Source organism: Primulina tabacum, chromosome 16 (assembly GCF_025594145.1).
Source record: "Primulina tabacum isolate GXHZ01 chromosome 16, ASM2559414v2, whole genome shotgun sequence".
NCBI lineage: Eukaryota > Viridiplantae > Streptophyta > Magnoliopsida > Lamiales > Gesneriaceae > Primulina > Primulina tabacum.
Window position 1 is genome coordinate 1,780,490 of NC_134565.1, and position 72,089 is coordinate 1,852,578.

Here is a 72,089-nt window from a genome sequence, read left to right on the forward strand (position 1 = left end):
AAAGGTTTTGCAGAAAAAAGCAAAGAGAACTTGGTTTGCAGGTTGAACAAATCTCTGTACGGTCTCAAACAGGCGCCGAGGTGTTAGTACAAGAGATTTGATTCCTATATCATGAGTCTTGGATACAACAGACTGAGTGCAGACCTTTGTACATATTTCAAGAGGTCTGGTGATGATTATATCATTTTGCTGTTGTATGTGGACGACATTTTGGTAGCAGGCCCCAACAAAGATCAAGTCCAAGGATTGAAAGCACAGTTGGCTAGGGAATTTGATATGAAGGACTTGGGTCCAGCAAACAATATTCTAGGGATGCAAGTTAACCGAGACAGAAGTAACAGAAAGATTTGGCTTTCCCAGAAAAATTATTTGAAGAAAGTCTTGCAACGCTTCAACATGCAAGATAGTAAGCAAATCTCGACCCCTCTTCCTGTTAACTTCTAGTTATCCTCCAAGATGTGTCCTAACAGTGAAGCAGAGATGATGGAGATGTCTCGAGTACCATATGCATCAGCAGTAGGGAAGTTTGATGTCCGCTATGATCTGTACAAGACCAGACATTGCTCAAGCAGTGGGAGCAGTTAGTCGGTATATGGCGAATCCTGGACGAGAGCATTGGAGCACTGTTAAGAGGATCCTTAGATACATTAAGGGTACCTCTAATGCTGCATTATGTTATGGAAGATCAGGATTTTACACTCAGGGGCTATGTCGATTCAGATTATGCAGGTGATCCTGATAAGAGAATATCTACTAATGGTTATATGTTTACAATTGCAGGGGGAGCAGTAAGCTGGGTTTCAAAACTACAGACTTCGTTATCTACAACGGAGGCAGAATACATTGCAACTACTCAAGCTTGCAAGGAGGCAATATGGATTAAAAGGTTATTGGAGGAGATTAGACAAAAACAAGATAATGTTCCTTTGTTTTGTGACAGTCAGAGTGCCTTGCATATCGCAAGAAATCCAGTCTTTCATTCCAGGACAAAACACATTGGAGTACAATTTCACTTTGTGCTGGAAGTAGTAGAAGAAGGAAGTGTGGATATGCAGAAGATTCATACAAAGGATAACATAGCTGATTTTCTGACCAAGCCAGTGAACACTGATAAGTTTAAGTGATGTAGATCCTCAAGTGGTCTAGCGGAAACGTAAGCAGCAGAAAATGGCAAGATTGAAAGGATGTGTGGAGATGTGTTTGATTCTCAATCAAATCTCCAAGTGGGAGAAATGTCGGCAGGAGCATAGCATTTATTGCATGAATTTGCTGAAAAGAAAAACGTGTGGTTGGCTGGAAATTTTCAGATGAGAAAACGCGTTTTTATACGCGTGTTCACACGGACAAGGGGCTCTATAAATAGAGCTCCCCCCTTCATTCTGAAATCATCCCTTCTTCGAGTTTTCTCTCATCTTATAAGCATTTGAGTGCTTAGTTCTATAATATTTGTGAGGTGTTCTGTTCTCCTATATTAAGAGAGTATGGGTTTTCTTTGGAAAGACAGTTAGTGAGTTGTACACCATAAAATATTATAGTGAAAATTCTTTTCATCTTGCCCGTGATTTTTACCCTAATAATTTTTAGGGGTTTTCCACGTAAATCTCGGTGTCCAGTTTATTCTTTATTTTCGGGTTTTATTATCTCAAATTCCGTACGTGGGACCAACACCACAAACATGGATAAATATTGAATTTTGAACATAATTGTTGCAAGAAACATATACATAAGAACCTGAGGCACTGGAAGCTGTGTGACATATCCAAGAATTCCTCGACAGGTGAACATGAATAGTGCTGATAACGTAGCTCTTGGTCTCCCCTCGATTACAAAGGTCGCTATTATGTAGGCCGTTTGCATGCCCACAAACACCTAAACCACAAATCCATTTTTGAAAAAGAATCAAGATTCGAAATTGGAAAATCACATAAAGCAATTCAATCTTACAAATGAACCATCAATTCCCAGACAAAATCCCAATACATGGGACCATCTGCATTCAAAATATATTATTATATGGAGCAAAATCTGTAAAAAAAATGTAGAAATGAAACTTGAATGTGTCAACATCAAAATTCAAAGCTACGTACACTATAGCACTTTTCTTGCCACTTGCAATCAGCATTAATTGCATTGTGCAATTTACACATCGAATTAAAGTCAAACCCGCCATTCAAAGTTATTTACAACTTTAAAAAAGCCGATAAAATAGGCTAAAATAGAAAAAGATTTAATTTTTCTTAATCGAGAGAACGAAATGCAAGTTTAATTTACCGTATTAAGCCCGGCAAGAAGCGTATTGAGATTGGGCTTGGCGGCAAGAGACCGGTGGAGGGCTGCGGTGGCGACGAAGCCCAGATCAAACGGCGGAGCAGTCGGGGGAACCATGTTTAGCGTGTACTCAACCACCATGAAAAACAAGACGCAGGCAGCAAAGGCGAACGGCACGGGGTGGTTCCTCGCCGTGACGTACACGTCCGCCGCCGTCCATTTCAAGAAATGCGGGTTCGCCACGTGGCAGTGGACATTTTTAGCGAAGATCGAGTATGAAGAGAATTTTTTCTGGATCATGTTGGGAGAAGCCGGGGGTAGTTTGTGGACGCCGTTGGGGGGTGCGGGTTGTCTGTTAGGAGAGGAACGAAGGCGGGTGGTTTCTCCGTTCATCGCCGGTGGGTGCTCCGATAGGCATGTAGAACAAAGGTGGAAGGTACTTGTGTGTCTATATGTATGCGCCCGACGGATTATTCGAGGTGGGGTATTTGTTCATTTAATCAATGAATTGGTATTTGGAGTGGAGAATGGGAAATTTAAGTCAAAATAGATTGTACTAAGTTAAGTAGTTTTAGTCTTTTTTTACGGCAAACCTCCTAAAGAATGTCAAATATTATTTAAAAATATTAATTATCCTTAAGTACTACATCACCGTCAAAACTAGCGGGACAACTAGGCTCGTAAATTGCCACATAACGTGCACGGTCAAAATCATCGTCGTACTTCGGATAAAACCGAAAAAATCGAAAAATTAAACCGAAAAAAATGAACACTGAATCGAACCGAAAGCCGAATTTTGTAATTCGGATATAAATATTAAAACCGAAGTTTATTTGGTTCGGTTTCAGATTATATATGTTAAAATCGAAAAATTTGAAAACAAATTCGAAATTTCAATTAAATTAACATTTTTTTTATATTTTTATTTATATTATATATTTTGATATGATATTTAGTTAATGAAAAACTATTTTGAACAATTTTTAATTGATTGTTGTTTGTTTAATTAATTTAGACTTTATATTTAAATACTTTACTAAGAAAATATGTAAAAAGTTAACATATTATATTTTGCAATATATTTATATTATTAATTTAAATAATTATACTAAAATCGAATTAACCGACCGAAATAATCGAACCGTTTTGGTAGAAACCGAACTGAACAGAAGAAAAATAGTTCAGATATCAGATTATATTTCTAAAATCGAAAATCGAACCGATCCTACCGATGAACACCCCTAGGTGTGGCAAAACAACATTATGTTTGGGCATGTTACTACATACTTAACCCAACTCTTTATCTAATATTATATTGTCAAGCGATCTTAGAATATTTTGTATAAAAATTGGTTAGGCGAGATGTTACGGTCGAGATCGGGGTGGCTCTTAATGGCAAACCTCCTAAATTATGTAAAATATCAGTTAAAAATGTTGAATTATCCATATGTATGTATAACATCATCAAAACTAGTGGGGCGAGCAGGCTCGTAACTTGTCATAACTCATATTTAGGTGAGGCGAGATGACCTTCTGTTTGGGCATGTTAGTGCATATCAAACCCAACCCTTTATTTTACATGGTCAGGAGATCTTAGACGATTATGAATAAAATTTGATTTGGCGAGGTGCAACGCCCGAGATCGAGATGGGTCGACATTTGACTTGTTTTGTAGTAATCAAATAACCAAAATCAGTGTATTTCATAAAAAAAAAAAATAGATAATCATCTTTACAATGCAAATCCAAAACAAATGATATTTAGAAGTGTAAAACGAAATTAAAATAATTACGCAAGTAAAAGATTCATTAATAGGCTTCATCATCATCCCCAAAAATGTTCTTGCTCATCATCTTCGATTTGTTCTTCGTTCTTATCTAATATGATAATATAAAGTGTGAGTATTTTATGAAATACTCAATAAGTGGGGTCAATAAAATACAAAATAAAAAAATATACATATAATCCTTGATAATGTGGAATATGCGTAATCATAGAAAACAAAGACCATATTTCAAAATTTCACCAAGCATGACATCATCATAATATAATCTTGAACATATATTTACATTATTAGCAGTGCAATTCATCTCATATTTCATGGTGTTACTGATTAATTTCTTATATGTAATTCTTCTAAGCTGTTGTAATTTCATACTTCGATTATTATTATTCATTGCATCAGGACCATAAACTTAATATGAATTCGAAAATTTTCCTTCATAATTTCAAGTCTAAACAAATCATAAAAGTGCTCTTGAATCTATACAATTACATATAATAGCAATTCGAACGGATCGAAAGTATAAATATCATAGCCAAATAATCGGTTCGAAATAAAGGTCGAATAGACCAAATCATATCATGAATAATCAATTTAAAGCATATATTGATTTTAAAACATAAGTCTACTTACTAAAGTATGCTCCAAAGACGATGAAGGAACAAAATGGAATTTATCACCCAAAAATCATTCATTTTTCAAAAGCATTTATGACTTATAAAACCATTGGATCAATTTTAATCTTGCACAGTACATTCAAAAGTACAGCAGAGATCGGGTTTGAAAATTGTTTGGGCAAGTTTATGGATAAAAAAATACTATGTATGTTATTCTAACCTAAAATATGAGCAATTTTCTTGCAAAGGATATATACAAAAATTAAAGTGTTGGATTTAGCCGAAATTTGGATATGATATTCATGACATAATAATATATTCTAAACGGTGGAGATCGGGTTTGGACCAAACTTCGTCTGAAAGTATCACTCCACAAATGGGCAGAATGTTGCTCAAAACAAAACTTGCTGCCAACACAAAGCGGCTCTAACTCGAAAATAGCATAATTTTTCTGCAGATTTGAGTGTCTCCATTCAGAAATAAGATGCTCATAGGTGGGGGGTGGCGCAGAGCTAAATAAGGAAAACAGATGGCATCAAGACAACCAATATGTATCATGACTTGGTGGCAAAAATTTTAGCTTGAATGGTGTTCGAACTTTTCATTGATGTTAACAAAACTTGTTATTTTGTGTTACTAATGTTTGACCTTAGTGTGCAGAAGCTAGGATCAGTTACGAGCTGTTTACATTGCAAACTGAAGACCCAACTGATTGCACAAACTGAATCAGACGAACTGATACGTCAAATGAGTAGTTCATCTAACTGTCCAGTTGATAGGTAGCTCAGCAGGAGAACCTCAGAAACCCGGCCAGCCGAAGGAGTGTTCAACTGATGAAGAAACCCAGCTAGTCAGTTCAACTGAACGAGAGTAAAATCAGTTCAACTGACGAGTCCACTGATTTCACCGGCCCAACTGAAGATCATACTGAAGATCAGTTCAGCTGACTAGTTCGGTGCGTCAGTTAAGAATCTTTTGATTGTAGATGAAGACAAACTCATTCAGTGGATTCCAGCTATACACAAAGGTACGAAGTAATTGTCCAGTCAAAGGACAATAATGAACGTTGCACCAGAGCATTAAAGACAAACGTTTCAGAAGAGCAGACGAAAAGTCGAGACACAGAGTCCAATGAACGAATTCAAGATACAACGGATACAATAATTGAGTCTCACTGTACGATCAGTTTTCCGCCTATAAATAGAATATTAGTGAAGACCAAAAATATGGAGTGTATGAAGATACAAAGAAAAAGGCTCACATATTGCATATTAGCTTGCAAGAAGCAATCAGCCCAGAGGGATACTTCAACATGTTATCAGCTTAGATTAGAAGCATATTTTTCTCAGTGTGTGGGAACACCTTTTCGGTGTATTCTTTGTTCGATTCCCACACACACACCGCTTCCACCCAAATACAGTCTTGCACAAATATGTTAAACTTGTGTATGGTTAGGCGAGATGTTACGGTCGAGATCGGGGTGGTTCTTAATGGCAAACCTCCTAAATTATGTAAAATATCAGTTAAAAATGTTGAATTATCCATATGTATGTATAACATCGTCAAAACTAGTGGGGCGAGCAGGATCGTAACTTGTCATAACTCATATTTAGGTGAGGCAAGATGACCTTCTGTTTGGGCATGTCAGTGCATATCAAACTCAACCCTGTATTTTACATGGTCAGGAGATCTTAGACGATTATGAATAAAATTTGATTGGGCGAGGTGCAACGCCCGAGATCGAGGTGGGTCGACATTTGACTTGTTTTGTAGTAATCAAATAACCAAAATCAGTGTATTTCATAAAAAAAAATAGATAATCATCTTTACAACGCAAATCCAAAACAAATGATATGTGGAAGTGTAAAAAGAAATTAAAATAATTACGCAAGTAAAAGATTCATTCATAGGCTTCATCATCATCCCCAAAAATGTTCTTGCTCTTCATCTTCGATTTTTTCTTCGTTCTTATATAATATGGTAATATAAAGCGTTAGTATTTTGTGAAATACTCAATAAGTGAGGTCAATCAAAGACAAAATAATAAAATATACATATAATCCTTGATAATACGCCAGATGCGTAATCATAGGAAACAAAGACATATTTCAAAATTTCACCAAGCATGACATCATCATAATATAAACTTGAACATATATTTATAGTATTAGCATTGTAATTCATCTCATATTCCATGATGTTACTGATTAGTCTCTTATATGTAATTTTTCTTAGGGGTGGTAGGTTTCATATTTCGATTATTATCATTCACTGCATCAGGACCATAAACTTAGTATGAATTCGAAAAATTTCCTTCACCAATTCAAATCTAATAAAATCATAAAAGTGCTCTTGAATTTATACAATTACATATAATAGCAATTCGAACGGATCGAAAGTATAAATATCATAGCCAAATAATCGGTTTGAAATAAAGGTCGAATAGACCAAACCATATCATGAATAATCCATTTAAATCATACATATTGATTTTAAAACATAAGTCCACTTACTAAGTTAAGCTCCAAAGACGATGGAGAAACAAAATGGAATTTATCACCCAAAAATCAGTCGTTTTTCGAAAGCATTTATGACTTATAGAACCATTGGATCAATTTTAATCTTGTACAGTACATTCAAAAGTATGGCAGAGATCGGGTTTGAATACTGTTTGGGAAAGTTTATGGATAAAAAAATAGTATGTATGTTATTCTAACCTAAAATATGAGCAATTTTCTTGCGGAGGCTATATATAAAAATTAAAGTGTTGGATTTAGCCGAAATTTGGATATGATATTCATAACATAATAATATATTCTGAACGGTGGAAGATCGGGTTTTGACCAAACTTCGCCTGAAAGTATCATTCACAAATAGGCAGAATGTTGCTCGAAACAAAACTTGTTGCTAACACAGGGCGGCTCTATCTCGAAAATAGTAGAGTTTTTCTGCAGATTTGAGTGCCTCTGAAAGGAATATTTTATTCCTTTATTATTTTGCTAAATTGATATTATCATTGTAAAAATTTTGCCTTTCTAGATTATAAGATTTTGCTTGATTTATTTCTAAATGATAAAATCTTGGTTGACTCATCTCTAGATATTATAGGATTTGTTTTTAATATGGTTTTTATCTCTATGATATTTTATATTTGTTTAATAGAATTTTATTCCTAATAAATTATTATTTTTCCATTTTTTCTATGACTATTTTATGGGATAGTTTTTAGGTCAAGCAATGGTTATATATATGAAGAACTTCACGGCCGTAGTAGACATCTAGAGGAGAGAGTTGGACTAGGGATCTTTTAACAAAGAAGAAATTATAAGAGTCCAACATATATTTGCTCTGCAGTTTTTATGTGATCAGGTGGTCACTTTATTGTACAGCTGCTGAAGTTTTGTGTGATCGTGTGTTGACTTTGTTGTGGAGAGGATCAGCTGGAGTTTTTCGGAGTGCATAAAAAGGTTGGCAGAAGAGTTCTTTGTTTAGAAGAAACATACGAGAGCCTAGCCTATTTTGATGAGAAGCTTTTGTTTGATCGTGTGATCACTTTGCAGCGCAGAAAGCTGCTGGAGTTTTTCTGAACATACACTAGTTCAGTATTGAAGATTTTCGTGTGAAGAATTTGGGTGATTGATTCACATATTTACCGTGTTGCTGATGGTGTTAACAACACTCGAAGAACAACACTGATGCAGAGTGCTGATCGAAGAGTGGTTTTGTTTTGTTTTACGCAACTTCGATTTATGCATCTAGTTTTTGTGTGATTTATTTTGATGCATGTTAATTCCTTGGGGTGTCAAGGAATTTAGTTTTGTTATACTAACTAGTATAGTTTTGGTGTAAATGATTTACATAATTTTTCTAGTGAAATTTTTTGGTCATGAGGCATTGAACAAGTATTCGTACTTGTGCATAATTTAAATATGATATTTATTTATTAAAGTAAATTTATGTGTTAATAATTAATTTCAGCTGCATGTTGTGTGCTAGTGTTGACAACACCATACCACAACATCAACTTCTGATACACACAATATTTTAACTTATTTCATGTACGTTTATGAGCAACAGCTCTTTCAAGTGGTATCATAGCCAACGCTTAATACACTAAGTGATTGATTCTGGTTTATTGTTGTTTTTACAAAAAAAATTAACAGATTCTCAATGGACTTACTGTCTACAAACACTGTTGTTTTGAAGGAAAAATGCTAGCTGCAAGTCAACCCGCACGGTGTTGCCTCAGGTGTTGCAACATCGGGCCGCAACACCACTTCAAAATCCTCGTGTCTCAATGCTAAATCTCGCAGTGACTCAAGTAAACATGAAATCCAAGATACTGATTCTGATGAACTCACCTTTGAAAGTGTGCAGGCTATGTATGAAGAGCTATACGAAGATAGGATCAAAAGAAATAAAATAAATTCGATCCTCTCTAAGGAGAATACAGATCTGAAAGAATGTGTGTCTCGACTTGATGTTGTGCTTAGCAAGAAGGATCTTGAGCTTATTAGAGTCAAGAACGATATTGAGAAGGCCTCAAAAACTCTTGGAAAATTCAACTCAAGTTCAACAAAACTTGACTCGATACTAATGATGGGAAATGACAGTATAGTTGGTCTTTGATACGTGAAAAGCACATATGTACATGGAGAAACTTCCAATTTCGGATCACAATCAACTGCTTTCATAAGGGAAAGGAAAGTCGATCTGATCCCTTCAAAGATTGATCATGTGGTGAAGACTCTCCCAACCAAGATGCAAAAGCTGAAACAAAGGAAGCGTCACTTTATTTGCCACTACTGTCATAAGTCAGGCCACATCAAACCTTTCTGTTTTAAGCTGATAAATGAATATATGAACTGGCATGCAAATCTGGTGTTGCCCAACACCAGGCACAACACAACAGTCAAGAAACCTCCCGTGAAGAATGTTTGGGTACCAAAAGCTGTTATCATTACAATGTCATTTATATTTCTTTTAAAACTAACATTGTAGGTATATGGTATTTCGACAGTGGGTGCTCACGCCACATGACTGGATCCAAGTAACACCTTACAGACTATGTTGAAGTGAGAAGTGGACGTGTGACCTATGGAGGTGGTGCAAAAGGGAAAATTGTCGGCAAGGGAATCCTAAATGTGGATGGACTTCCTAAACTTCACAATGTGCTTCATGTTGAGGGACTCAACTCAAACTTAATAAGCATTAGTCAACTCTGTGATGATGATTTATATGTTAAGTTTAATAAAAATAATTGTGAAGTTTTTAATGATCCCAATGTTTGTGTAATGTCAGGTGCTCGATCTGCTGACAATTGCTATCAATTTGGAGAAGGTGATGGTTGCCGAAGTGCCAAGGTGAGTGATTTAGACATATGGCATCGAAAACTGGGACATGTGAGCTTCAAGACTTTGAAGAATCTGTGTAAGTTTGATGATGTGAGAGGTATGCCAAATTTAAGTTCAGGTAACTCATATGTGTGTGGACCATGTCAGAAAGGTAAACAAACCCTGGTGTTGCAACACTTTGGGACAACACGGTGCCTTGAACTCTTGCACATGGATCTAATGGGTCCGATAAATGTTGAGAGCTTGGGTGGTAAGAAATATTTGTTTGTTTGTGTTGATGATTTTTCGCGTTTTACTTGGGTAAGTTTCCTTAGAGAAAAATCTAATACATTTGATGTTTTTATGAAATTGCATGCTATGATAACAAATCTGTATGATATGAGGGTGGTCAAAATAAGAACCGATCATGGTAAGGAGTTCGAAAATTCTCATTTTATTTCTTTGTGCGATAAGAAAGTTATCATTCATGAATATTCAGCTCCGAATACCCCTCAACAAAACGACATAGTTGAAAGGAAAAATCGAACCCTTCCAAGAAATGGCTTGGGTCATGCAAAGTTCTAAGAATGTGTCAAAATATTTTTGGGCCGAAGCTTTAAATACGGCATGTCATATTTCCAACCGTGTATATTTAAGGAGTGGTTCTACAATGATCTCATATGAGATTATCATGGGAAGAAGACCAAACCTTAAATATTTTCATATTTTTGGATGTGTAGGTTATGTGTTGAATGATAGAGATCATCTAGCTAAATTTGATTCCAAAAGTGATAAATGTTTGTTTCTTGGATACTCTACTAATAGCCGTGCTTATCATGTATTTAATCTAAGAACCAGGACTACAATGGAATCAATTAACGTTGTGTTTGATGATCTTGCAGATCTGACAGTTAAAACACCGGAGGATGATGTAGAAGAATTGTTGGATATAAGTGAGCCACTGATCAGAAATGGTGTTGAGACCAGTGAGGCAACACCAATCACAACACCGCCTCTGAACCGAACATAAAATGTGGATAATGATAACGATGATGATGATGATGTGGTGATCAACTGTGAAAAAGAAATTCCCAGCAAGATTCAGAAGAATCATCCATCATCACAAATCATTGGTGAAGTACATAATGATGTGCAAACAAGAAAGAAAGAAAAGGTGGACTACCGCAAAATCATTGGTTTAATCTGCATGTGCTCCACGTTTTCTCAGGTAAGTCACTCGTGTTTTGTGTCTCAAATTGAACCCAAGAATATTAATGATGCACTAAAAGATGATTTATGGGTCAATGCAATGCATGAAGAACTTGAACAATTTGTGCGCAATGATGTATGAGATTTAGTGCATAGACCATTAAATACCAATGTTATTGGAACAAAATGGATTTTCAAGAATAAAACAGATGAATCTGGTAACATTGTTCGGAACAAAGCTCGGTTGATAGCTCAAGGTTATACACAGGTTGAGGGGGTGGATTTTGATGAAACTTTCGCTCATGTAGCCCGAATTGAGTCAATCCGACTGTTGTTGGCCATAGCGTGCTATATGCGCATCAAGTTGAATCAAATTGATGTTAAAAGTGCCTTTTTAAATGGAATTTTGAATGAGGAAGCATATGTAAGTCAACCAAAAGGATTTGAAGATCCACATCACATGGATCATGTCTACAAGCTGAAGAAGTCTCTATATGGACTGAAATAGGCTCCACGAGAATGGTATGGTAGATTGGCTGATTATTTGATCAACTTGGGCTTTAAACGCGGTGGGGTTGATAAAACTCTCTTTATTCAAAAATTAAAGCATGATATTCTGATTTGTCAAGTTTATGTAGATGATATTATCTTCGATTCTTCATCACAAAAACTTGTGGATAACTTTGTTGAGTGCATGTCTTCACAATTTGAAATGAGCATGATAGGAGAGTTGAATTTCTTCCTTGGATTGCAAGTTAAACAATTGCATGATGGTATATTTCTATATCAATCCAAATATGCTAAGAATCTAATTAAAAAGTTCTCAAATAATAATTCTAAGCATATGAAAACTCCCATGGGGTCAAGCGAAAAAACTATCTAAATATGATGTTGCCAACGGTGTTGACAACACCATGTACCGCAGCATCATCGGTAGTCTTTTGTACTTAACTGCTACTCACCCCGATATCATGTTCAGCGTGTGTTTGTGTGCTAGGTACCAAGCAAATCCAAAAACATCACACCTGAAAACTGTGAAACGTATACTTAGATACATTGTAGGTACATTAGAATTAAGATTGTGGTAAACACAAGAGACAAACACAAATTTGGTAGGTTTTTCTGATACTGACTAGGCTGGAGACCTAGATGATAGGAAGATCACATCGGGTGAGTGTTTTTACCTAGGGAATAACCTTGTGTCTTGGTACAGTAAGAAACAAAACTGTGTCCCTATCCACTGCTAAGTCTGAATATGTAGCAGCTGCTAGTTGCTGCTCACAACTTGTTTGGATGAATCAAATGACTGAGGATTATGGTTTTAACAGTGACATCCTGATGGTATATTGTGACAACTCCAATGCTATAGACATTTCTAAGAATCATGTTCAACACTCTCGAACAAAACACATAGACATAAGACATCACTTTATTTGAGATCTGGTTGAAAAAGGCATAATTCGATTGGAATTTGTTAGGACTGAAAACCAGCTGGCTGATATGTTCACGAAACCTTTGGACTTTGAGAGATTTTCCAATCTTTGGAAGTCTCTCAGCATGTGCGTACAATAATCACACACACATGTTGTCATTGGTGTTGCCAACACCAGTGACAACACCATTTTTGCATGTCTATTTTTAGGACCATCATATTTATTTGTGTAAAGTCAGAACAACGAAGAAAATTTCTGAAAGGTACTCTCTGAGTGTTCATAATTCCAATCAAATGTTGAGGAATAAATTATGCTCAATCCAAGGCATCGAGTAATCGAGGATGTTCATGGAAATCGTGATCTTGTCCAATGTGAAAAAGTGACTTGGAAAATGTGAGCATAAAGAGAATAACAGAAAAGAGGTAAATAAAAAAGTTGTTTAGAAGAAAATGAAAAAAGCTACCTATAGGAGTCCATTGAAGATCGTTTTTCTAGTGTGGGAGCTACCACTTCTAAGTCAAAACAATAATGGAGGAGAGTCCATTGAAGATCGTTCTTCTAGTGTGGGAGCTACCATTTCTGAATCAAAAGAAGATTTTATGGAAGTTTGACTAAAACTCAGTGGTGTTGCCAGGAGGTGTTGCCAACACCAAGTTCAGACACAACACAATTTATACACTGCCTGACACTTCGATAAATCATCATATTGGAGGCATATTTAAGACATGCATATTGATTTTTGTTTCGTGAATTCATCATGTGCTGTGACATATCAGTATCTGACCTATGACATTTGATAAAAACCTTGATTACCTAGATTTTGAATTTATGTGTATACTTGTGTCAGTGGGTTATAATCGACGTGGGTTTCACTGGATATTCTTTTGAGATTGAATCAATTTTACTGTTTGATTTTGGGATAGAACCGTAATTAGTGTTTTGGGTAAATTTCAGAAATATTACATTTATCGTGTGGATTTTTCGAAGCTGGAGGATTGAATCGGTGTATTTTTTTAGAGTAAGAGAATATATGTTTTGTTACATTTCAATACCTAATAATTACTCTTGCTTGTGCTCATTTACCTTTGCAATCTTTCTTTGTTTTCGTGATTTCTTTGTGCATTTTTGTGCATAACTCTTGATATATCTCTATATTTTTCTCTCATGTTCTATAGGTGGTTGAAGATATTGCTAATGTTGAGTCCGATGTTGTCAACACCGTTGACAACATTGACTCTTTTGATAATGATAGAATTTATTGAAGAGAAGAACATTGACATGAAGGCGTATGACCAACAAAATTTGACGGCACTCTTCAAATATCGATGAGTGGTTGCTACAATTGTCAAGTTATCCCAGACTTCATCAAAAAATTCTAAAATACCCCTGCGGATGAAGAAAATAAAATCACAGAAGACATCAATACTATCATTGTTGTTCTCTTTTTTCCCCCCTGATCTTTGGGGTACTGGAGTTATAGGGGTTTCTCGAAGAAGATGATGAGACTCTTTTTTATCTGAGCGAAACCCTCAAGACCGCTGCGCTTTATTTCAAGGTTAATAGGAAACTGTACCTACCTTAGTCAGTTACTGGTGTTGGCAACACGACATCCTCGTCCACTTCCACTCCCAATAGATTTGTCATGCTCTATCTTCTCACTTACAGGCCCAAATTGAGTCTGGTCTACAGCATATTCAAAAGTCCAAAGAATTCATTGCTTACTAAGAAGAACATGTGGCTGAGTAGAAGGTGATTTTGGAAGTTGGCTTACATTCTGGCCAAAAAAGGGAGTAAGAGAACCACAAAAATGACACAGAATATGGATGGTGCTGAAGCATCTCGAGTTGCTGAGACTGATGAGCTTACAGACACAGAAGAAGATAAAGATGAATACTTATGTTTTGTCTGTAATGCTGTTTTTGGGTTGCTCTTATATCTGTTTGCGTGATTATTGAATTTTTTCTTTCGTATTTCTTCTTATGTTTTCAGGTGTTCTACGATGCTGTTGACAACACTGTCAACAACACCAGCACTCTAACATGTTTAATTCAGGGGGAGATGAACTTTGACTCAGGGGGAGATACACTCTAACGCAGGGGGAGCTTAACTGAGCTTAACGGAAAGAAGAAATGATCAAGATTATCATTTTTGGATGTTTTTTTCCAGAAAGGCAAAAAGGGGGAGATTGAAAGAAATATTCTATTCCTTTATTATTTTGCTAAATTGATATTATCATTTTAAGAATTTTGCCTTTCTAGATTATAAGATTTTGCTTGATTTATTTCTAAATGATAAAATCTTGGTTGATTCATCTCTAGATATTATAGGATTTGTTTTTAATATGGTTTTTATTTCTATGATATTTTATCTTTGTTTAATATAATTTTATTCCTAATAAATTATTGTTTTTCCATGTTTCTATAACTCTTTTATGGAATAGATTTTTAGATCAAGCAATGGTTATATATATGAAGAACTTCGCGGCCGCAGTAGACGCCTAGAGGAGAGAGTTGGACTAGGGAGCATTTCACAGAGAAGAAATTATAAGAGTCCAACATATATTTGCTTTGTAGTTTTTATGTGATCGAGTGGTCACTTTATTGTGCAGCTGCTGAAGTTTTGTGTGATCGTATGATCACTTTGTTATGGAGAGGATCAGGTGGAGTTTTTCGGAGTGCACGAAAAGGTTGGCAGAAGAGTTCTTGCTTAGAAGAAACTTACGAGAGCCGAGCCTATTTTGATGAGAAGCTTTTGTGTGATCGTGTGATCACTTTGCAGTGCAGAAAGCTGCTGGAGTTTTTCTGAACATACACTAGTTCAGTATTTAAGATTTTCGTGTGAAGAATTTGGGTGATTGATTCACAGATTTACCGTGTTGCTGATTGGTGTTGACAACACTCGAAGAACAACACTGACACAGAGTGCTGATCGAAGAGTTGTTTCAGTTTTGTTTTAAGCAACTTCGGTTTATGCATCTAGTTTTTATGTGATTTATTTTGATGCATGTTAATTCCTTGGAGTGCCAAGGAATTTAGTTTTGTAATACTCACTAGTATTGTTTTGGTGTAAATGATTTACATAATTTTTCTAGTGAATTTTTAGTCATGAGGCATTGAACAAGTATTCGTACTTATGCATAATTTAAATCTGGTATTTATTTATTAAAGTATATTTGTGTGTTAATAATTAATTTTCGCTGTATGTTGTGTGATGGTGTTGACAACACCAGACCACAACACAATATTTTAATTTATTTTCTGTACGTTTATGAGCAACAGCCCTTTCAATCTCCATTCAGAAATAAGATGCTCATGCACTTCAACAAAACGGCATACGACAACGGATTTTTGAAAGTCTGTTGTCGTAGCTTTTTTAAAATTGTTGTAACTGAGGGTGTTGTTGAAAGTCCGTTCAACGACAACGGTTTTTATCCGTTGTGGTAGGTAGCATTTGCGACGATTTTCAAAAGCTGTCGCTAATAAATTGAGTGACGGTTTATTCAAAACCAGCGTTACAATTAGCGATGGTTTTGAGCGACGGTTTATTCAAAAATGTTGTTACAACTGGCTTATAGTTGTAGTAATTGTAATAGTCATTCCTTAAGTACTGATTTTTGTAACAGAATCGTTTAGGAGACCAGTTTCTTGTATCAGTTGAACTCTCTTAGCTATATCCAATTCCATATTGGTTGCCTTTGTTCTTACTTTCAGTCAATTGAACAGCTGGTCTACTAGGTTCTGAGAATTCATTTACCATAGTTGATTTTACAAAGGTAATGTACTTTCCTTCGTCTTTATTCAACTTTGGTTGAGCATCACTTGCAGAATTTTCATTAAAACCTAAATCAGTTTTATCATCAACTGATGTTTGAGAATTCTGCAATTCAGTCAATGCAACTGAAGACTTGTTCCAAGCTTGAATCAGTTCAGTATTTTTTGAAATTTCTGTTTTTAATTGACATATCAAAGCTTGACTTTCAATTATTTCAGCTTTTTTCTGTGCAATCTCCCTTTTTAGACTCAACAGTTCAAATGACTCATCAGTTTCTGTTTTATTGTCATTGGGATCAGTTTGCTCAGCTTTAACCTTCTGAAATGATCGAGCAAGTTTGTGATACTCTTTTACCATGTCATGCAATGTGGTAATGAGTTCCTCAGCGAGTTAAATCAGTAGAGCTGAAGTCAAATACCTATTCACTTGCTGACTCCAGTTCAGCATCATCTGCCATTAAGCACTTGACTTCCTATTCATCATCACTTGAACTCATTGGGCTTTCTGATTCTGACTCATCACTGTCAGTTTCAGCCCACTTAGATTTGCTCTCTTCAGCCAAGAGCACTTCATGCTTCTTTTTGAATGATTTCTTGTCATCCTTGGTCCTTCTTTTGTGCTCATAGGGCTTCTTTCCCTTATCAGTTGATACTCGACTGTCCTTCTTTGGCTTAGGACAGTCTGCTATGAAATGACCAGATTTTCCACAGTTGTAGCAAACATAGGATTCTTCTTTGGATTGGTTCTTCTAATATTGCTTCTAGAAGTTTCCTTGATTCCTCCTCATGAACCTTCCAAATTTCTTGACAAACAATGACATAGCATCATTGCTCAATTGATCAGCAGATTTGTCAACTAAACCAGTTGGTTCCGATCTGACAGCATTTAAAGCAGTCGTGGCAGCAGATGTAGAAGGTTCTGCCTTCTCTGGTTTGTAGTTAAAACTCGTAAGCCTTTAGACCAGCAAACAAGTCATGAAGTTCGACCTTGTTAAGGTCCTTTGACTCTTTCATTGCCATGGTCTTGACATACCATTCTTTGGGAAGACCTCTGACCACCTTCAGTGCCACTTCTTTGTTGGAATACACTTTTCCAAGTGCATTTAGCTCATTGATAATTCCACTTATCCTTTCATCATAATCATGCATGGATTCACCAGCTTTCATCTTGATGTTATCAAATCTCTGAATAGCAACTGATAGCTTGTTCTCTTTTTTTTGCCCATTTCCTTCACACAGCTGAATCAGTTTTTCCCAAATTTCTTTGTCAGTTTTGCACATCTTGATTTTGCTGAAAGTGACTTTATCCAGCGTTTTGTATAAGATATCCTTAGCCACATTGTCTAGATTGTCTTTCCTTTTGTCCTCAGTTGTCCATTTCTCTCTGGGCTTTTCTATGCGATGAGGTGCCCCGTCAATAATGGCAACTGCAGTGTTTGTTTTAAAATCTTCATGGGACCATCAGTGATGACATACCACATGTTGTCATCTTGTGCAGCTAAATGAGCCTGCATTCTGATTTTTCAGTCGTCAAAATCTTCCCTGGAAAACATCGATATTTTGTTGAATGAAGTCATATTGATTAGTTTGTAAATAAGAATATTCTGAGACAAGATTCAACTGCTCTGATACTACTTGTTAGGATCGGTAGATAGTTGAAATGTGTTTAGAAGGGGGATTTGAATAAACACTCACGATATTTGTAATCTTTTTGAATGAAGTGTCAGTTCTGTGACAAACTGATACTAGGAATTTTGTCAGTTGATGACAATCAGTTTAACTGAATAAAGTTGCGGAAATAAACTCACTGAAAGATAGAATAAATGACTGAAGTAATAACACGAAGATTTATGGATGTTCGAAGATTGAATAACTCCTACGTCACCCCTTCTATCACAAGGATAAGATATGCATTAAAAGACTTTGATCAATATAAAACTTGTACAGACCCACTTCAGTTTGGACTTAACACTGCCAAAACTAAAACTCTTAGTTTACTAAATTTCTCACAGTTCTCGACTGGACTTAGCACAACTGATCTAGTTAAGATCAAATAAATAATACAATGGTTGTGCTAATAAGCTCAAAAAATAGCCTCAAATGCTACAAATAAATAGGATAAGAGTGAGCTTTTGATTCTTGAGTGAGAGCTATAATTTCAGCAGGGTAACAGCAAGCTTGAGAATAGATAGAACAATTGGTTGTTTAAGAGTTGTTTCTCAACCGCTTTTCTCACCTATTTATAGGCTTCTCTTTAACGGTAACATTAAATAATATTTGAATCTTTATATCCGTTGATTGTCACGTTAATATTCTTCTGACATTCGTACACTGTAAACTCTGAAATGCGGCATTCCACTACGAGTTGCAGTCTGCTTTGTACTATTGTCGGTTGAATGTCCTTTTCAACTGATGACGTGTATAGCTGAGTAGTCAGCTGATATGAAGACGCTGGTAAGCTCTCAACTGAATATATCAACTGATCAGTTTCCAACTGATCAGTCAGTTGACTCTGTAAATTCAGTTCGGCTGGTTTCAGTTGCCTTTAATAACATCCTCAAACATACAATGAAATGATTTTACCTCGGTTCTGATATCATTTTATCAAGGATAATCAATCATTTAAATCAGTGAGGGTATTTAGGATGCAAAGTTTTTTAGGGATAGGGAGTTAGAATAAAAATAAGTTTGTGTTTGGGGATTTAAAACCAATTTTCCCTTGAAATAATGTCTTACCATCAAGTGTATATTTGAGTTCTTTATTTTTATATATTTTTTTAAAAAAAACTGAAGGGTCGTATTTTGGGGAACAAAATAGTATATATATGCAAGGTTCCTCAGGATTTTTGGCCAAACCAAACTCTTTGATAGTGCTGTCAAATCTGAGGTTCCAACTCCTTGACGCCTGCTTGAGACCATATATTGATCTCTGAAGTTTGCATACCTTATGCTCACTTCCTACTGATGTGTATCCCTCAGGTTGAGACATATAAATTTCTTCTTTGATGTCTCCATTGAGGAATGCAGTCTTTACATCCATTTGTCATATCTCATAGTCATACCATGCTGCTATGGCTAGTAATATTCTAATGGACTTAAACATAGCAACTGGTGAAAAAATTTCCTCATAGTCAATTCCTTGCCTTAGAGTATAACCTTTTTCAACTAGCATTGCTTTGAAGGTCAATACATTCCCATCCGCCCCAAGCTTTCTTTTGTAGATCCATTTGCATCCTATGGGAACGATTCCCTCATGTGGATCCACTAATGTCCAGACTTGGTTCGAATACATAGAGTCCATTTCAGACTGCATGGCTTCAAGCCATTTGGTGGAATCAGTATCAGATATTGCTTCCTTAAAGTTCTTTGGATCACATCCAACACAAGATTCATCATGGTCTTGTTCATGAAGAAGTGTATATCTTGCAGGTGGTCTAATAATTCTATCAGACCTTCTAGGAGCTTGTACTTCAACTACTGGTTCTGGGGGATTAGGTTCAACTTCTAAAGTTGAGGGAGTATCTTGAATTTCTTCAAGTTCAATCATCTTGTCTTTTCTATCTAATAGAAACTCCCTTTCCAAAAAGGTGGCATTTCTTGAAACAAACACTTTTGCTTCATTGGGATGATAGAAATAATATCCAACAGAATTCTTTGGATATCCTACAAAGTAGCACAAAGTGGATCTACTATCCAATTTGTCTCCCACTGTCTGCTTCACGTAAGCAGGACAACCCCATATTCTCATGTAAGAATATTTGGGAATTTTTCCCATCCATATCTCATATGGTGTTTTATCCACTGCTTTAGTATGGACATTATTCAACAACATTGCCGCAGTTTCAAGCGCAAAACCCCAAAACGATGTAGGCAATTCAGTGAATCCCATCATAGATCGAACCATGTCCATCAAGGTTCGATTACGACGTTCAGAAACACCATTCAATTGTGGTGTTGCTGGCGGAGTCCACTGTGAGAGAATCTCATTCACTTTTAGATAATCCAAAAATTCAGTACTCAAGTATTCTCCACCTCGATCAGATCGAAGTGTCTTAATACTCCTTTCTAGCTGTTTTTCTACTTCAGATCTGAATTCTTTGAACTTTTCAAATGCTTCAGATTTGTGTCTCATTAAATAGACATACCCATACCTCGAATAGTCATCAGTAAAAGTAATGAAGTAGGATTGCCCATATTTTGTGCTAACGCTTAGCGGGCCACAAACGTCTGTGTGGATCAAATCCAGTAGACCATGTGCACGTTCCACGTTTCCCTTAAAGGGAGCCTTGGTCATTTTTCCTTTTAGACATGACTCACAAGTAGGTAGAGAATTTATGTCTGACAAGTCAAACATGTCTTCTCCCACTAGTTTGTGCATCCTTCTTTGGGAAATGTGACCTAGTCTAGCGTGCCATATCTGTGCGGGGTTTGGATCATCTAACTTTCTTTTGTTTGTTTTTGTTTTCTTTTGTGCTTGGATATTGTTCAACGAATATCTTTCAATTTTAAGTTATAGAGATCGTTCATTAATTCGCCGGTTCCTATCAAACATGCATTCTTGTAAATATTGCAAACACCTTTAGCAAAAACACAAGAATAGTCATCTCTATCAAGCATAGAAATAGAAATAATGTTTTTAACCAATTCAGGAACATATAAAACGTCTCTCAAAAGTAACTTAAAATTATTGTTCAAAATCAAAGTAATGTCTCCAATAGCAGTTGCAGCAACCCTTGCTCCATTCCCCAATCTTAGAAATGTCTCGCCATCTCTAAGTCTCCTGCTTCTTGCCATCACCTGGAAATCATTGCAAAGATGAGAACCACATCCGGTATCCAATACCCAAGAAGAGGAATTAATTGAGACATTTACTTCTATGTAAAACATACCATGGCCAGAACGCTTCAGGGTTAGATACTCCTTGCAATTACGCCTCCAATGTCCAGGTTTATTGCAGTGGAAACAGACATGCTCTGACTTGTCGGGCTTTGAGGGCCGTGGAGTAGGTTTCTTGTATGGATTTTTGTTGGGCTTGTTCTTCTTTAGAGGGGCAGAACGCTTCTTGCCTTTATTTGGGGCTCCTTTTTTCGTACCAGACGAAGAACCCACTAGAAGAACATGCTTCTCCTTCTTTATTGTGGCCTCATAAGTAGTAAGCATATTGACCAACTCTTCAAGGGTGGCCTCAAGCTTGTTCATATTAAAATTAACCACAAATCCATCGAACGAGGGGGGTAACGACAGCAGGAGAATATCAGTCGCAAGCTCACCAGGAATAACCACGTCGAGCCCCACCAATTTCTCAATGAGCCCAATCATCCTAACACCATGCTCATGGACAGAAGTCCCATCTCGCAGACGTGTAGTCATGAGTTCTTTCACAGTAGCATGTCTCTCTGAGCGAGTCTGTACTCCATACAACTCTTTCAGATGAAAGTGAATGTCAGCAGCATTCACAGCCTCCTCGAACCGCCTCTGCAGTTCATTCGACATAGAAGCCAACATATAGCTTTTAACTTGGAGATCATGGTCCCACCATTTCTCAAGCTTGGCTAGTTCAGTCTCACTGAAGTCCGAAGCTGCCTCCTTCGGTGGCTTCTTATCAAGCACATACAGAATCTTTTCCGAGCTCAGAACAATTTTTAAATTTCGAAACCAGTCATTATAGTTAGGGCCAGTCAACTTGTTTTGATCGAGGATGATAGAAAGTGGATTGCGTGACGTCATTGCAAATATACTGAAAGAAAAACAGATAATTGTTACTGATTATTTTAAAATAATTTTAAGATATAAAATATGGATTTTATTTTATAAATCTCTCTCCCACTATTTTGACATTTCAACCACCCTCTGATGAAAAAGGGAAATCGTATTTCCTTAGTGGGCACGTAGAGTCCAATTAGCCAATTATAATCCCGAATAATATCAGCCAATTATAATTTCTAAAAGATAGAGTCCATTTTCATCCCTATGCAACCTCCACGTGTTTTGCCTCACGTTTAATAAGGACCCAATAATATGACGCCGTTTATTTTCACGTGTCAAACCAACCCATCAATATTGAATTGTAGTGGACGGTCGCCATGAGTTCCCCCAATAATATGAGCCGAAGTCATCGGAGTTCCACTAAATTCACATCATATGTCCGGTGGAAGTCACAGCTTTTCGGCGTACAGGCCTCCCCAATAATATGAGCCAGACACTGTCCGTGGGTAGCGATCAACATGCAACCACGGTTGATGGAAGGCAAGGAAAAATTAAACTCTTTTAATTTTTACTTTTTCGGTTTGATATAAATTTTGAATCTTATTCAAAATGAGGGATTTTAATTTCAAAAATTGTGTGCCACGAGTTTGTATGTTTGCCGGATTCATGCAACTATATTATCTAATAATATACATACATGCATACTACTATATATCATATACATCATAATATGACATTCAACAATAAATAAGGATGATCGATCGCCAACACTATTAGATCCATGTGAGCCATACATGGATCCAGGTCCAAAACCTAGGTGAATGCAGGGATGCAAATGCAACGATTACAAAAGCTTTCAATATTTTACATGTCTTCATCTTGATCATCGGGTCCACCATCTTCCAGTCTTGATCTCCCACGATTACAAAAGCTTCCAATATTTGAATCTTTATATCCGTTGATTGTCACGTTAATATTCTTCTGACATTCGTACACTGTAAACTCTGAAATGCGGCATTCCACTACGAGTTGCAGTCTGCTTTGTACTATTGTCGGTTGAATGTCCTTTTCAACTGATGACGTGTATAGCTGAGTAGTCAGCTGATATGAAGACGCTGGTAAGCTCTCAACTGAATATGTCAACTGATCAGTTTCCAACTGATCAGTCAGTTGACTCTGTAAATTCAGTTCGGCTAATTTCAGTTGCCTTTAATAACATCCTCAAACATACAATGAAATGATTTTACCTCGGTTCTGATATCATTTTATCAAGGATAATCAATCATTTAAATCAGTGAGGGTATTTAGGATGCAAAATTTTTTAGGGATAGGGAGTTAGAATAAAAATAAGTTTGGGTTTGGGGATTTAAAACCAATTTTTCCTTGAAATAATGTCTTACCATCAAGTGTATATTTGAGTTCTTTATTTTTATATATTTTTTAAAAAAAACTGAAGGGTCGTATTTTGGGGAACAAAATAGTACTGCTATAGAATTAAGAACAATCACGTGAGTGATTTTATACCTAATATTATAGTATTGATAGATGGTATAGATTATTTGATTATGAAATATACATGTCACTGAAAAGCTATCCACTATATAAATAACTAATTCACCGCATTTATATTACAGAAAATCAGATTAAGCTATTCTTTCACATCATAGAAATGCTCATCTCAAATTATTCGATATATATTTGAATTATTCTAAACCTTAAAATTTATTTATAAAATCAAATTATTGAATTCCAGCACAAACTTACATATATATATATATATATGAGTGTGGATTTTATGTATAGATTTTTTAAAACAATATTCGGGAAAGGGAAAAAAAAAGCATTAAGTCATACTAGAGATATTAATAAATATTTTTGTGACAACAACAAAATAGCAAAGGAGTAAATAAATTGTTGGTATCCCGTGCGGCAATTTGAGATAATAATATGAAATTAAAGTATAAAAACCGGACATCGAGGAATGAAACTTTATTCTATTTTGTATTCACGATTTATACTCTCGTGTACAAGTTTTTCCCACGTCAACTGCTTACAAGATAAATCGTGTTTTATCACAACTAAAACTCCAATTTTTGCTACACTCCAGATTTTGCTATGGCAATGAGACAAATCCACCAAGTTCATTGGTGCTCCTCTTCCCAGCATTGTATCACCCTTCATTCCTTCAACATCTCGCACGTACACAGAACAATGCACAAGATGCAACCTCCGAAGCTCGACGCACTCCTTGCTCCACCGCACAACCGATGATCAAAAATTAACCGAACAAGCTCGACTGCACTCACTGTTGGATCTCGGTTTTCTACGTACCCAAACGCAGCGGAAGTTTAAAAATTTTATTTATTTTGACAATCAAAACATACTTTGTTTTGGGCGCTCGTATGATTTTAACAAAAACATTCATAGGGTGTCGAAATTTTATACCTTTGGTGATTAAATCACTGGACTCCAACTACTCCGGTATTAGCGGACGTAGCTCTTGATGTAAATCCCTACGAACGTTCTTCGATCTCCTAATCCGGTCCACGACTGGAATATTTGTTCCTCTTCTAAATTGCACTAGAAATTTAGAAGATGTTTTGCGTAGAGATTGAGCACGAAGAAAATTCGACTCAATACTATAAATCAGAATTTTCTTGCGAGAGAGATTTTTGACTGGGAGTCCCGTTTTTAATACTTGTGAAGATCTGAAATTAATGAAATCTCATTCCACTATTTTCGGATGCCCCTTCACGTAAAACAAGGATGAAAATCTTATTATTCTTTCTAACATTTAATTTACTTAATTAATTATATCAATTAAGTCAATCAAAGATCCAAAGAATATTTGCATGCCAAATTATGGTGATTCGATCTTTGTGCATAATTATAAAAGAATATCATGCATTGAATTTCTTTGTGTGCAAGTTTTAAATTATGATATCATAAATATTTTCATATTACATAAATCAATACCATATTTTATAAAACTTTTAATAGGCTATATTTTAACTCAATTAAAATATAATTATTAAACCTCATTTGAACTTTAATAAATTAGCATGATGGACTTATACTCTTACAAGCCCATGAACCATGCTCCCATTATATTAATATCATCATAATCCCGATCGACGATCCAACATCATCGATGTGACAATTTCAACTTGTTTGTTATTATGATGCACACTTTAATTTCGAGATCATCAATGTCTAAATAAGGCATGTGCATTCCCTTTGACTGTTTTTAGCAGTCATGCTCTCAAAAAAAAATTATATAAGCTTTTATAAACTTTATTTATAAGCTTATCGATTGATCATATCAAACTTATTTCTTATAAATTCAAGTCATTGAATTTATTATCTCAACGGGAACACGTAAACCAGTACTTGTGTGACCCTCAATGGTTCAGGGATACAGCTAGCCGTGGGTTCACAATTCTTTGTGATTCAGGACATATTCCTTTATTCGGGCTTACCCTTGTTAGCCCCATTCTTTTCATCAACACCTTGATTAAGAATGTCAGAACTCATTTCTGATTGCACCCATCGGATCATGGTAAGAGCGTCTAGTAGCATCGTCCCATGATCCCCTAGGTATCACTGATAGTGCCTGCAAGAACCAGTAGATTATGATTAACGTACAGTACGATCCCTTCATCTCATATATCCCGATCGAATCTGCAACCATTGGTTCATCGAGTGTTGCATATTAATTCGATAACTATGTGATACATATAAATAGTGGCATCGCATGTACCATTGGAGAACTCCTTCTCCAATGTACATCTCATACTCTGGCCAGAGATTCCACGCACTATTATTTCATCAGATCACATAGGATATCCACACCCGTAGGTGAGCGGTGAATCCCCGACTACAATGCACTGGCTCCTACATGTGTCGCAACTGTACCCAACCTCGCCACCTGATGACTCTCCTGGAGTCGGTAAACAAGTCAAAGCACAGGTCTAGCATATAGAGCCTCAGTGTTGTCCCGGATCGTAAGGACTAATGTTGTACAATCATAACCACGGACTTATCCTCTCGATGAATGATAACCACTTGGAAAGTCCGAGGGAGGGTTGTTCGGTATAATCATCATATGACTACCTATCTGTATGTTTGGACATCTCCATGCCCTTACCAAGAAATACGGTACACAACATCACAGATACTAGTCTCAAGCTCAAGCGACCTTTATCCATGTTTTAGGCGGCTGAATCGACTAGGAACAGATTAGATAATACAGTGTTTACAAATGAGTTTCAACATCGAATTACGATTCATTTGTATTAAAGTATAATCAAAGTCTTTATCTATGTTGTTCACATGAGTATACAGATAAAGAAATAACAAACCATGAAACATTAAATTATATTAAAATAAAGATTGTTTATTACAACTGAGTCAATAAATTCTCTAGCCAACAGTTGACTTGCAGGACATCTACTCTAACACTCACACCAGCAAAGACCTACAAATTAAATGAACCCCTGTCAGAGTTTATTTTACTCAAAAGTATTCAGTTATGATCCAACTTGAAAATGAATCATTCACTACCTTAAGTTGCTCGGCTTAGACCCGCACCATCATGACCTCGTGCCCGTGCAACGCCCCAGCTTTCTTTTGTTTCCAACGGCTCCAGCACGCACACTGCACCATCGGTGAGCCCAACAGCAAACTGGTTAGGCTCGAAAGGATGAGCAGCAACCAGCAGCGGATAAATTATCGAGCTGAAAAAATATCAAGATACCATCATGATTGGAATATAATGTGTTGTGCAAACTACGTGCATATGTTGTTCAAAAGTATTTATATGATATTTTATGTACCTCGGAGTCGGCAGCACTATATACGCGGTCGGATTGATCCGACACCTGATCTGCAGTGCTGGTGCAAAGAAGATACCCACACTTCCATCATCGAATGTTGCGTAAATAGACTGGCCATCGCAGGAAAATGTGGCATCTGTTATTGCAGAACTCGATTTCTCCGGGAACCACTGCACAAACCAGCTTCTGGTGAGCTTGTGATGCGTATTCTATTAGGCCTGAATCGAAATTCTCGACTGTGTGCACATTTTTGCACAGTTATATTTACATAATTTTCAATATAGTGAATATTAATTTTCTGTCCGTGGTTTTTTACCCGTCTGGCCTTGGTATTTAGAAAATTAAGCAATCAGCAAGCCAAAAATCGTAAAAAACTAGAAGAAAATGTGGGTGCATGCAACCTTCGTGCATAATTTGTGAATATGGAATTTTGCATCTATTTTAGTTTCTAAAAGTTTAGTTTTAGTATCCATTTTTCTGACCCACTAACAATAATCTAACATATTTTAACCCAGATCATGAGAAATTTTAGTACAAAAGAAGGTAAAGAATTAAAGTATAGAAGGCTCCCTCGTACCTGGTTGATGCGTTCGAGCCTAAACGCGTTGTACATGGTGATCAGCATCCTGTGAAAGACTAAGATGTGAGTCTTGTCCGGATGAAACTGCAGTCGGCTCTGTGCATTAGGATTCGATGTGCACTCTGGAGCAATTGGCAATGGTTTGCTTGCCTTCTTTTTCCATTCACTGGTACTCCAAAAGCAAAGCTGGAAATAATAGAAGGCGCAAGGTTACATGGATCGTTTCGTGCAACAAAAAAGCAATAAAACAAACCTTGGCGTCATCTCCTAAGGACACGAGGATGTCTAGAGCAGTAGAGAACGCAAGGGAAGTAACTCTCTTGTAATGGCCATTCAGTGTGGCTATCAACTGTACATATAACACAATTAACACTTTCGGTGAGCAAATTTGAGTTAAAAGATATATAGCATCCAGAGCACTCGAGTTTCATTTCAATGGTGAACCTCATCCGTTCGAATATTGTATATCAGTATGGCGGCATCCTCCCTTCCGATAGCGAGAACATTGTTGTCCGGAGGGAAAAAGGCAAGAGAAGTAGCCGCAGGAGGAGGGGTCATAAAAGTACTCACCCTCTGCATAAAACGACCAGTGAAAAACTTTTTACCACAAGGCGTACTATTATATGAAACAAGAAAGAAAAAACTACACTGGCTTTACCGTGAATGTCGTCGTATTGAAAAGGGAAATCTTTCCTCCCGATGAGGACGTAAGGTACATGTCATTCTTCGAAAGTGCAAAGCAAGGAACCCGGACTACCTCTAGGTTCATGGCGCTAATGTCGTTTGTCATTAACGCTCCCCCAGAAGGTTGCCAAAGTTCAGGTACGACGCTGGTGGTCACCTAGACAAAAAACAAGGATGAATCGGTTAAATATGAATTAGAACAACGAGGTAATTAAGGAACGACCTTTGTAGAAAACTAGAATTCGAACCATTCCATCCATGTTCCTGTCGTTTCTTCTCCATTTCCATAGTTTGTGGATTGCATTGCATGTTAGAGCCAGTATGCAACCCCCGGAATTTGTATAAACCATCCCCATAATCTATAGCAATTGCAAATGAGAATAATAACTGTAAAAAATTAGAACAAGATCTGATTTTTTTTAGCAAATGCAGCTTACCCTCACTGGCAACAAACGATCAGGGAGCTTCAAGGAACGAAGTTGAGATCGTTCGTTGATCTCAATTGGCCCGGAAATCTTGGACTTCCCCGTGGCATCTACTTTATCCTATATATATGGCCAAAAATGAACACTTCTCAGGTCTTTTGACCATCAAACAAATGAAGTACACGCTTCTCCTAACATGGAAAACTCATTGTTCAGTACCAGTAAAAAAAGAGTCGGCGCATTTTGTGCGGCAGTGTTAGACGGCCCAGCTCCGGAATTGGAAGGACCCAGAGGAACAATCAAAGGTGCCTGCATAACAAACATTGGACATATGCATACATGCATATACAACGTGCAAATTATCACAATGCTCCATTTCAAAAAATCTTTATTTTGTTTACCTTTGAAGATGTGCCAGTATATTGATCTCTAATGATGCTCAACATTTGACTACCGGCAGCATTGGAAAGTATTTTAACACTGTTGTCATTTGTTGATACGGCAAGCAGTGTTCCCAACTTGTTAAACCGAATGCTAGGGGAAGCCTGGAAAAGAAACATATTCTTACTCTCAAATTTTTTTGAGTTAAATTACAAGATTTCTAATATATTTGTTACCGGTAAACCACCGTCTGCATCAACAGCGCACAAGAGGTTGATGCTGTCCATGTCCCAGTACTTGATGGCAAATTCGTCTCCAGCAGCTAAGAACCGGTTCTTTGCGGTGTCGAAATGCCCCTTTTCAAGGACAGTTTGTTGCCCTAGCCCGAGATACGTCCTTTTCAGCGTTCCTTCGGTGTCATTCCACTCCACCATGTGCGATTCGCCATCTCTATTAGTCCCAGCACGAGAATAACCTACGGATGGAAATATAAAATAACAAGCAGCAAAATACAGGTAAGGCGATCAAGAAATTTATCAAAAATGCAGAACCCTTAATTTCACCTTGTCCCATCAGCACTATAAGTCATAATAGAACAAGAACGACCAGGAGCCTCATAATCAACTCTTTCACCCCCATCGTCATACAACCATGCCTTGATATTTCCATCGACATCAGTCGAAAAGATGAACTGAAACAATTAAATTCAGTTACCGTGATCTTCAAAAATGTTTGCAAATCATCTGAACCACTTTGTACATGTTGGAAAAGGCCAATGGTGAGTACTTACATCAATATCACCCTTAGTATGTGGACACACAGAATAGACAGGCGAATTATGTCCATCGAAAATATGCTGTCTAGTACCAGTCTCTGCATCCCAAACCTAAACAAAAAACAATATGGGAGTTCTACAGAAAGCCTAGTATTCTCGACATTTCGTGCTATAAAAGTGCAAATGATGTGCAATCCACGTGCATCAAGTTGTTTTCTTTAAAATTACCAACCTTGACTGTTTTATCGTCTCCACATGTTATGAACAACAGTTGTTTGTTCCGACGATAGAAAGCTAGATCGTTGACACTTCCGACATGTGCCTCAACCTAAAATGACAGCAAAAAAATGGTTTACCAAATATAATTGTCTTGCACATACATATTTTGAAATGTCCAAAACAAACCTCAAGATGGTTTCTTAAGTCATCACCACCATGGTAGGAAACCAACTGAACCATGTGCTTCGAGTATGCAACTCCTGGATCATATTTGTTATAAGAATAATGTCATTACTCAGGAATTTATAGTTCAAAGCTTCAATGTATTTTTAACTCCCACATCATGCTCAATTATTTCTCTTTACGAACGTCGACACGAGGAAAATATTAGAAACCAATAACAACACGTACCAAATCCGTTTCCGTTGGGACTCCACCTAACACAAGTCACCGATGCACTGTATTCATTTGCTAACGAAGCCTAGAAATAAAATCCAGGATACAAAATTAGCCAGAATATTTCAAGAATAAAAATAAAGTTTCTCTAGAAAATGTGTGCAAATATACACATATACAAGCATACCTGTAGTTGCAAAGAGCAAGAACCCATGTCCCAAACTTTAAAATTTCTAGAGGCGAGCATCCTCGCACAACCAACTTCCCACACAGAAACGTCACCGGTGATCGTTCCCACTGAAAAGGAAAGTAAATATTTGTGCAGATAAACATGTTGTCATTTCTCTTTAGCCATATTTAAAGCGAAAAAACTAAAAAACTTAACTATTCAAGAAATTCATACAAATATGGACAGCTTACCAAGAAGAAAAGTCTGCTGAACTGAATGGAAATCCATGCTCTTCACAGCTGAGCCTTGACTCAGATTTGCCACAACAGTCTTCGGCAAGTCATCAGATGAGTGCAAGGGTTGTTCATTACTTGGCCCCGCTTCATTGATTTGCATGTGCAAGGGTACTTGTGCATCACTCAACCCCGCTTCATCAGTTCGCGTGTGCGAGGGTTGTGCATTACTCGGACCCGCCTCATCTATTTGCATGTTGCTGTCCTGAAAACAATATAACCGTGATTGTAAGTAGATATGACTAGCTAATAAGAGCATCACAAGATAGGAAATAAGTGAGCCTTAAATAATATAAAATTATCTTCTACGGGATCAATGCATTAGCCGTAGAAGACAACGCCTGAGCAACGTTCACCTGTCCGCAAGTATGGTCCTCTAAGAGAGATCTCATATAAGGATTAGGCCTTGGATTGTTGCAGAGATGATGCTGCCAGTTCAACCTGCATCAATCCGAGCATAAGTATACGCTAAGCATTCAGATATATATGTATCCAAAAACACTAAAAAAAGGTTGATTTGATTGTCATTTTCTTGACATATTACCCCTGGTTGATCAAAGTTCTCAACCTCGCGTTTTGAAAAGATGGAAACTGAAGCTTCTCCCGAAAGACAGGGTTCGCCTCAATCAATCGCCTTAGTTGAATAAACAAAACAATCCTAGCTGACTTGGCATCTCTATACCTACAAAGCTTGTCGACCTCCCTGCAGTTGAGAATTGTTTCATTATCAGCAGAAAGATGTAATAAAGGTTGATCTTGAAAATAAAATAAGATTAGGGAATCATTTTTTGCCATTCCAGTTATTAAATCCAAAAGAATTATTTGTAGATTGTAGTAATAATGCATATGATTTTATCAAAAGCAAGTAAACTCCAATCAAGAAAAGTTTCATGATTACAAATTTTACATATACTAAAATTTAGTGATGGAAATATGTTGCATGATCGCTAATTAAGTGACAAAACACATAATATAGCAATGAATTTATAATGTCTGTCGCCAATAGACTTGACAAATACAATAGCCTATTTAACATCACCGAAGTGCTAACGTAGCTTATGTCACATCAAACACATCAACAATGCAAATATTTATGGTCGTCATTGATTAGCCACAAAACTCAAACTTCTGTCACTAATTTATTTTGGATTTAAACACGATACAACTATTTCCATCGCAATTAACTATGGATATACAAGTTCTGTCGCTTATTTTATTTTATTATACTAAAAATTAATGAGAAATATGTTACATTATCGCTAATTAAACAACAATTAATACATGTAGTCCATTAATATAGTGATGGATTTATTATGTTCTTTGCCAATAGACTTGACAAAGAATTTACGGCAGTTTGTAAATTTCTATAATCATTTAACGACGTCACAAATATTTCCGTCGCAATTAATTATGGATACATAAGTTCCGTCGCTAATATTTTTTATATAATACTTAAAAATTCGTGATGGAAATATGTTACATTGTCGCTAATTAATTAAGCGACAAATAGATACAGTCCATTAATGTAGCGATGGATTTATAATATCCGTTGCCGATAGACTAAACAAATGCAATAGCCTATTTAACGTCTTAGTCTCTGCTAATATATATTTTTATTTTCAATTTTAGTCATTTTTTACCGAAATACTAGCGTGGCATGTGCCTCGTCAGACATATCAGCAATGTAAATTTTTATAGAGTTAAAAACATACAACTTTATTTTAAAAACGTTTCTTCACTTGAAAAAAAACACAATAACTGTCATCAGCGACAGTACCTCATGTTGAAGAATACACACAACGAAAGGCGCATGCAAGAACATTCATCATCAACAAGTATATGTATTATATACGTTGAAGAACTTATATATACCTAAAGTTGTTCAAAGTCAAAAGCATAGTCATGTCCTTGTATAGATTCTCATCCAATGCTTGAAACACTTTTAAATCTTTTGTAAGAATCTCAATAGCTGCATCCTTGTCGTGCCTATGATAACCAAAAAGAAGATCATCACACCAAAAAAAAAATTTTAAAAAACTCGCTAGTGATTGAATTTTATCACGACAAAACAAGAAAAACCAAGCAAAGCTTACTTATCAAGGGCCTCGAGATACTTATGTTTTCGGATCTCGAAGAAAATCTTCGTAGAGTGACGATTTTCATCCACCCTTGTAAACGATGACAAGTAACTTTCGACCTCGTCCCATTCTCCATTATTGATTTTCTCCTCGAAGTACCTCATGTTGAAGAATAAGCCTGATTCCTTCTCCAACCTCCAATCATTAACAAAAATGTAAGTACAATAATTAACCACAAAAAAATGGAAATCCCTTTATCATTTAAAAGTTAACACGAATTTTTAAACATCAAAAAATCTAAGATAACACGGAAAAAAGAAAAATGTTACATGCGTGCAGTCATCTTCAAGTTCCCCTCGTCCAGAAACTGAAGCAGCAAGAAAACCATCTCTCTGTTAACTGAAGCCGCCATTTTTTCGTATAAGTAAACAACTCCCGAAGCCTAGAATTTCACAGATCTCAGAACTTCAACACTTCGAAATCAAGGAGAATTAACATGCAGGTTAAAAAAAATTCCAATAACTTTTTCCAAGAAATGACAGATTCTTTTTGTAAGGATTCAATGAAACCTGACATATAGATCCAAACAGAGAGAAAAAAAAAACAGATCGGACGTGAAAAAGCACATACAAGAACATGATAGAACAAAATCGAACATGAACAAAACAGGCAAAAAGAACATACGTACATTCATGAACACGGGCAGTAATTTTACCTCGGAATTCCCGAAAGTGAGCAGAAGATAGGTGCAGATCGAGAATTTTCAGGGTTTTTTTCTTAGATTTTATCTCCGCAAAAGCTAGCTTCTCTAAATTCTGTGCGGCTATTTCTCTTGTGCGAAGGGGTTTTATATAGTAGTCAGAGGTCCTTACTCCGGGGTGTGTCAGAAAAAGCTGTCCTTTGAAAAAGAAAATTGTAATAAGTCCACGTACTTATTGATAAATGATAAGGTAAGTACACTTTCTTGAAATAATAATAATCTGAAAATATAAATTATAATACATGATATGATTGTATAATCGTTGTAATATTTCAAATTTTTGATTTAGAAAATTTAATATTGCATGCTTGAAATTATAAATGGAAAATGGTTGATTTATTACTTTTTTTATAAAAAAAAAGTATGGGACTTGTATTTGATTTTTGTAGAGAGAAACCTCCAATCGAAAAAATGAGTAGGGACACAAATAATTACTATTATAAGATTATTTAATTTCAAATTTATTTACTTTTTTGTTCTAAATATTTTAAAGTCCACGTAAATTGAAGGAGATTCACTTTTAAAAGCTATTCACTATAAATAATTCACTCCACTTGTATTATATAATAAAATCTGCTTCCTATGGATTTCAACATGTAAATTTATTCAATATTTGAATTATTTAAAATATTTAAATTTATTTCTAAAATCAAATCATTGAATTACAGCACAAACTTACGTATATATTTAAATCAGTGTGGATTTTATGTATAGCTTTTTAAATTCGCTTTTCATGGATCGATTCATGCAATCTAGCAAAACTTTGAAATATAAATTAATGGTTGAGATTTTGAAAATTATATTTGGCATCCTTCGTTGAATGACTATTAATGCATTTTACCAAACATTTAACAAAGTATAAAACCACCAAAAAACAATTCAGGAAAATCCTACGCTGTTAAATTCACCTATTTCTCATAAATACTCCACCCCTTCAAAATCCAAGAAAATTCACATGCAAGTTAAATCATAAAATAAGGAATTTTTGTTTGAAAAAATGAGAGATTTTTTTAATTTTTGCTAGATAAATCGAATCCGTCTGCATCATTTAACGTGCAGATCTGAACGGATAGAGCAAAAAAAATGAAAGATCGAATATTTAAGAATCACATGCAAAGACTTGACAGAACAAAACTGACCACAAACCCTTCTAACAAACAGGCAAAAGGGAAAAAAAACAGGTACATATATACTTTCATCCATGCACACGGGCAACATTTCACCTCGGAATTTCCGAATTGGAGTGAAAGATATGTGAAGATCGAGCTTTTCTGGGTATTTTTTTTCGGGGGGGGGGGGGGGGTTTTCTTTTCTGCAAATGCTGGTTTTTTTTCTAAATTCTGCGTGCTGTTTCTTCCATCTTTAGGGGGTTTTTAAAGTAGTGAGAGATCTCGGTGTGTGTGTGAAAACGGTATCCTCTCAAAAAGAGAGTCAACCAATTTGTCAATCTGACACTCTTTTTCTCCTGCAAATTAATTAAAGTCAGTAAAAGTAATTGGACTTATTGATAAGTAGATCTGGAGATTGTGATAAGAAGGATGCTTAGATAAGTAGTCGCGCTTGTAAGCGGCTGACTTTGAGTCCATTTGAGACTATTTTCTTTAAAAGTATTGTTTGGTAACAAAAAAAATTTATAAAGAATAAAATTAAATGTTAGAATTTTTCGTTTTCCTGTTTTTATTTCTATTTTATAAATAATAATATTTATTTAACGTTAAAATTGATTCTTCTTTTTAATAGATTCATTTTAAAAAGTTATACTTATTTAAATTCATTTTAAATTTACGACTTCTAGAAATAAGTGCATGGGGTGGGTTGGTACTGTAATATTATAATAATAAATATGAGAAAGGTATAATTATACGTAAAGAATATGATTTGTGTGATATTTTATATTTTATATTTTCAATTTAAAAGTTCTGATATTGTATGGTTGAAAATTGAAACTAGTGGAAAATGATTGGTTCATTTTTTTTAACCTCCAATAAAAAATTCTATCAAACTAACATTTTTATAATAAAAAAAATCATGAGTAGCGATTAATATTTTGATTGATTATTTAGTTTTAAATTTTGATTATCATGCATTTCATATTGTTTACCAAATATGTTGGGTTATTTTTGAGTAATGTCTATATCGAATTATTCGATATTTGATCATTGTGGGAGCCCTTGCTCCTGATTAATATTTAATGGCCAAACAACCAGGATTTATTAATGTAAACAGCGAAAGCGATTTAAACTTTTTTATTTTGGGCCTACAGAAATTTCGATATAACATATTCGTAAATAGGACATCCCAAAAAAAATCAAAACATCACAATAATCACTACAACAAAAACGGCATACGACAACGGATTTTCAAAGTTTAGTGTTGGTGGACTAACTTTGATATTTTTAGCTTTCTTATTTTTTCCAATGTCATCACGTCAACAGCTGGACCAGATAGACAAAATGAAAAATTAGTGTATCAAAACAAAACTTTGAAATTTTAATATATCGAAACCCAAAATTAGGAAACTTTATGAGTCAAAAAAATCCACTTATTCATTATACTAAATATTTAAAAGTGACCAGCTAGATACTTCACCAAAAATTAAACATAGTTAAGAAAATAGCTTATTTTATACAAATTGTTAAGTCCCAAAAACCACTTCTAATTAAAATCATTTAAAGTTATTTCTGTAAAATATTTATAAAAAAAATTGAACTTTAAGAGCACAGAGAGAGCACGTACGTTTTGTTCAACTTTCCTCAGATAGAGTTCACACGAGTCCTGGCACAGATGTGGATGGATCCAGCACCAATCTGGCACCGATGTCACGCTTGCTCTGCGAGTCTTTTTTTTCCGAAAAGGTCAAATATAAACTTTTTCGTGTCATTTCTCAATTTTCCCAGCTCCGACATGTCTTTCCAGGGTCCGACATGTCTTTGAGTATATCAGGACAAGTCTCAAATAATTTAGTTGTGTATTGTACATTTGTTTTGTGGATGTGGTAATCTTACTAGTATTATGATGCAAGATACAATATTTTGATGTAATATAATCTTATGTATATCTGAAACATAAAAAATTTATATATATTTATTTTTTTAGTTTAAGTTTTATTAAATATGTAAGTTTCATAATAATTTGTATGAAAATATATGTTGTTATATAACTGTAATTTTTTGATAATTTTACAGGTTCGATTAAATAAAAAAATCTTTATATTTGGAAATAGGAATGAGATGATTCTTGAATATATAGTAAGTTGATTCAATGTCTAAAATATTGATGAGAATTTGAGATAAAAATATTTTCACAAATGAGATCAAATTAAAGCGACATGTGAAAGTTGTATATATAGATGGAATTGTGGTTTGACCATGCATGGGTATTTTGACAACATCTCTCAAAATACTTGTAAAATTTTACCACGGTTTAGACAATTCAATTATCTACGACTTTTATTTTATACATATACATATAAATAGGGGTGAATTGTGATGATTACGGGTATCCCGCATTCAATTAACAAAACTGTGAGTTTATAATTTTCTCTCTTTATCTATTCACTTAAATAAAATTATCATGTTAATTACACATTCAAAATTTTTCAAGCTAAGCTAAAGTTCTAAATTCAGATATGCAAATGTGAAATTACCATAAATAAATATTAAATACCATAAAATACATATTATTATTTTTTATTTAAGCATTATTATAACGTAATTATAAAGGAGAGTTTTGATTTTTTTTTAGTGTTACACCAAATTTTTGTATCATTTAATTATTAACTTGCTTTTATCAGTCGTTGAACTTTGATCTATTATATATGAATTATATCGTAACATTAAATTCTTTGTATCATTTAAATATTTTCTTTGTTTTATCAGCTGTTTAAAGTGAGAACTTTGATTTGATGTTTATAATTATAAACTCAATAAATACTTGATAACATTTATATGTTTTGGTATTTATAATATTAATAATTATAAAATATTATATAACAAAATATAAGTAATGATTATTTAATATATTAGAACCATTTATCAAGTAGATTCAAATCAAGTTCATTCATATTAACTTTACTAAAATACTAAGAGCGGATCCTCTAATATCGACTATTTAATTTAAAATTTGAACATATAATAATCATCATCTAAGACTCAAATAATTAAAACCTAAAAAAAGATATCATAACGAACTTGTTATTTCCTCAATATTTCTGTGAATACGACACTCATACTCACGAAGTTGTATTACTTTTGGACAACTTTCTCATGGATGTGCAATCATCAAAGTTATAGCAGTATCCTTCTGTTTTTGGCTCGTGCCATTAAAAAAAAGTAGAAGTCTCCCTGAAAATATAAAATAAAAAAAAATGGATAAAGATCGCGGGCCCAGATAAATTATATTTGATTTAAATAAACTTTGGTGGTAATTATAGTATTTTCAAATTTTTAGATCCTAATTAAGGTCATTAATCATCTTAAAAGTGGACGGGCTTCTATCCAAAGTAGGACGGGCTCCTATCATCATATTTTTGTAATGAATTTACAAGTTATTTTGAAAATAACAAGGGTTTGAATAGGGATTTTTAAAAAAAAAAAATTTAAGAACGAGAACACGTAGCTGGATAAGAGATGGATTAATAACTAATAAATCATCATCCTGCGTTTGGTTAGAATATTGTATGTTTTGTGTTATCCTATTGGCTCCCATTTGGGCCCGCACTGTGCTGACAAATTGTAATAAACTTTGTGCATGTTTATGATTAGAATAGTTTATTACAATTATACCATCACGTAATTGTTTATAGTTTTTCAACAAAATAAATTAAGATTGAAAGGAAAAAGTGATAAATTAAAGACAAAAGAAAATGGGTTTTCAAAATACTAAAAATAGAGATTTTTTAAGCTTGACAATATATAACGTCAAAATGTACACATTTTTAAAACGGTTTAATAATAAAACAGTAATAAAAAAATAATAACAACATATTAAGAATTAAAATAATAGTAATAAATAATATATACGTGATAAAAATGGTAATATTATTTTATTTAGTATGTTTGTAAATATTTAATTATTATCCAATTAATGTAAAAATATGTTATTAATTTGGTCTTTATAAGGCTTTAGTGATTGTACGGGTATTTTGGTAATGGTAATACAATACACAAAATTAATCTATTGTTTTAAAATCATACCAAACGTCGTATATTTTATCATCCTACATTATTTATCGTCAACTTTCTTTTCTTTATCACTTTGATTATACATCTTCACTTATCACATAATATATGAATCAAACGAAGCCTTAAAGTACACCGATCTATCATTTAGAATCTTTGGTACAGTCAAATTACACGACCAAAGGCACCCAACCAGAACTAGGCGCAAATATAATTTATTTAAAAATATTTAATCAAATGAATTTATGTTTTTCCCAAAGTTACACTTTTCAATCAAACTAATCAATAGTATTTTGAAAATGAAATATTTATTTTCGACCAAATAAGTTTTACTATGAAAATTACAAGTCGAAAAGTTTATATAAAAGATCACTTACCCAAATATTATATATATATATTGACACGCCAATATATATTTGTTGGAAACAGAAGCCGTGTACGACGTAATGAGAGCTACAGGAAATGAATGTGCTACGGAGATCCCGGACGTGTGCCGGGGTCGTCCGCATGGGATCGCGTGCATGCCGGATAAAGACAACGTCTTTCATGTCGTGTCATTGTCGTTCGGTGCGTTGTCGGATGACACGGCGTTCCCGACTTGCGACCCGACCCGTTCTTTCATCTCCCATTCCATCACCAAGCTCCCACACCTTCGGACCCTATTCTTTTACCGTGGCTTTACGAATAACCCTCAGCCAATCCCACCTTTTTTGGGCTTGTTGGGCTCCCATTTGCGAACTTTGGTTCTCGGGGAAAATGGACCATTGGATCACCGGTCTAAGGTCGTTAGATTTGAGTGGTAACAGATTCTCCGGTTCAATTCCTGATATTTCTTTTCAAAAACTAAGCATACTAGACCTTAACCAATATCATCTCACAGGTTCCTCCTACCTACACAACTTTTGAGCTGCGATTCTCTCCTAAAGGTAGATTTAAGTCGTAACCGAATTTCGGATCCGATACCGAATCTAAACGGTTTGGAAGACCTTATCCTTTTGGATTTGAGTTACAACATTATATAAATCTATTCACATATCCTCTCAAGAATCTCAACTCCCTCCAAGCTCTAATCCTCAATGGCAACCCCTCAACGATCCCGGAAAACGCTTTAGAGGGATTGAATAGTTTGATGATCTTAGGTTTATCGAACATGAACTTAGAAGGGTCGATACCGGAGTCGATAGATAAACCAACGGAACTTTGCGTGTTGCATCTTAATGGCAGCCGACTAAACCGAACAATACCGGCAAATATCGAGAATTTGAATGGTTTAAGTGAGCTCAGGCTAGACAATAACAGACTGTTAGGGCCCTATCCCAAGAGAAATGGTTTGGAGAATGAGAAGAAAATTAAGGCTTAACAATAATTTGGGACTATGCTATGATAAAAAAAAGGTGGGCTAGGAAATGATTTGGACACATTGTCTGATGCAGGCATTGGCCATTGTGAGACACCGGAACTCGGGCCGACAAATACTCTGCAACATATGTTGAAATCAAACTCCAAATCAAGCGCTACGATTCACAAAATTACAACTTCCAGAAGTTTTTCTTGGGTGGACTGCTATTTTTTGGTCTGTTTTATGGATATGTGATCAAAGATTTTCTTGAAAATCGAGTGTGATATTGTTGTAAATATAGAGTTATTTGTGAGTAGATGGTAAATTATGGAAATATTTTTCAATTAGGCTGTGCTACTTGTTTAATCATCTCCAAGAATAATAGAACTAAAAGTCTGTTAATTCTCAATAGCTTTAGTCTGTTATTGTTTTAGTGCTACGTCTTCTGTTTGTTAGGTGAGTTTTTAATGGAGGTGGGGCTCACGCGTAATTTAAAAATGTTTTCTCACATATCCCACATCGGAAAATCCTCAAAGTTGGTTCAAGAAATTTGTTATAAATTGAGCCTTCCTTGTTTGCATTTAGTATCCCAAAATCAAAAGTTTTTCAGCTTTGATAAAAAGAGAGTGCATAGAAAAAGAAGTGAATTTTTTCTTGAGTGCGGGAATTTTCTTGTGTGAGTTAGAGAAATTATTTTCTCGGTATACACGGGTTTGGGAGTGTGAGGAAATATTGAGTGTATTGGTGTATACACTTGTTGTAATATTTCTTCCAGTTATAAAAGTTGCAGTACTCCGTGGACGTAACCTATTTTGGGTGAACCACGTAAATCTTTGTGTTCTTGTTGATTATTTTATTCCGCATTTTTTTCGGTACTATATTATCATCGTGATCGGCATCACTTCGGGGTAATTTCCCAACACTGTTGTACTCTAATTACATTATATTCAATTGACTAAATACGCAACAAATTAAAAAAAAATAAAATTTAATGTGAAATTCTATGATCTTATACCTCGATTTATTCTCGGATTATTTCCGCGGTTAAACCGTCTATATAAGTCATCAAGGGAGTTGATTTGAGTGCATTGACTTTCGTAAGCCTAACTAAACCGCCTCTCTAATCTCATTGCAGTTGCCCATTGAAGTAAGCACACCATTAAGAGAAAATAGTCAAAATGTCCTTTTAGTTCTCCTATTCAGTATTGGTCAATAAATATTCAAATTTGAGTTTGATAATGTTAGCTTTTTGGTTTTCGCCGTCGAGTGTTTGACATGTTATCAAAAAATACTAATGTGATACACAAAAATGTTTCTCATGTGTTGCGTTAGAACTTTTTAAAAAAAAACGACAAAATTATAAAACCAAAACCCAAGTTTGAATACTTACATGAACTAAACACAAAATTGATAAACTTATTTGTGATCAAAGAGGGAGGTAAAACATTTTAGTAATATGTTAAAAGTGGATTACATACCAAAAATAATATTAATCAATTTTACTAATAAATAATACATGTGATAACAATTCCTTAAAATGGTCTTTTAGGTGATGCATCCATGAGACTATACTAACAAATTGATATTTAATCTTTAGAACAGACAGGCTTCTAGCATACAAGTTAAATAGATTCTGAGATCTGAATGGCGTGGATCTATTTTATTTTGTTTTTATACAATTATATTCTAATTTTTGTAACTACTTTACTGAACAACATAGACACAGTTATACATTTGTTGGATTTTTTCGAAGTGGAGTTGCTCAACAGAAGGTAAATAATAAAAAACCTTCGAACTTTAGATAACAAGAAGCCCTGGGGGCAATGCTACATTAAGCAAAGGTATCTTCCCTATCACCTTCTGCAGCTTTCGCCTTCCTCCAAGTTGCTGAACTCCAGGAAATGAGTAGGCCGATGATCCTCGTGATAGTATTCTCGAGGCGTCCCGAGTTTCATCCCATATTTCATGCCCACAGTATGTTTCACACCCATAAAATTGTAATTCCATGGACCATTGTCCGGGACCTGCACAACCAAAATTTGATCGCAAAAGAGACCAGCAAGAGAGAAGAATAAGAAAATTACACATAAGAACTGGAGGAGAATGATGTACCATGTAGAAACCGAGGAATCGATCACTCAAGAGCATTTGAACTTTCTCGTAGAAAGTCGGAAGGTACCCATGGGGGTTACTCGCAGCATCGGTGTTGCTTTTTCCCCATTCATATCCAGAAGGGGTCAACTTATAGGCGGTTAAAGAGCAAGAACCAGGAGTGAAACTGCAGGTCAAAATTATGCACTTCTCTCCATCCCATTGTTTGTTGTTTGACAAGATCCGTGCATGAGCCGCAAGGTCCTGTATTATTCAGCATTAGATGATCATGTGAGAATGACCACAGAAAAGAGTCCATGCAAAATGAGAGTAAATGAAGTATATAGATCGGGTCAAGTATAAACCTGGGGTGACAGCTGAGGAAGTTCATTTGGTTGTGTATGCATCCATCCTAGAGGCTCCAAATCGTTCAGGAAATCATGCTCAGGGAGAGCTGATGGAAGATGAACCTGCTGGTGAGTCCCCCACTGAGGGGGCATTGCAATACAGCGTATCTCTTTGACTTGAGGGTTGTCTGGAGGACTTATGCCAAAAAGGTACCCGGAAATTTGAGTGCGGAGGTCAGCAATACATATAAAGTTCTTCAGAATATTTTTAGGCATGATGTACGTGAATCCAGTTTCCTGATCAAGAAAGTCAATCTTAGCGAGTGTTTTCCATGTGTACTTGATTCAAATGCGACTTCAGGATGAAATTACCTTAATGTCTTCAGAGTTCACATATATGTGATTCACCCGGAGATGAAGATTTGTGGCAGATATTGCTCTTACTCGCCAGTCAGTTTTCGAACCAAATGCTGCTTGCTCATAGGGACTTGTAGTGGTGACTATTAATTCGTCCCCATGCACATTTGTGGTCCTAGTAGTGACTGCAGTGAGCTGACTAGCCTCCTTTGCCTGGACATAAAAGTCAATTTATGATTAAAAAAAATACAACAATCAAGCAGAAAAACAATAAAAATACTGCAATTTATGCATGATATAGGATCACCTGTTTCTCGATCTCAGCAATTTGTTGCCGCTGTTGTGAAGGTGGAGTAATCTCAGCTCCAAGAATTATATCACGGATCTCAGACTGGGTTAATGCTGACGTGTTCACGTTGTTCTTCTTCGCATAGTCAGAAAGTATAAGATCTCTCAGAGCAACTTCAACCTATGTTACAGTTCACAAGAGAATAAAACGCATTTGAGAGTGTTGCTCAGTAATGTGAAATGTAGTATTTTTCCATCGGAACATAAAACTTTATGACAGCCACTATTACACACACGGGCATCGCCCGAAAATCTCACCTTCATCCATTGTTCATCCGATAATGAAGGCCAGATGTGATGAGCCTCAGTGACAATTGTCTTGTCAGGCTTCAGCAACATCTTAGCCTTCTCATTGTTGACGTGGAGAGCCCGCAAAATCAATATCAGCCTAGAGAATGCTGTGTAAGATGAGATACTTTTCAGCCAATCATCATATATGTTAAACAACACCATTTGTGGCTCTGTGGCCTTCAATATTAGATCACCAAATTTCTCAATCTTCAAGCAAGCCTGGAATGGTAACTGTAGCTCACTTCCTTTTATCACAATATTTGGGAAATCAAGCAAGTGGACCTCTAATGGATCCAACATGCCCTTGCGAGTCACAATGATCTGCTTGGGCTGTTCTTCGACGGGCAATGACCGTACCAGAGCAGCCACTTCTTCAGCAGTTTTCCACTTGGCCAGCTGACCAAGACGCTTTTGCCCAGCCCAGACACTTGTGTGGATAACCTGTAAGAGATTTACACAAACACAATAAATTTATGCATAAATTTCAAGATATTTGGAAAAATAGCAGGTTCTCCACACCAACCTTCAGAAAGAGTTGACCAGTTCTGGGGTTGAAAATAAAAATGGCACCATTAATAGGTTTTGTAGTAAGATTTCCCTCGAAAGTCTTGTGAATGGTGACTCGATACACATTTGTGTCATCAACAAACCAGATTATCTGATTGCTGAATATTTCCCCATAGTTCTGAGATGATAGATAAGGCTCTGTAGGTTCTGAGGAATACAACTGCAGCCCTTTCCTTATACGTTCTCTTAATACGTATAGTGCTGGATTTGACTGCATCCAAAAGATTCTAACATTAGAATACCTAGCAAATTATTCAGCGACAATAAATGTTGAAACAAAAAATGACATAGCACCTTCATTATCTTGTTCATGGCCTGGGCAAGTAATGGTTTTGACCCAGGGAACCAATTTCCAAAAGCAGAATGCAAGTTGTAGGCAAGATCAAGTCCTATCATTACCCCTGCACGTGGAATCAACCAAGTTACTTGATCTGAGGTATCAGCACTTGTAATAAATCATCTACTATCGAAACAGCATACCAGTTGGTGCTGGATAGATGGACATATTATCTGTTGTGTAATCCATAAATTTCGCCCTGTTATATCGCTCAATATCATGGGAATCATAGTCACCCCAGCGAAGTTGAACATCTATCCAGTATTTATTGCTGGCTTTTTGGTCAAACACATCCTTCGATTCAGCCACAAGACTGGGCTTTGACATAAGCCATCTATGAGCAGCAAAGAGGAGAATGTCAGCACACGAGCTGTTCATTTTGTAGCTCTTTCTCGGATGAATTGTCTCTTTCTGAACAGTTTCAATCTCTAGGGCATCCAACTCTTGATCCAAAACCTGGCAAAGGTCCATCACCACACTCTCATGTATCTTCTGCCACAAATGCGCACGGAATATCTGAATCAGAGATATCTTAAGAGTTGGTATCTTTCCATGCATAAAAATCCCTGTAAGATCCAGCTGCACTTGGAAACCAACATATACATTTGCTCGGTTTATAGTTGGTGACCACCAAAGTGTAAACCTTCTGTTAGGAATTTGATTGAGCCCAGATCTTTGTGCATTGGTTAATTTCTTATACTTCATGGACTCCTCAAAACCTGAAGCTTTCTCCCAGAAAAGACCCTCCCATGTAGGGAAGCTGAAAAAACAAGAAAGAAATATGGTGTCATCAAGTGGATAAAGCCAAAGACCAAGCAATAGAACGTTCGAACCAACATTTCACAAAAAAGGTATTTCCACATAAAATTGTATTAAGGTACACAAAAATATAGTTACTTACTATGTTCCCTTAAACAATGTATGCTCAAGAATTCCTTCGACTCCTCCCAGAGCTTGAATGACATCAGTACGATAGTTGTTTAAGTTCCACAACTTCCCATCATGCCTCTGGTGCGTCCACCAAAACGGATTTTGTTTCAGGACCTGATACTGTTTAAAATCTGTTCTCACTCTCCACCCTTTGTCATAAGCAAGGGTGTGTCGATCCTTTTGAAATAGAGTATTAATTCGAGGTATTCCACGATCCCAAGAATCCTACAAATCAAATAGAAAGAAATGTGTTAACATGCTTTTATTAAAATGCCCTATCAAAGTGAACACCAAAGTAAACCTAGATGTAACAGGAAAAGTCCCATACTAAACCTTGACACACAATGCAATCAAAACTCTACTTTTCTTTCCTTCAGTTATCATGTTTTTACATTTTTTGAGGGTGTGAAGAGAGATCTCATCAGAGAGATACCTTGACAATTGCAGCTCCAAACAGTTTTAAGTGTGTAACTAATGCTATACCCCCAAAAGGCAAAATGAACAAAAAAACTACAGATTCAAAAAGAAAATAGTTTTAAGCTTACTTCCAAATCTTCCAGTGTTAAACGTCTGTTCTGTGCCTGGGCTTCCTGCCTCTTCAATGCATATTCAGCCCAAACACGCTGTGAATCAATGAACTCACTCTCCCATGGCTGTCACAAAATCGAAGGCAAGATAGAGGTAAACAACAAGGTGAATTTAGAGCAAAAGACATGATAAAAGCACAATTTGAATTCCTCATACCTGTATGTAGCGATACAAATTGGGAATCAACTGGTCCTCTTCATGACTCATCCCACTTCTAAAATGAGTCACACCGACGTCTGTCTGTTTACTATGCCGAAGGTCACTCTGGGGAATCAATATGTGCCCCATTGAAAGCATTCCAAGACCTCCAATTTCCTTTGGTGTGTAAAAGATGACTGGTGGGAACCTGAAAAGAAGAAATTTCAAAAAAATCTCAGAAGTCAGTATACAGAGAATAATATAAAACCAGAAGAATAATCTGTATCTTTACCTGCTAGGCATCTTAGAATTCAGCCCAATCTTAATACGCGTCTGTATTTTATTTTCACATTTTACTAGTAAATCTAAGAGCTCCTGTGTGTGCACAGTTGCTTCACGGAAATAAGTCATAAGGCCTGCAGAAGTAAAACAAAAACTATTCAGCATAAAAAAAAAAAAGCAACAGCAGCACTGTAACAGTCCAGTTCAAGCATTTTGGAAGAAACTCGAAGCTTTAGAAAGAGATATCTAACCATTACCTATAAGAGCTGTATTCCATTTGTTGACAATCTTTGTAAATGTTGTTGAACCAGAGGACATGAGAATCTGTCTTACTCGATTCTCAAACACTTTCATGTGTTCATCATCTACCCGTAGGAAAGCAACAGCAGTGCGTTCTTTTGTCTGTTCATTTTGAAGGTTCCAAACCCCATCTCTTGTATTGCTGAAAGCCTCTTGTGTCATTCTTATCTTCGGTAAAATACGAATTTCAAATCCAGACCTGCACGCATCATTATTTTATTATGTTCCAAGTTATATGTATATGAGTGCACGCATGTATCAATTATGTATCAGATGTAAAGTAATATAGTTGAAAAGATAAGTAATAGAAGATTAAGGAAGCTAAAGTACATGCTAAAGAGCAAGTTCGGATTGTCTTTGCTGTAGACAGACACAAAGCTGTTCTCCCATTCAAGTGTGGTGATGCTTCTAGGTAGGCGGTTCTTCATATCCCAAAAGACACTTCTCCCTAGATTGACTGCAAGATAAAAAATACCATGACAAAAAGTTTGAATCAAATTTAATTGGGTTTGACATTACAATAAAAGTTTAAAAATAATACTAAATACTTGAAGGCGGTTAGCAAAGAAGAGCATTACCATCATGCTTCATGAGTCGCATTCTGGCATCTCTTGGCCAGCACTTTTTGTTATTATAGCCAACCATATTTTCATTATTGGGATCAGGATGCTCTGTGAGATATCGCTGAATAAGGTCCCGAGCCTCTTCATGAGTAAAGCGAAATAGTATATGAACCTTATCAATGTATCTGGAGTACAACCGAATTGGATGCCGAGTTTCGATTCTAGTGTCATGGTATGTAATAAACTCATTAGGCATCTGCGGAGGACCAGCAATTTCACTGGCTCGAGTAAGACCAAGAAGTAGAAGGTCCAAGACAAGTCCAAAGTACTGCACCACAAAAGAAGCAAACTGCAGACCACGGATAAGCCCATATGAGTTTGTATGACTCATATCTTTGTACGAAAGGACAACATTGTTCTTCGCAGTAACATAATCAGCTATATTATGGTCAAGAACCAGCCGAAGAAGCCTAGAAAAATATTAAAATTTAATATAAGTGAGTGATTTTAAACCCTAAAAAAACAGAGTAAATCACGTTGCTTGCCTGTTAAGCATGGTTAGATCAATTTTTTCGAAAAATTTCTCGAATTTGGTCTGAAGCATCACCACGCACTGTCCTTCACTAGTGTCCCAAATGCCTTGTAAGTTATTTATACCCTGACACCATTTGTAAACTAGCAATGGTGGTGGTTCTGAATCTGCAGGCTTAATCCAATTTGGAAAAAGGTGGCGCTTATCACCTTCGTACCACAGGTACTGATCGAGATATGCATCAGTAATCTTTTCAAGTGGTTCAATCTCATAGACTGGAATCAGATAGCTATATAAATCCATGAACTCAATGCCAACCTGCAGACCACTCAAGAATTAGCAAAACATGTTTCTTTCCGAAAAATTGCATGCGACGGCAATCTGCAAGTCTTTCTCACGATTAAACCACAAAACATTGCAACTTATGAGAACATTTACATTTCACAAAAGCGGTGAATTTACATATAGGAATTGGGGTTCTTTCACAACTTACTTCCTTGAAGGCACGCTGAGTGAGCAAATGACGCTTAATACGAGACAATGCCTCATGAGGATTGTCATAGGCCTGTTCAATCAGACCCAACTCTTCTCTTTGTAGCTGGTTTAGCCTGACAGCAACACTATAAGATTCCTTCAATCTCTCCAAAGCAAGAATGAGAAGCTTTGTGTCATGCTTGTAAGATAATGGAGGGAATGGTATAGGAGAGAATTTTCTTGATTCCAACCAATGCACAGTAGTTGTGTATATTGCCACCGCTTCCTCAGGTGTGACATATGGGCCATCTTTCAGGTAGTTGTGCTGGCGTTCCTGAAGAGAGAGCAAAGAAGAAGTTTCAGAAAGCGGCATTACAGAGAACATTACTAAAAATCACAGGAGGAAGAAAGACTGGAGCAAGCATCCAGATTACAATACAACTTTCTAAGTGAGGACATGATAAAAAGATCGTACCTGTTCTGCCTTTAGCCAAAGGCGAGTCAACCTTCCAAGATTTTTTCGACAAACAGTTTTATCAACCTGTTGCTCCTCTCCTGATACGTTCACGATTATAATGAGCAACATTCGTCCACCAATCAGCTTTTGACTTGACATAACGTAGTATCATGTTCTCAATGGGAACAGGTAAACCAGGTACCTAATACAAGGAAAGATAATTGACAGCAAACTTTAGCACAAGTCCAATTAAATAAGATAATGATATTACCATCAAGAACATCACAAGGAATAGTCAAACAGTAAAAATACCTTCCAGGGAATATTTGCTTTCCAGCAACGCCATGCTTCACTCAAATGCTGCAAAATAGTTCTTGCTTTATTTTGTTTAATACCCTCTGCAGTCAAATGAACATGGTAAAAGGATGTTTAATAACGTGGCAGTTGAAAAAAAAAGATAAAAAAAAAGAAACTGTTTATATACTAACCTGGCATAGCATCAAGAACATCGTGCATGACAGCAGCACGAAGCTCCAAATCGAAGTGGCTTTCAACACGCTGCTTTGTCACTGTTTTAGCCACTCCTTTGGAATGACGTCCCTCAAACTGTCTAGCAAGTAAATTCCCCAACCACCTTTCCAAGAGAGGTACTATTCCGCGAAGAAAAAACAACCATACCCTCCACATAGGTGCCCAAAAACCACATCCAGGACCTTTTCCAACAGGCCCAGTATTAAATCGGTAATAAATCAAATGCTTCAAATCTTTGCACATTCGAATCTGCCGCATGAGCCTGTATTTATACCGGTACATACCAGTTAACTGGCCAACATGTGAAAAAATGTATTGCAGCCCATCTGCCAACTGAAACGCATCGACGTTTCCCAACCGAAACTGAATATTTGCATCAACAACAAGCTTTGTCAAACGCAGAATTTCACGACAAAGATGAAAAGCATTACCAAATCGTGACTTTTTGCGTTCCTTGGTAGTAAGGGTCTTCACAGGCTTCAAGTTAAAATTATAGTCAAGGTGGAGGTAGTTCAAATTCTTCCTGTGGATCAGTAAATTCAGCATATTGTACCCTTGCTTACAAACTTGAAGACCAGCTTCAGCCCAATCAAGTTCAGTAGTCTGGAAAAACTTTGTGGCTTGCAGAGACCTGAATAAGTGCTTCTTCTTCTGAGCCTTTGGAGGTCGGTGATGCAGCTCATTCAACACAAAACATTTCAACAGTTTCTGGTAACTGACTCGAACTTTAACAGGGTATGATGGAGGACTGAAGAAATGCAATCAGGAAAATATTAGGAGAATAAGGCATTAACTGTTTAGATAAGGCAATCCTTCAACATGCATAACTTGACAAATTGAAAAATTGAAGCTTACCAGTGTTCCTTGAACCATTCAGATACAAGAGGTATATCTTCAGCCCGCCGCATCCGACCAGATCGCATGTTAAAGGGGCGTGGGGCAAACAAAAGCGAAATTCCAGCAGCTGTAGTGTCAGTGTAGATCGGTGTTCCGGAAAGTAATGGTTCAACCTCCTCCGGCAAGACAAAATCATCATCTTCATCTTCTTCGTAATTCTTCTTATCTCGTCTATCTTTATTCGTACTTGTTATTGGGTGAATAAGAGGATCATAATAAAATGCAGGTAAATCGGGATCCTCGGTTTTTATGTACATCACCATTGGAGTGTGATAGATACAAAGCTTTACTTTCCTGGGTCTATTATTATACAGGTGAGGGAATGCAATCCTGTACTCGGTCCTGAGAGGAGACCGGATGATAAGTTTATTAATGTCATTAAATTCATTCCAATCTTCATCACCTTTCTCCATGTCACGATACAAAGGTTCAAACTTAGGTCCACCTGCCAAAGGACATCGTCAGATCATATTCAAGAAAAGGGACAAACATGGACCATAATCTTCACTTATCAATCTAAAAACCACTAGAGCACCAAACAAAAAATTAGGAGAAGATGATCTGTAGAAGGCATGCAACAGAGCGCTCCACAGATATCGTGTTATTGCACAATAGATGAATAAATTCAAATGTAGACAAATCACAGACACGTCTACAATTATAAAACTAATGTTTCTGCAGTAAAGCATGAATCCAATTTATCCATCATACCAGGTATGCACATGTTCAGTGCCTTTGCAGTGAAAAATGACTCCATGTCAAAAAGGTAAAAATAATTGCCATCAGTCAGATCAGAAAGCAACTGTCCAGAAAGCCGGTGTAATGTGGCCATAATTGGAAGTGACAGATGCCACTTCCGGTAGCTGGGTCCGTTTATAAGCTTTGTTTTCACAAGAGGTTTATGATCATAGAACCAAGTATGAACAGCTGAATCTTCTTCCTCATCCATCTCTAACTGGATTGGCTCCAAAGGATCCACATCTAGGATATTATCAGCATAGTCCAGTGGGGGTTCTTCATCATCAAATGGAGGAAAGCGCATTCTCTTGAAGTGACGTCTATCTCTTTTCTCTCTTCGCATCATGATCCACATGGTTCCCCACTAAAAGATTATCATATGCAATGTAAACATAATTTCAGAACTATATGATGTTAAGAACAAATAAAAACTCCCAGAAAAGGTTACTAGACAAAAAGAGAAAGCTGAGGACATAGGTGTAGCTTTGCACGCATAAAGCCATACCTGAGCTAAATAGATTGGTTCAACAACCCATGGTATTTCATTTACGAAGGTAATAGCACCAGTAATATGGTAAAGAACCTTCACTTCACGAACCTATGGACACAAACCAAAAGCAAATCAATAGACGGCTCCTTGTACTTACATCACAAATCATTCAAGAGGAAAAACATCACATCATCAATCAAACACGAATACCTGTTCCCAAGGCATGGGCATATTTTCAAGAAGTTTATATACAGCGTGTGGAACAAACTTAAGAGCTCCTAAATAGACACGTTTGTCGTGACGAAATTTCTTTGACGACATGTCACCATGGTCACTGCCAAATAAGAAAATGAAGAAATTCCAATAGTTATATTATCAGAGGAAACTATGTAAAGTGAGGGTAAGAGAAAGCCATGTCAAATTGGTAGAGAGCTAAATAACATAAAACCACTGTTCTAAAAAGCGGTGGGCGGTACGTGGGCACCGACCGCCTAGCACATAGGTAGTTTTTCGTTTTTACCTAAATATCTAATTCTTCTTATTTATCTCCATAATTTTCCAATAATTCCTCTTGATTGTATTCAAACTCAAAAATCAAAACCAATAGCATATTCTTCTTCTTCGATCGATACAAATTGACTAAAAAATACGTCGGACGACTTTTTTTAAAAATTAAAAATTTAAAAAAAATTATATATATCCGACGCAAATTGATTGAAAAGTATGCCAGACAATTTTTTTAAAAAAAAAGTCGCCGAGACGGATTTTGAGCCGCCTAGGCGACGACTAGCCAGCTTAGGCAGCCAATATTTTAACAGCACCGTCGCTTTTTAAAATCGGGGCGGCGACTGCTCAGCGCCTAAGCAGCACCTTTTAAAAGGCGGAATAAAACACAGTGTACGTATGGTAGCTGCAAACAAAACATTCACTTCTTAAGAGCAAGTAGTTCATAAATGGACGCTAACGAAATTGTAGTTGTAAAAAGATGAAAGAGTGGTCAAACAAATAGATATGAGTGGTAAATCCATAGTTGTCAAGGCGCTAGGCGACGTCAAGGCGACGAGCCACTGCCTAGCGCCCGAACACCTAGACGACAAAAGGCGATCGCCTAGCCACGAGGCGATAATATAGAGAGAATGTATTATATATTTATGTTATACTAAAAATCAACTATTAATAATAATGAACTATATGAAAACCTAAATATATAAAGCTTCAAGTAATAAAAACCAAAAATATCTCAATATTGTCGATAAATCAACACATTCAAATCTTATGCTAGACAATTTAATTTTTCCAAAACAATCTAGACTCAGATCAATCACTTTCTAATTCAATCATTTCATCCACATCACCATCCTCCACATTTTCATCAATGTCTGAATAATCATCTTTCAACACATCATCATCAAACTCTCCCTCGTCAGTAGATTCTTCATCTACATCCATTGGTGATTGTAGAGCATGAGTAGTTTGGCTTGTCATCCGACCTCTTCGTCCTCCCCTACCTTTGCCTCTAGAAGTTGAAGCTCCCCTATAAATAGGGTTCGAGGTCCGTTGTTGTCTAGTATATCTGGTTTCTTCTTCTACTCCAGCAGCCTCTACTACAACGTTCCATGTCAAAGTATCATCATCATCATCAAAAACAGGTTTTACTGCACAACTATTTACTGCAGAAGTTTACTGTCATTGGTGCGCAAACAAAAAACCAGAAACTATAATGAACAAGACCTACAGCTAGAGTGGATTGACTCGATGACAAACAAAAAACCAGAGAGAAAGAGATGGTGCGCACTGCGCAGAAGCTTCAATCGGCAGAAAGAGATTGGTGCGCAGCGTGAAGCTTCAATCGGCGGGCCTTTGGACTATTGTAGGAATACGTATCGACATGCAAACTAGGCTATTTTTTTAAAATAAATTAGTTATGGGCTGAAATTAGTTATGGGCTTATTTAGTTGGGCTTTGGGTCATTATAAAATAAAAGAGAAGCCTGCTGCAAAGAGGCGGAACGCCTGGACCGCCCGTCGCCTGGAGAAAGGCGCGCCTCAGGCGCTAAAGGCGCTCGCCCAACCATGCACGTCGCCTGGTGGTCATCTGAGGCGCTGAAGCGCCGCCTAGCGCCTGAGGCGCACCTCAGGCGCGCCTTTAACAACTATGGGTAAATCAGAAGTTATCTTTGAGAAGCAAGAGCCAAAACTTAAAATTCAAAATTGTGCTCGATGAACACTTGTAAAGAGTGAGAAAATTTTAATAAATGACAGTCTAGTATTTAAATAGACAAAATATCAACTTACATCATCAGACAGAATAAGTTAGCTGTTAGAAAATTGAAACTTAAAAGCATGTCATGGTGGAACCAACTGAAACTAATTCAAGTAGTATCGCCCAAAAAAATAGGACATGTTTTCTCTTCATTATCTTCAGTTCTTTCACCGTCACCGCAAGGCAAGACGAGACTTTCACATTTCTTGGTCCAAAAATGCCAGCAACATCATATATCAGAATCCACCAAACTGGCCAACTTTCCAGGATTCTGAAAGATATTGGCATAGAGTTTTATTTCGAGGAACGGTCTGAAATAGATACTGGCGATATATCAACCTTGAAGGCGGCATAGAATCACCAGTAAGACTAAGAGTGATCACTAAATACTAATTGTCTTCAGTTTCACGGGCTGTGTCTAATAAATCAAGGAGAACCAAATTCTCAGTAAAAACAAAATGAGATTTCATAAAACTTCAAAGGGAAAAAAAATTCAGAAAAGACTAAATTTTCCAGCCGACAAAGGAAGCACTATCAAAGAGTAGCTAAATGAAAGAAACAAACCATCACTAATCAATAGCAACGTTTAAACATAAACAACTAAAAACTTCCAAAAATATACAATCAAAGATCCAGGAAACATATCTAAAGACTAAAGCAAGCAAGAGTTTGAATAGCAAGTAGGCAGTACAGAAAAAATGCAAGTAAACATACCGAATGATTTTCCTCACGTGTTCGGGAGGCATGTCCTCCTTCTGCGTCTCAACGAATCCAAACTTCCTCTTGTCGCTGTACCGTTTCGTGTTGAGCTGCATCCACTTCCTCGCTCTCTCGTCGAGCTGCACCTCGGTCGGAACCACTGTGTACGATGGCGGCAAAGACGGCGGAGGAGGAGGAGCAACCGGTTGCACTCCGCTTGTTCCCGGAGGCGGGGGAGGAGGAGGCATCCCTGCAGCTACGCCGCTTCCACTCGTCCCCGGCGGCGCCAGATTGTTCATATTACTGTTCCACATGTCCTGCCCGTTGTTGTACATGATTTCACAGAAAACAAAACATGGATACAAAGTTCAGAGATTTTGGGGAATTCCAGTAGGGTTTAGAGGGTATCGAAGCTAACCGAGTGATTCAAGCGTCTCCGAGTGGATCCGGAGAGAGGGAGAGAAATGAGACGAAGCACGGTGTGGGCCGGATTATATATACTGTTGCTTAATGGGTAATAAAGACGGTCTATTTCACCGACTTAGTTTGGGCCGGTTCCACTATGGGCCTTTTACTCTAAAACTTTGTTTTAGTTGGGCTCTAAATTTGACGTAGGTGACGATAGGCCCAGTTGAGGTTTCATTGACTTGTTTGAATGGAGGAAGGTGATTTGAAATTAATTATATATCAATTTAAATAATTTCAATAATAATTATAGATTTCAACTACATTAAGATTATATTTGGATCGAGTCGTTTGAAATACATGATTTCCGATTCATTTTCATTTTTTAAATAACTTAAAATAAAAATATTTCCTACTTTTTACATTATAAATGCACTAATCACAATGAATTTCAAATTATTTTAATATTTTAAGTATTTTAAAATATGAAACTCCAATTATAGCATAAATAATCTTCATTTAATTTGTTTAACTTGTCTAAATAATAAAAATGCATTTGAGACCGGGCTTGTAACCCATGGTCTCACCCCCTGCCAGATTAATCGGTTCTTCGGGTTCGATCTCTCTCTCCCCGCGTGTGTTGTAATAAAAAAAAATGCATTTGAATACATGGATTCAAAAAGCCTCAATTCAATTGCACCGTCAATGTTTGTGTCGTTTGAAAATTTCTTATATCCTTTACTAAGTCGAATTCATAATTTTATATTTCAAATACATTAATCTAAACACAACCTAATTGATTTAGCAATGAAATCAATGGGATGGATTTTAAATTATCTCATTATTTATTTGAATTACATTGTTATACTGTTAAAAATTAATTAATTACAAAGAGAAACTGATGGACTTTATATTTTTAAATTAATCAATTAATTTATTGGTGGCTTTCAAAACTCCTAGATACGTTTATTGATCATAATTCGGCGCCATGCAAAAAAATCATATTGTTAAGTTATGAATTCAATAGTGTATCATTTCAAAAAGCTTGTTTTTGGGGTTGTATAATATTAATTGATTTATAAGCTACTCTTTATTAATTTTAATATTCGGTTTGAGATATTCGTAACACGACGACCTCTTGATAAGCCAACGTCTACGGTGACCTACTTTAGACAGTTTTCACATATATTTAGTATTCAGCGCATGCATCATGCATCTAATATATCATATAATTTTTTATTGAGCTGGTCCGATGATAGCTCTTTTCTAAGTCATCTATTCAGCTACATCGACTCTCAACGAAAACGTCAATGTTAAGTTATAAACTCAAAAAGTGTACTGTCCCAAATTATTTACCTATTGGGTAGTATAACTTTCATATGTTTATAAATTACTCTTTATTTATTTTAATGTTGGATGTTAAATAAAATTATATGATGATTGGTTAAGTGTTTTGTATAAATTATTGAATATGATATTACAAGATATTGTAAAGTAAAGTAACCATTATGAGCCTTTCTAAGGTAAAGTAACATTTTATATTAAGTTAATTACATAAATCTCTCTTAACTCTACAGATTCGCAATAATTACAAAAGCATTTAATTAACTTAGACAAATGCATATATATTTCTTTAGGTTTGTATCAATATTATATTTACATTCGTTAATTTTAAAAACTTATATAAGAATTTCTCGAAATATATGTCTCTGACAATAATCAGGACAAACATAAATAAGTGTTTTTATTTTTATCTGTGAGACAAGTCAATCCTACCGATATTCACAATAAAAAATAATATTATTAGCATAAAAAGTAATATTTTTTTATGGATGACTCAAATAAGATATTTGTCTCACAAAATACGATCCGTGAGACCGTCTCACACAAATTTTTGCCAAACATAAATTAGGGAACGATTATCAGTATTATCGTACCTTAGTCCACCATATCAAACACAATTTTCATGAAATCATTTGATATTATAATTTTAAAAAAGTCAAAAAAAAGCTTCCAAAATCAGGTATTAAATTGACCTCTTGAATTTGGACACCAAATGATGAAAATCCCAACGATCCTTTTCCCATTTGTCTTTGTTATTATTAATTTATCATGACAACTGTATCTAGCAAAATCAAAGCAATCTAACAGCCTGCACATTTCTGTCTTTTTAAGACAACAATCATTTAACAACATAAGAATTTGTAAACACAACAGCTTAATTAAAAATACTTCTGCAAATATCGAGCATGCAGTTCAGTTGTCAAAATCTTATATTAAGTCTATGAAATTAAAGGCAAAAACTTATGTGAGATGGTCTCACATGTCGTATTTTGTGATACAGATCTCTTATTTGGGTCATCCATGAAAAGTATTACTTTTTATGATAAGAGTATTACTTTTTATTGTGAATATTGGTAAGATTGATCTGTCTCACAACCAAAAATTCGTGAGACCGTATCACAAAAGACATACTCAAGATTAAATAACTACTATTAAATTACTTAATTAATTATTAACCAATCAATTGATTCTATGTTTTTATAGGATATTTCATTGATAATCATATATTTAGTAGTCACTACTATTAATTTATTATTTAACTAATATTTTCTAAATTCACTAAATTAATCATTGTGAACTCTTTATAACTCCGATCGACAATGAAATAACGATATGATATATATTTGATTAATAATAATGACATTGTACATGCAACTAATAAAACACATTTCTCAAAAAAAAAATTTATTGATCTGGTTAGAGACTCATTCTACTATTAACTCATCATATCACATAAGATATATATACATGTAGGCAAACGGTGAACCCCCGACTATAATTCATTGACTCCTACGTATTTCGAAATTATACTCAACCTCACGACCTGACGACCATCAATGGAGTTGGTAAACAAATCAAAGTAAACGCTAGTGCGCAGAGCCTCCATGTTGTCTCGGATAAAGGATTAATGATGTACGACCATAATTGCATATTAATCCACTCGCCATCTGATAATCACTAGCAAAATTCGAGGGATGGTTGTTCAGTACTTCATCAAATGATCACTTATCTTAATGGATATCATCATGTACTTACTAATTAAACGTGGCGTTTTCATCACATATAATAGTGTCAAGATTGAGCGACATTTATCCTTGTTTTATGTAGCTGAATCAACTAGAAGCATATTTATAATACACAGTACACTTCCTGATGAATTTCATGATCCACTAGATCGAGTACCTCATAATACTTAAAGTATATTAATATGTATATAGATAAAGTAAAATCATAATTAGATAAAATCTTAAAATATTATAAAAATAAAGATTGTTTTTTACATAAGAATCAATACATTACAAACCATAAGTTGGCTCACTGAACACCTACTCTAACAATTATCACAAATTCAATTTTCCCTACCAATATTAGTGCGATTTTACCCAGTTGTCGATACTTCTTTAAGCTCGAGAATTTACTCAATACGCACTCGAAAGATAAAGATTAAGGATTTTCTTCACCAAAAAAGACGATGCCTAACATTTTCTCAACTCCCTGAATTCCCATTTTCTACTCTAGAAACGAAAAATGTAATAGAATGGAACATATAATATTCAAACTACAAGAAGAATGAGTATCCAATGCGATAACCTTGAGTATTTGAACTTATATGGAGCTCCTCACTTGGGGTGTTCAAGAACATGCATACACTTCACAACCAATAATAAATACTGTTTATATTGATAAATAAATAGAATATGGATATTAATCAATAATTTATAGACATTATCAAATCCAATCACATCAAAATTCAAATCATCACATGCAACCTTATCATTAATTGCATCCCTTTGGATTTGTTGTGTCACCCATACGGATAGATAGTTGTTGTTTTGAAAATCCACAACATTAAGACATTAATTTTATCTCTTTCAATATAAATATTATGTTTGCATATATTTAATTAGCAAAATAATTATTATTTCGTTGTATAAATCGTACATAAGGCAATCATTTAATTAAAAAATAAATAAATAAATAATAGCTACTATATGATCGATATTCCCCGTCACCTTCGGTTAGAATTAGCATACACACAAAGGGATGGTGTCAATGGTTGGAATTGCTCCTCTATTTCAAAGTGAGTTAGCAAGATGGGCAGACCTATAACCCACTCTAATCCGTCATTAAGTGAGGTGTGGAGGTCAGTCATTTTTCCTGTTTGATAATTTGTCAACTAAAATTAGAGTAGGTCTCTCGTGAGACGATCTCACGAACCTTTATCTGTGAGACCGGTCAATCGTACCGATATTCACAACAAAAAGTAATACATTTAGCATATTTTTTCATGTATGACCCAAATAAGAGATATGTCTAATAAAATACGACCCGTGAGAGCGTCTCACGCCTGTTTTTGCCCTTAAATTATCTATTTTGTATAGAGAGATGTATTGATTGTTGGATCAATCAATCAGATGATGTAATTATCTATTTATGTTTCAGTAATTTCAATTAAATTGAGACTGAAATATTGTTCTTTTAGTGTAGTATAATAAGATCAATAAATTATTTTGAAAAATTGTAATTTTAGTATTGTAATTTGAGATGCTTTGTGTTTTTGTGGAGCTTTTTCAATCCTAATTGTTATTACAATGCAATTTGATTAGAGTTAATTAATTACAGCGGAAACGAATAATTTTTTTTTTTTACAATGAGCCCAAAATGTGTCAACTATAATTATAATACTAAAAATAGTATATAATAAAGTTTCGTCTAAACACATCATATCATAAAATAAGCTCACGCATGACTGAAATCAACTACATATAAACAACTCATATCCTCGGGACATGCCCCGGTATATAGATACATGTATATAATGGGATAGACCATTCAACCTCAACTCAAATGTGACTACCTCCAGAAGTACCATATTCGATCTCTTGATAACATGGAGTACCCACATAAAGACAACAACATACCTCTTTGGGGGTGAGCCAAAGCTCCATATGGAACAACCATAATGTATACAACATGTATCTACACAATGATATATGATATGCAATGCATGTAGGTCGTGGAGATATCAGGTCAAATGCCCATCCACTGAGCAAGTATTTGAACCAATCGAATCGCTATCAAATCAAAGCTCGAACTGGCACACCGTCCTCAGTCAAGTATAGGGATGATCTGTATGATAGCGTCGGCGAAGCGCTATCAAATCTCAAATCTCAACCAATCAATCATAAGGGCCATTAAATACTATATTTTTAAGGACCACATAATGCCAAACATAGCATTGTGCTCACAAACCCCAGAATCAGAATTCAATGACATAAAGATATCCAAGGATCATAGCTCAACGTGAATGTCATGTATCGATGTATGAATAAAATGATATGTGTTAACAAAATATTTATTTTATACATCGATATACACATCATGAATGTCATGTATGCCACATCAACTCAACAAATAAGGCATATAGACATATATTTTCGGTCAAATCAATCAAACATATATCATATGACACAGATACATGTCGTATGTTACTCGGTCGCAACATACCTTAATTCTTCATTTCCAGTTCAATGTAGCTTTAGGATTTCAATATAGAAAATCTATCTCCATAATCAAAATATTTATCTCAATCAAAATCATTAGTTTCTTGTCGGTTATTCTATCGCATATATTGAAATCAAATTCAAATACATGCTATTCCAGCGATTCAATAAATAAAAGTTCTGAATCGAGAATAAAATTACCTCAAAAGAATGCTCTCAACACGAGGATTCCGAATATATAATTTGTTTTGAGTTTCGACAACGTTTCGAGGTAGATTTCGTATTATAGAACTTGGTTTTCTCGTTTTTCTCTCTCGAAGCTTCAAAGGATTTACAGAGAAGATTCATTCTTATCGACATTAAATGTTGTGCAGCCAAGGTGTGCGCATTAGGGTGCACAAAAAGTGGCGCACTAGCGCATCGAGTTATGCCCGGAATGTATTTTACATAGACGTGCGCGCTGGTGCATGGTTCCAACGCGGGTGAGTGCCTTGCTCTGTCAGAAGTGCTATTTTAAGTTTCGAATTGGCCAAAGTGTCTACATGAAAATTGTAGATCTATGTCTTGGCTTTCATTTTTCGCTTATCTCACTCAATTTGGATATAGGACGAGAAATTTATTCTAATTCTCTCAAAATGTGTCAGTGCAGGAACTTCAATGCACACGATACACTTCGGGATGTTTTTGCCCCTATTTCCAAATGGATTTGGACGAAACTCAAAATATGAAAGTTTTAGTATTATGTGTTATCTTTCTAATGAAAATAGTTTCATTTAATTTGAACTAATACTCGTATAATTATGCTAAAAATCGTAACATGTGTCACTTCTTTATTGCGGTTCAGCATACTTTTCAAACACAAATCAATTACTACTACAATATTTCATTATCACAATATATTTTCTCAATTTCATTGTCAATTATATACTTCATACACTTAATAATATGACAATTTCATGAATTATCTAGAATCAATATATGATTTACGATAATACGATACGAGGTCCTTATAGTTTTAGTCATATAACTTGCACTACGAGAAATTTTTTAATCAACAATACACATACGACAATGGTTTTAACTAAAACCAAGCAAAGGACAACGGTTTTATAAAATCGTTGTCTTTTGAAGGAAAAAGACAACGGTTTTATAAAAATCGTTGTCTTTTGGGGGGTCAAAGACAACGATTTTTAGGGTCAATAACAACGGTTTTATAGAACCGTTGTCTTTGAGCATTTATGACAACGGTTCTGTGAACTGTTGTATATTAGCGTGTTTTTTGGACAATCGACAACGGTTTGTGTAAGCTGTTGCCATATTTAGCGATGGTTTCGCAAAAACCGTCGCTAAATTTGGCGACGATTTAATCAAAACCGTCGCTATTTCAAAATTGCGACGGTTTGACGTCTAACCGTCGCTATATTTAGCGACGGTTTTACTAAATCGTCGCTACACTTAGCGACGGGTAAAGGCAAACTGTCGCATGTTTTCACTTAGCGACAGATTTACCGTCGCTAAATATAGCGACATCATAAGATAAATCGTCGCAAAATTTAAATTTTGAAAATATCGCCATAATTAGTGACGGTTTTGTCATTAACCGTCGCTACAACAACGGAAAAAAATCGTTGTCTTAGAGCGCACCCTTTAACAACATGGACTTTAAAAACAGTTTTAAAAGACCTGCGACAACGGTGAAAAACCGTTGTCGTAGGCTTTTTTTCTTGTAGTGTTGTCAATGTTTTGTTTCATACACTAACTTGAATTTTTTTTGTAAATTTTTTACCTGAAAACACTAAATATACCAAATATTTTTTATTTGAAACTGATACTCTCCTACATAATTCACACAACAAGAATAAAACATAAAATATTCACATTAAAATCTATCTAAACAAAATTAAAGGTAAACAAAACAAGCTTTTTTCTCTCATTTTTAAAATATATGTGTCGTTTTGTTTTATTTTTATTTTTTGTTTTTGTTTAAATTTATTTTCATGTGTGTGGTATGAGTTTATTCTTACTACATGAGTTATGTAGAAAAGCAATGAAGTCAGATAAATAATATTTAATGAAGTTGGGATTTTTGGCCAAAAAAAGTCAAAACGAAAAAAATTCAAGTTAGTATATAGATGAAAATAAAATATTAATAAGTTACGGAAATAATATTCAAAACATGATAAGTTACATTACTAAGATCACAATTTTTTAATACATTAATTTATGAAAAATAGATAATTTCATATATTTGGTTTGGAATTATTTAATCTTTTTAGACTAGTTTAAATAATGTAGTCTATTAGAAAATTGTTACCACACACAAAAATACTACCGTTTCGAGTTTGATATAACACTGGAGAAGGCTTGAGAGTTTGAAGCTTTGAGATGCACAAGGACAGAACCAGGATATTTGCTTTACCTGAGAAAAGATTGTAAATTATATAGTATTCTAATTTTTAAAATTAAGCCAACTTGATCAATATTAATTTAATCCAAAATTAACATATAAAGTTTTTTTAAAAAAAATTGGACAGCTCTGGTGTTCATGCATGTGGCTCCGCCACTGAAGATGTAGATCTGTCACAAACAGAGATCATTAAAACACGCATCAAGAGTAATCTTATTACTCTTGTGTATTGTAATTAATTAATTCAAGTAAAATACGCAAAAACAATCATGATCATGTTGTTTGATATTATTGAAATCATTTCAAATCAATTTTTGTGATTCAATTTTCTCTTTATTCTTTCTGTTCATGTTTACGATTCTAAGAGCATATATTATATTAAGATTAGGTTTGTTGTGACACGGTCTCACGAATATTTATCTGTGAAACAGGTCAATCCTATCGATATTCACAATAAAAAGTAATACTCTTAACATAAAAAGTAATATTTTTTCACGGATGACTCAAATAAAAAATCTGTCTCACAAAATACGATCCGTGAGACTGTCTCGTACAAATTTTTACTTTATGTTCAAATAAACAAAAATACCATGCTTCCCGTAGACCATACTAAAACTTTTTACAATAATATGTATGTAATATTACCGGATCTTAGGCTCATCATTCACACTAAGACAAAATAATGAGAAATCCATGAAAAATAATTCCTGTCGCTGATTTGTTTTCCTTTTTTAACTCATCAAAATTTATGGACAATGGGATGTGGAGAAATCTTGGAAATTTAGGATAAGTTGGAAAATGGGGGCCCTATCACTGACTTAATATTTAATAATGATCAGGGTATCACGCTTGACAGTACACCACGCGTGCACTTAAACAGTGTCGCACCTTTTTTTTTTTTTTTTTTTCCTATTTGTACTGATTACTTTCCAACGCAATATTTTTATAATTATTTATGAACTAAAGTGAAATTTGAGAAATTATCGAGAGACTAAATTGCTATTTGAATCTTTGTAATTAAAAAAAAACAAAAATGTTTTTTGAAATTAAAAAAAATAAAAACATAAATGTAATTTTGATATCAAATGAGGGCAAAATTAGAAAAGCAAAAATCAGACCAATTTTTTGTGTCTGTCAGGGAGATTTTTAATAATAGTAATATATATATATATATAATTTTTTATAATTTTTTTATGCACGTTTTGTTTCGAGTTCAGTCGATTTCTTTTATTATTATTTTAAAATTATAAAAATTATAAACAAAATAAAAGAAAATAACAATTAAAATAATTATTTGAAAAATAAAAGAAAATTATTATTTATATGAAACAAATAAATAACACTAGATATATCATATTATATATACGTGTTGTATGTTCGAATATTTAGTTATTAATCAAAAATATTAGCCGATTAATTAAGAGATTAGCACGTCGATTATCTTCTGTAAACTGTTATATATCGACGACACTTGCGTTACTTACAAAAACATCATTTTAACAATCATCGATCGTGCGTTCAAATATATATTTTTTATTTGTAGGTAAGAAAATTTGAGACAAGCTTTTGAAAAAGCTACTATAATAGGATACTAAAAGCTAAAAATATGGTAGTGGGAGCATTCTAAAAGTGGTTAATTTAGGTAAGTACATCATTATCATCTCGTCTAGACATTAATTGCTAGTTAATATTTTGTTCCTACTCAATCTAGGCTCGACTTGAGTTGAGCTCGAGTAGTTTGGCTCGTGCTCGATAAATTACTATTCAAAACATGAGGTAAAAACTCTTTAGGTGATGCTTGAATTAATCTAAGTTTTGGTCGAACTTAGAGAATAATATAATGTTGTGTTTGTATTGATGAATTTCAATTTTATATTATATTAGTATGTTTTTTTTTTTTTTTGTAGTTTTAGTGAAACAAAACAATTAAAATTAAATTTACAATTTCATTTTTATAGTGTTTCATTTTAGTTATGATGAATTTCAAATTCGTCTAATAATTGAGGCAATTAAAATCCGTAATTTCAAATTCATTTATCAAAATGCAATTCTCGCAAAATCGGAATAACTAGCTGAATGAAAGTGAGACCGAAGGCAAAAAAAAATTGATGCGAATGAAAGAAATTCTCCTAGAAGGTTCTCAATTTGAAGGGGTGAGAGCCACGGATTATTAGAATCCGTGAATCTGTGACTATGGTCACGGATTCTAAGAATCCGTGACCACTGCTTTTCCTTTTTTTTTTAGTTTTTTAATTTTTTTTTAAAAAATATTAGAATCCGGGACTCAATGTCCCGGATTGCAATATTTTTGTAAAACTCCCCACTTTGCCACATTATTATAATGAATTAATTAATTTATAATAGATTTTTTAAAAAAGCCATTTTTTGAGATCGTTGTACTTCTTATCTGTTAAGATACACACACATATATATATATATATATATATATATGTCATTCCACAATTTGTGGTGACTAAAACAGTAGATTTCAAAAGTGAAAAGAATTACCATTTTTCTTTGTCAATTTTGGACATGCCTTAAATATTTACCCACAAAAGTTGGAGACTTTTTGTTCCATTTCCCACAAGTTCCTTGTAGTAAATATCCGATTTATTCTTTAAAAAGTCCAAATTTATCTCTCCTTAAAAAATATCATATATTAGAATCATCCTATCTCCCAAAAGTTCCTTGGGGTTTAAAATGATAATAGGTAACTAGGTTCTTAATTCCACAAACTTAGAGTATAATATGAATATAAAATAAAAAATGTTATCTCAATAAGTTCAAAAATACAAAAATATAATATTGTTTAATGTGAATCAGTGAATGAAGCAATATACTATATTGGATGGTGCAAGCATAGCAAGTGGATAAGATGATATTCAACAAAAGAGTCCTCATTTGTATATATATATATATATATATATATATATATAATAGACAAGGCGTGCATTTAATATTTATTGTACCTTGCGTTTTGTTCAATCAAGTGTCACTCTCTTTGACATCACACATTAAATTTTTAGGTAAAATTGAATGTAACTTTTACCATTCTTATCAATTAACATATCTCAAAAAATATTTGAATAAATTAGTCATGATCTTTTATATTAATATTTCTAGTTAAATGTATTGTATGTTTAAAAATAAACATAAGCAAATCGTTAAATATATATATATATATATATATATATATATATATATATATATATATATTGTGTTTTCGTTGAGATTAATATTATCTTAGCTGTTTTGACGATAACAAATAATTGTTGGTCGTTAATTGTTTAGCTGGTTGATTAGAAGGATGTCGGAAGACAAGCCGGAGCATTTGGATATCATTAGAAGATCCGTCTGGATGCAAGTTGGGATTATATATGTTTGAGTCTTTTCCAGCCGGTTGTCTCAAACTGATCAGAAGACTTTCTTGTCAATCCATCAAGACAAGCTACCTTATCAGTTTGCTGCTTCAAGTTGCCTTATCAAGACATTTTATCACTGTTGCTCGAGTAACCACCACCCAACTAAAGACAAGTACTGATTGTACATCAGTCAGATTATTCAGAGTTTGACAGAGAATGGTTTTTTTTAAAAAAATTATCGTAGTTTTCTCTATCATCGAACATAAGTTAATAGATGTTGATTCTTGAAATTGACAAGTGCCGGAACATTTATTGTTGTATACTATGTATGGAAATTAGATAATAATGACATATGACATTCTTTGCATGCATATTAGCTGATCGTACATAAGAAATATGTTTCAAAAATGTCAGCGTTGGAAATGTCTTATCTTTAAGGGCATCCGCATCCGTCGGAATTAATCCATGTTAATAACTCTCCATCTCATCAAAAATGATGGGATCCACGAGTCACATATTCATTACATTAACACTTCCCCATTATTAACACACACCCACATTCATTTAATTTCAACTTTCATTATTTATGGGTCCCACTGTCCACTTACTCATTTTTTTTTATTTTTAATATTTCAATATCTTTCTAATATTTTTAAAATTTTACAACAAATATTACTAAAAATAAATAGTATTATTATTTTAAAAATAACTTAAATCCAATATTCATTAAAATATTATTAAGAAATGAAAAAAAGTTGGACTCTTTTATTTAAAATATTATTCAACACAATCTCTTTAAAAAAAACACAAAATACAAAGAAAACGAATTACGATAATTGAAAAGAGAATTACATCAATCGAAAATTACATATTTCATTTCTCTCTAATTTGGTCACACAGATGTTCATGAACTATAAGCTGCTCCGACGTCATTTGTGAAGTGTCTTTCGAAAGGATTTCGTATTCCTTAAGCAAATATTTGCTCTTTTTAGCTTCAGATTTGTTCAAAGCCGCTTTTGCTTTCATCTCCTCTATTGCAAGTTCTTTTTGTTTCCATTCAGATTCGTTCTTCTTTATGTCTGTATACTGAGTAAAACTTTCGAACAAACTGTCGTATCTGGTTGTCAAATCCTCCATCGATGATTTTGCTTTGTTTTTACCTTTTCTTTTTGCGGCTTTTTGACCAATTGGACGAATCTCTTCTTCATTTATATCTAAATCAATACTCGCATCTTTGTTCGATGAGGTGTTGCTAGCCCCCGACTCTGAGATTCTCGCTTTCTTTGTACCAACCAAGTGATCATCGGACTGTGGAGTGAACAGTGGACGTGTTTTCATGATTCTCCACACATGCTCCAGATTAAATGCAACTCCATTATTTTCATCACGATATTTTTCATATGCAAACCGCAATATGTCTTCATCACTATGGCCGCTTCGATAAGTATTGTAAACACTATTATAATTTGCGTTGAAGCAATTTACCTTTTTTTGGACGGTATTGTGCCAATGAGATCGAATCACGTTTAAAGCTCTCCGAGATGAACCAGCGGGACGATTGTCATTGTAGTAGTCCGCAACACGTCTCCAGAAATCATTCCCCTTCTGATCATTGCCGATGACTGGGTCATCACTCATTGTGACATACGATCTCGCTAGTAGCTCGTCTTCCTCCTTTTTCCATATTATTCGTTTCTTCGTACCCTCAACATCTACATCAGCATTTTGCACATTTTCGAGATCAACTCGTGTTTCACGGTCGGACAACTGAGTCTCTGGGACAAACGTAGGAGTTGGCGGCTCGTTTTCGATTGGCATATTGGTGGATTGTGGATTATATAATCCATAAAAATAAGGCGGCATGAAATCTGGGTTGCCTATACTTTGCCAATATTCAGGTGTAGGCGGTGGATACGGAGCCCGGGAGGTGTAATTTGGATGATTCGAAGGATTTTCATAACCTTGGAAATTTGAAACAAACGGCCAATTTGGAAATTGTGGTGGATATTGTGTAGAAGAAACAAATCGAGGTCGATTTTGTGAGTTCTGACTATTGTCACCCATTTGGCTTAAAAATATGAAAAGATAAATGTTGTGGGATGAATTTGTAGAAATTGATTAGTATATATAGTGAGTAATTTCGAATATAGCCGTTGGTGCATAATTTTGCCGTTTGAAAATAGCCGTTGGTGCATAATTTTGCCGTTTGAAAAGGTCGCTATTTGCGACGGGTGTTAAAAAACCGTCGCAAATAGCGACCTTTTTTTAAAAAAAAACAGACGCTTTTCACTTTGCGACGGTTTACGAAAACCGTCACAAAGTTGCGATGGTTTACGAAAAATCGTCGCAAATTTCGAAATAACGCCGTTCATTCTGATGAATTTCTTGGCTGCCATGTCAGCCAAGATTATTAATTCTTGCGCCCACATTGGTGGGCGAAAATTAATGGGTGTTATTAACACCCATTAACCAATCAATGTGGGTGCCCTAAGGAACATTTCATTCTGACATAATAACACCCATTAACCAATCAATGTGGGTGCCTTAAGTAACATTTCATTCTGACATTAAAGAATATTGAATCACTTGAGTACCTGCATCAACTTTGTAAAAAATTCGGGTCTTTGAGCACTCTTTCGATTCAGACATCAAGCTGCTCAAAAGCACTTGCCGGAAATTATTATATCCGATCATTAAGGATCACTCAATGTTACTTTGGTCACTCTTATCATTTATTCTAACTACGCTGATAGAAGAGTGAATTATTTTTCACTGTCATAAACCAATTTATTAATAGATTGTTTCATTTAATTTTTTTCAAAAATAAATATAAAGATAAAAAATATATTTTATTAGGACATGTTAGTTATATAATAGACACAAATTTACTAAAATAAGTTTTTATATATATTAAATTTTATCTTTAATAATATAAAAATAATAGATGATGATGATAGTGACATAGATACTACGAAGATTTTTTACGAAAATAATGCCTTTATCTCAAACCAACATGTATTGAAAATTGGCAATCAATCTCTAAATTACAATGCTCCAAAACACAATGATAATTACACGTAACTCGAAAATTTACGTAGGATTACATTAATATCAGACCTAACGTGCATGCATTACAAATGCAAAAAAGTCACCAGCACGTGTCTATACCATGTCCTAACTAAGTGACACCTTACAATGGTCTTCGGTCCATCATTCAAGAAACCACTCAAAGTTTCTCTTCCAATATATATATCAGCAATATTGGGAATTATTTTTGGTTCTTAAAATGTTGGTCATTTTTTGATGTGAAGTCGATGTCTATTTGGGAGAAGAGAATGGTCTTGAATCCTTTCAAACTATTACTTGAAAGATACATAGACAAACTCCGACGCCAAATCATCAAAGTCCTGGTAGTAGGATTTTTCCTGCCCAAAATTAGATCAAAATTGACTAAGATTAAGACTGCACTTTGATTATATAGCATACTAAAATCAAGGACAAATGTAACAAACTGAAAAACATTTTTCTTATAAATTATTTTAATGGTGTAAGAACTATTTTACATTATATCATAAAATTTTACTGCTTTTAAAAATCCTGATTTTATTATCCAGCTATGGCGTCTAGTATAAAATAGAGCCACCATGCAAATAGATCTTCCTTAGTTTAGCTTCAATCCAACTCAAAGACCGTTTGCATCTGTCCTTTCACTTTTCCACTCTCCCCCCTTGGAAAGGGAACTGACACTTGATTTCGGAAGGGTAAAGACTCCTGAAAAGAACCAGGAAAAGAACAGAAATTAAAGAGAAAGGAGCTTAAAAAGAAAGATGTTCGCCGCTGAAAATGGTTTAAGGGGTGACCCAAGATTGAAGGCCATATCCGATGCCATTAGAGTTGTCCCCAACTTCCCAAAACCAGGTTTTTTTTCCCACTCGAGAAAATTTGGCTCATTTACTTGTAATCTTTGGCCACTCTCGTGTGATTTTGTGTTTATGCATGTTCTTGTGGGTTGTGGGATTGTTTTTGGAGAAATTCATGTTTTTGTTTTGTTTTGATTTTAAATCTTTCATGGGTTTTGCAGGGATTATGTTTCAAGACATAACGACACTTGTCTCCAACCACAAGGCCTTCAAGGATGTTGTGGACATATTTGTTGACAGATACAGAGACATGGGAATCTCTGTTGTTGCTGGTAATTTGTTTTCATTTGTATGATTTCCATTTGCCAGAATTGTAAGTAATAGTCAGTGCATGCAAAAAAATAGAGTTGATCTGTTGAAAAACAACGGATCTTGATTTCTTACAGCCTTGTTATAATTTCATCTGTTCCGATACTGTAATTTTCATAAGCTTTTAGATGGCTTAGATAAAGAAGTCAAATTTGTGTTGTTGAACTTGAATTGTGCTGTAGGAGTTGAAGCCAGAGGATTCATTTTTGCTCCTGCAATTGCGTTGGCAATTGGCGCCAAGTTCATTCCACTGCGTAAACCTGGGAAGCTACCAGGTAAACTTGAATGAAAGGATTCACGAGGGTCAATATCAGACTATTCTAATCATTCTCGTAAAACGAGCACACATACCAAATACTTTTTAGCACGATTTTGCTTTCACGAATCCCGGATGCATGGGGTGTGACATAAACTTCCACCCCCAACCTTAAAATCTTGTCACATTACAGTCATGCTTATGCAGCAGTATCTTGGTAATTGACAATTTATATTTGAGAAAATTTTGTAAGTATTGTCCAGGTGAAGTCATTATGGAATCGTACGAGCTCGAGTATGGCAATGATCGTTTGGAAATGCATTTGGGTGCCGTCCAACGAGGGGACCGTGCGTTGGTAATCGACGACTTGGTGGCTACAGGAGGGACTCTAGCAGCGGCCATAAGGCTATTAGGTGTGGCCCTGAAGTGTTTGTTCTCTTGGTATCTCAATATAAATTCTTGTAGCTTCTATTTATTTTGTATATTGATTGACATCCATGCTCTTTCCATTGCCCAGAACGTGCCGGGGCCGAGGTTGTTGAGTGTGCATGTGTTATTGGATTACCCGAGGTCAAGGTAATTATAAAAGCTTATTCCCTGTGAATTCTTCTCTTGTGCAGTTGATTATCTGTAATATTTGTTCCATTTTATGTTAGCTAGATTGTATTATGTGTGAAACTCTTAACCAGAAAGTAATGCGGGAAAGCCCACATTTTTAGCCGAAGCAAGTATCCGTGTTCTTGGGGATGATTCTTTTGAAAGCTATGTTTGCATGAATATTTCATTGGAGCAATGAATTTCGAATAACAGATTTGAAATGACCCATAATTGGATTAGTCTGAAAGATTTGAAATCCATATCTACTAAATCTTTCCATCCCAACTTTTAATCAATCTCATTATTATGATGTCATCAGCGCCATCGATTCAACGCAGAAATTCGTTGTTTCTTTGTTTTACAGGGGCGATGCAGATTGGATGGAAGACCACTCTACATCTTGGTGGAACCTCGTCAATAGAAATTTATTTTCTAGGTACTCCGGATTCGCATGCCCTTTATTCCTAGTTATTGCACATGCTCGGTACAAATAACTGTGGTCACACAATGGATAAATGCCCCTAAAACCTGGTTATTGCACTAGTATGGCTCACAATATCATCAGTATATCCACCGCGTCGATCGGTGGTCACTGGACAGAATACCGATTTTGTACTTATTTGTTTTGCAATATTTATCTCGACATGGTCGAAACATATTCTGCACCTCTTTCTTCTAAGTATCGGTTGGAAGAAGGCTAATGATTTTGCAAAGTAAGAGATTTATGCAATATAACGCTCCTATAAAACGAAGAACACACACTCATGATGGTTCCTGAATCCTACCTGTGGTCCTGAACAGTAAATACTGCATA

At 35.2% G+C, this 72,089-nt stretch overlaps 3 protein-coding genes, 1 long non-coding RNA gene and 2 pseudogenes across 4 annotated transcripts in view; 2 read left to right on the forward strand and 4 right to left on the reverse strand.

Moving 5' to 3' along the window:
* The window catches only part of LOC142530086 (phosphatidylcholine:diacylglycerol cholinephosphotransferase 2-like), a 10,457-nt gene extending 7,646 nt beyond the window's left edge, over positions 1-2,811 (reverse strand). The window contains exons 1-2 of the mRNA XM_075635855.1: positions 2,272-2,811; positions 1,732-1,869 (exon numbers count right to left, since the gene is read on the reverse strand). Of these exons, the coding sequence (XP_075491970.1) occupies positions 1,732-1,869; positions 2,272-2,661 (528 nt within the window). The 5' untranslated portion in view covers positions 2,662-2,811. The remainder of the gene's footprint in view (positions 1-1,731; positions 1,870-2,271) is intronic.
* Positions 2,812-26,683: 23,872 nt separating this feature from the next.
* Positions 26,684-31,671, reverse strand: LOC142529442 (topless-related protein 4-like; annotated as a pseudogene).
* A 1,308-nt stretch (positions 31,672-32,979) lies between these two features.
* Positions 32,980-35,063, reverse strand: LOC142529189 (uncharacterized). Its single transcript, XR_012815849.1, has 4 exons — positions 34,938-35,063; positions 33,670-33,847; positions 33,284-33,427; positions 32,980-33,149 (listed from the first exon to the last, which is right to left on the reverse strand). It is a non-coding gene; the product is annotated as an uncharacterized LOC142529189 (long non-coding RNA).
* Positions 35,064-39,307: 4,244 nt separating this feature from the next.
* LOC142529444 (uncharacterized) lies at positions 39,308-40,488 on the forward strand (annotated as a pseudogene).
* A 1,317-nt stretch (positions 40,489-41,805) lies between these two features.
* Positions 41,806-54,922, reverse strand: LOC142528608 (pre-mRNA-processing-splicing factor 8A-like). The gene is given in 28 exon segments (XM_075633671.1): positions 41,806-42,100; positions 42,102-42,257; positions 42,346-42,588; positions 42,690-42,968; positions 43,044-43,241; positions 43,336-43,497; positions 43,635-44,108; positions 44,191-44,445; positions 44,529-44,635; positions 44,715-45,331; positions 45,473-45,726; positions 46,047-46,154; positions 46,246-46,435; positions 46,520-46,643; positions 46,767-47,008; positions 47,140-47,266; positions 47,388-47,842; positions 47,918-48,222; positions 48,398-48,712; positions 48,854-48,919; positions 48,921-49,037; positions 49,148-49,233; positions 49,324-50,114; positions 50,222-50,708; positions 50,975-51,365; positions 51,507-51,599; positions 51,702-51,825; positions 54,468-54,922. Coding segments are annotated over 28 exon segments (7,122 nt in total). The 5' UTR covers positions 54,788-54,922; the 3' UTR covers positions 41,806-42,064.
* A 14,913-nt stretch (positions 54,923-69,835) lies between these two features.
* Positions 69,836-72,089, forward strand: part of LOC142530050 (adenine phosphoribosyltransferase 5-like) — a 2,713-nt gene continuing 459 nt past the window's right edge. The window contains exons 1-6 of the mRNA XM_075635802.1: positions 69,836-70,111; positions 70,275-70,385; positions 70,605-70,697; positions 70,942-71,091; positions 71,196-71,254; positions 71,640-71,711. Coding sequence (XP_075491917.1) covers positions 70,021-70,111; positions 70,275-70,385; positions 70,605-70,697; positions 70,942-71,091; positions 71,196-71,254; positions 71,640-71,696 — 561 coding nt within the window. The 5' untranslated portion in view covers positions 69,836-70,020 and the 3' untranslated portion in view covers positions 71,697-71,711. The remainder of the gene's footprint in view (positions 70,112-70,274; positions 70,386-70,604; positions 70,698-70,941; positions 71,092-71,195; positions 71,255-71,639; positions 71,712-72,089) is intronic.